At 42.3% G+C, this 72,089-nt stretch overlaps 1 protein-coding gene across 3 annotated transcripts; it reads right to left on the bottom strand.

The window, feature by feature from the left end:
• Positions 1-15,632: 15,632 nt before the first annotated feature.
• PSEN2 (presenilin 2) lies at positions 15,633-55,186 on the bottom strand. 3 transcript variants are annotated; one of them, XM_020982133.2, is made up of 11 exons: positions 55,092-55,186; positions 40,932-41,090; positions 32,470-32,699; positions 31,036-31,177; positions 27,233-27,300; positions 24,704-24,924; positions 23,577-23,675; positions 20,844-20,921; positions 19,459-19,578; positions 17,848-17,966; positions 15,633-16,508 (listed from the first exon to the last, which is right to left on the bottom strand). In XM_020982133.2, exons 2-11 carry the CDS (start codon positions 41,067-41,069, stop codon positions 16,353-16,355), a joined length of 1,371 nt encoding a protein of 456 aa, XP_020837792.1. In that variant the 5' UTR covers positions 41,070-41,090; positions 55,092-55,186; the 3' UTR covers positions 15,633-16,352. The 3 variants fall into 3 exon arrangements, with proteins under 3 accessions (XP_020837792.1, XP_020837793.1, XP_020837794.1); XM_020982134.2 differs by lacking the exon at positions 55,092-55,186 and adding an exon at positions 54,688-54,798; XM_020982135.2 differs by lacking the exon at positions 15,633-16,508 and having other exon boundaries at positions 17,873-17,966; positions 19,454-19,578.
• Positions 55,187-72,089: the final 16,903 nt, after the last annotated feature.

Consider the following 72,089-nt stretch of genomic DNA (forward strand, 5'->3'; position numbering starts at 1 on the left):
ATTACTAAGAATGAGGGTGGGAGTTAGCATGGAGAGGAAGACCCAACTAGAAATTAAATGGCTCAAGAAATGAAAGAAAGAGTCCTGAAGATTGGCAGATGACAACAAAGATGTGATAAAGACAGAGGTATTTGAAGTTCAAAGAGGAATTTGCTGAATAACGGCAATAGCAGAAGGTGTTTCAAAATGACAAAGGGGAGGGAGAAAGGAGGATACCTAGTCTCTTCCTGGTCTGGTGCCCACTACAAATGTTCATTTGTGCCTTATCTGTGGTAGAACCTTCCGAGCTTATATTGGTTTGATCAGCCACAGTTGAACACACTATACCTTGACCCCAACAAGGTGATGTCATTTTGGTCCTCTTTGAGCATGAAGGATGACAACAACCAAGCGACCACTGGGAGGTATGAGAGAAGGAGCAGCTAGCACTGGACAGAATGGCAAGGGATGAAACATTTTCAGGAAAAATCCAGGTTTCTGTAAGCCTCAGAAAGGCAGAAAGAGAATGCTTTGAGAGGACCTCTAGTGAAGGCAAGTTTGTTAACAGCAGAAGAGACATTGCAGAGGACGTAATAAAAGGAATAGGAATGGCAGGGTAGGAACTAGAGAGGGGGTAAGAATGATCTGTATATGGGTGAATGAGAGGTAGGAGGGGAAATGATGCTTCTGCAGATAGTTACTCCACATCACAGACTTCAGGCAAGCAGAAGGTGGGGGTTTTGATAGGCATGGGGTCATAATCTCAGAATTGGACGAGACTGTCTAATCCAACCTATACCTTACCTGAACAAGAGTCCACTCCTATAAAAACCAACAGGTAATAATCAAGCCTTTAATTGAAGAAGATCTCCATTGAAGAGGAAACCTTCTACTTTCTGTGATACTCCCTCCCCTTTCCCCCAACTCATTTTGCTTTTGGATGACTAATTAGCAGGAACTTTTTCTTTATATCAAGCCTATGTTTGCTTCTTTGCAATATCTACTCATCACTCCTAGGATTGCCCTCTGGGGAAAACAAAACAAATCTAATCCCTCTTCCACCCAAAAAACCTCAAATGCTTGAACATAGCTTCATCTCAGCCCTACCACCCTGGTTTTCTCTTCTCCAGAAGAGGGGTCAGTCATTCCCAATTCCTTGAACCCATGCTCACGACTGAGGTAAAATCTGAGAATTGCCTGGTAGAGTAAATGAGTAAAGAGCCAGCCTCAAGCTAGGAAGACCTTTGGGCAAGTCCCATCTGTGACATATACTGGCTGTATGACCAGGCCCAAATCAGTTAACCTATTAGTGCTGTAGGCATTTCTCTGAGATAGAGGTTCTTACCTTTTTGTGTATGTGACATACTGGCAGTCTGCTAAAGCCTATGGACTCCTTCTCAGAATATCATTTCTACATGAATAAAATAAAATACATCTGATTACAAAAGATATCAATTATATAGAAATAAAGATCCTTCTCTAAGGCTATGAATTGCAGAGAATGCACTGACCTGTACTGGAAAAGGGAATTTCCTCACATGGAAGTTCCTTATAACATTGAAATCACAAGTCCAGTCCCTGTCCTAATGTATTTCAACTGACCAGGTCACCACAGTCAGATAAAAATGTGCCACTGTGAAAATGAGACCATGAACTTTTAGGAAAATTTGCTTCCTTTCAATCACAGTGTTACCTCCCTACTTTCCTATCCCTTTATCTAAAGCTTACTTATGACTCACAGGTCTGATCTAACATTTATACTGGGCTTGTTAAGTGCCCCTGTACTGTGCTAATTACCTTATAATGATTTCATTTGATCCTTACAACAACCTCATAAGGTTAAGTGCTATTCTCTTCCCCACTTTACAGATGAGGAAACTGAGGCAAACAAGGTTACGTGACTTTGCCCAGGGTCACACAGCTAGTAAGTGTCTGAGATCACATTTGAACTCAACACCTCCTAATTTCAGGCCCAGCTTTCTATCCACTGTGCCACATATGGCATCCCACACCACTACCACCACCTTAATAAACTCCAGTGGCTCCCTATCACCTTCAGGATCAAACATAAAATCTTTTTGGCTTTTAAGCCCTTCTTAACCTGATCCTTCCTGGCTTTCCAATCTTCTTATATCTTACAACCTTCCCCCTATCCTCCACTCCCTTCCCCCTATGATTTCAGTGACACGGCCTCCTTGCTGTTCCTCACACAAAACTCTCCCATCTCCCAACTCTGCTCGTCCTCCATACCTGGAATACTCTTCCCCTCCTCATCCCCACCCCCTGGCTTCCTTCAAGTCCCAGCAGAAACACACCTTCTACTCTTTCTACTTTCTCCATCTCCTTCAATGCTGGTGCTTGCCCTCTTTTGAGTATTTCCAATTTTTATCTTGTTTGCTCGAAGTTGTTTGCACGTGTGACCTCCTTGGGAGCAGGAACGAGTTTTTGCCTTTGCATTTCCGGAGCTTAGCACATAGTAGGTGCTGAAAAATGGTTGTTGACCAACTTCGACCCCCCCCCCCAGTTTTACGTGTGTGGTAAATATTTAGTTCATTTGGTTTCACATGAAGGGTGGGGGAGCAATCTTTGCTCAGAGGACGAGGTGGCAAGGGCAAGGGTTTGTTTACATTCAAGTTGAGACTCTGGAAGCCTGCCCCGGAGCCCAAGATTGGCAACCAATCTGCGACGTAACCCGAGCCAAGAGTCCCTTTCTTTCCTTGGCCTTGTTTCCCAACCTGTGAGATGAAGCTGACACTACCCCCCACTGCCTGATCCTATGCGGACACTGTGAAGATGAACTTGGACTTGAGAGTGCTTTGAAAATAGAAGGTCCTAGAAAATGATGACAGCGTTAGGGCTTCAAGGCTCAAAGGCTTTTAGCCTTTTACCACAGGGGTGTACTGCCCTCGTGTGGCTGTTCTGGGTCTCAACTAGAAGACTGGGAAATGATGGGAACCATCATAGATGGTTGATCCCGGGATCAACCTCATGGAATTTCAAGAATTCCCTCTACAATATACTCCCAAGACGGTCTTCCAGCCTTTGAGCAAAGACTGTCAGTAGAAGGGGGTGGGGGGGAGAGGGAGAAGAACCACTGCTTCCCAAGGAATTACAATTTTGGATGGTTCTAAATGTTTGCAAGCCTACATTTGCCTCTCTGCAGTTTCTTCCCCATTGTTCCTAATTCTTTCCATTGGACCCAGCAGAACAAGTCTGATCCTTTTCCTACAGAGCAGCCCTTCAAACTACTTGAAGACTGATGTTTACTTCCCAGTGTTTTCTTTTCCAGGCTAACCAGCCTCAGTTCCTTCAGTCGGTTCTCATGTGGCAGGGTCTCAAGGCCCTTTACCTTTACCATCCCAACCTGGTGGCCTTCTTCTGGACACTCTCTGGCTTACTAATGTTTTCCCTAAAACCTGGCACTAAGAACTAGACACCTTATTATTCAGGATGTGGTCAGAATAGAGCAGAGTTTAGAGAGATTATGACCTTCCTAGTCCTAAACAGCACATGCTTCCTTAATGTAGCCCAAGATTAAATTAATTTTCTTGGCAGCCTATTATCAGTAGGCTTATCAATATCAACATGTATATCATCGAATCTTATCGAGCTAACAGTATGCTAAAATTGCCAGCTCTTTTTAGGACAGGCTGCTGTATAACCACACCTCTCTCATCTTGTACTTATGAAGTTGATTATGCCTGTGGAAGGATTTAGAAGGGTCTGCAGAGACCATTAGTCCAAACCCCTCAGTCTACAGGTAAGTAAACTGAAGCCATGAAGGTGGCTGAAGCAGGCACTGGGGAGCGCTCAGAGCTTGGTCAGACTTCAAAGATGAGATGCTAAGGTCATCCACTGCATCCCAGGGCATCACCAGTCACCTTGACTTGTGTCTTGCCACTGAACTTTGATGACTCTGGAAAAAAGAGTGAGGCTGAGGGCTTTGTGCGACTCTGCCTCACTTAAATCCAATTCATGCGCAAGTCAAGACATCCCCTCACGATGTCCTTGATCCTCTTTGAAGATGAAGGGTGAACATTAACAAACAGAAGCCCACCATAGCCTACCAAAGGTCCTACAGGTAGTAAGGAACAGAGCTAGGATTCAAACACAAGTCCTTTGGTTCAAAATCATAGGATGATGAGTGCTAAAAGGAATCTCAGAAGTCATAGCCACTCTCCTCCACTCTCATTTTCTACTACAAATACATTAAAAATAGTTTTTAAATGCTTGCCACTGACATTAAGCAACTTAAAAAAGAAAAAGAAATCTTGTTTTTTTCAGATCAATTTTATTCTGAATCTAACAATATTTAAAAGAAAAAAACTGAATGAAAGCCCTGCAATTGTGTATCATCCTTAAGCGTTTTCATAATTGGGAACAATATTACAGCCACCTGCTAAACTTGGCAATAGTCCCACTGCAAGTAGTGACAGTGGAATGGACTCTTTCCCTGGGACAATGCAGCTGCCCTAGGAGCCCTACACTGTTCCCACTGTGGAATTCCTCATATTCAGGTTACCCCATATGCAAAGTTTCGTGTATGTATGACCTGGGGAAGGTTAAGGGAAGATGGCACATCTCTGCCACGATAGACTAGAAGCAGGGATTAAAAAGGTGAAGTTCAACAATCATTAGTAAGCACCTACTGTATGCTAGTGACAGTGTCAGGTACTAGGAGATACAAAGATGAAAAATGACAGACCCTTCTTCAGGATTTTTATAATTTTATTGATTGTGAGACCCTTTAATTGGTAACTCAGGAATTTGGGCATAACTGGCAGCCAATATTTCTAGACCTATAAAATCTGTACCTGAAATAAGAACTCATTTGAGAAAATCCCAGAACTTTCCCAACCATGCCCTAGCCATTGAATCCTCTAAGTCCAGGCATTTGAATCGACTGGCGAATGGCTAAACAAATTGTGGTACATGAATGTTATGAAATATTATTACACTACTATAAGAAATGACAAATGTGGAGGATACAGGGAAGTCTGAGATGACTTATATGACCTGATGAAAAGAGAAATAAGAAAAACCAGGAAAAAGAACATGTACAATGACTACGATGATGTGAATGGACACAATATCAACAAAAATTAAAACGGAACACTGTGTAAATATAATGACTGAGCTTGGACCTTGAGAAGACATAGGAAAATGTATCTCTCTCCGTTCCTCATAGAGGCAGGGGACTATGGATATGGAATGCTGCCTATACAGTTAGACGTGATTGATGTGCAGGTTAGTTTTGGTGACCTGGGTGTTTTTTAATTTTAATTTTTTTCTTTTTCGTTCTTCATTATAAAAGATGATCTCTCCTTTGCAGAAGTATGAGTCTTCCCTGGCTTCTTTTAAGGCTCAACTAAAATCCTATCTTTTCAGGAAGCCTTTCCTAACCCCTCTTAATTTTAGTGCTTTCCTTCTCTTGATTATTTCCTATTTATTCTGTATGTAGTCTGCTTTGTATATATTTGTTTGCATGTTGTCTCCCTCATCAGATTGTAAGCTCCTTTTTGTATACCCAGCGCTTAGCACAGTGCCTGGCACATAGCAGGTATTTAATAAATGTTTATTGTTTGATTGATTAGATGTGAAATGCTGAATATACTGTTAGACAATCAATACACTGGTTAGTTTGGGTGAACTTTTTTTTCCCCTTCTTTTCTTTTTGTTCTTTTTTTTGTAAGATAACTTTCTGTGTAGCAGGAAGGGGAGGAACATATTAGGAAATAAAGGTGAGGTAAAAACAAAAGATATCAATAATTTTTTTTAAAAGAAAAGGAACCAGGAAATCTTCTTCTGCCATGACTCTCACTGAAGAGAACTCACAAAATCTATTCTCATGCCTCATTAAAACAAGGGCAGTGACTTTGGGTTCCTGAAGGCTATGGCACTGGGCATTAGTTCTGGCCACTTCTTCCATGCTGGAAGGACATCAAGTAAGATCCCAGCAACAAACAATGCCTACTTTCTGAGCACCAGAATAGCTAAGTAGGGAGAAGCTCGTGGCCGGTAGGTAGGCTAGACACTTGGCAGCGAATTTGTTTTGGCCATGGCAACCCATGAAATGAACAAAAGTATCAAATAGCCTCTGCCTTCTGCTTCTGCAGTGACGGGGTCAGAAGAGTAGGAAGGAGGGTAGAAGGTACTAAATGTTTTAGACCACCCACAAACATTCACGGGGTTGCTAATACACCTCTGTGAAGCCAAGAGGGAGAAACATTTTCCAATCTCTTCTCAAGGTCTGAGCTTAGTCATTGTTTAGTTTTTACTTTTGTTGTTGATGTTGTTTTCATTCACACTATTGTTGTCTGTTTTGCTTACTTCACTTTGCATCAGTTCATGTAAGTCTTCCCATGCCTCCCTGTGTTTTTCATATTTATCGTTTCTTACAGCACAATAATATTCCATAACATTCATGCACCACAATTTGTTTAGCCATTTCCCAGTTGATTGTAAGATGAGATCCTTGTCCAGGGAATAATAAGTGGCCATACAATTGAAGGAACTGAATATATCACTTCCTACTTTCTTATGATAGAATCCATAAAGAAAGGAAGGAAACAAGCATTTATTAAGTGCTTACTGTTTGCTAGGCAGTGTGCTAAGTGCTTTAAAATTATCTCGCTTAATCTTCATGACAGCTCTGGGAAGTCTCATTTTACAGTTGTGGAAAATGAGGCATGCAGATTTAAGTGACTTGCTCAGGGTCATACAGCTAGTAAGTGTCTAAGGCTGGTCACAATTTGAAATCAGGACTTCTGATTCTAGGCCCAGTGCTCTATCTACTGTGCTATCTACCTAAATGAAATGGCTTCTAAATCAAACCAGAAAACCCAAGAATGTACAGCTAAACGGTGGGCTGGTTCACAAGTTTTTCATGGACAGGCAAATAAAAGAATTGGTGAAATTGGTTTTACTGTGTGTCCAAAATACAATAAGAAATATAAGTCATTGGATATGTGGCCATCTTATATTGTAGTGCTTTGAAGTATTTGCAACAAGATCACCAAGGGAATAATTAGAGGTTATTTGCCAACAATTTATTGCCAAAGATAGGGCAGCTACATAGCACAAAGGATAGAATACTGGGCTCAGAATCACAAAGACTCATCTTCATGAGTTCAAATCTGGCTCAGACACTTACTAGCTATGTGACCCTGGGCAAGTCACTTAACCCTGTTTGCCTGTTTGCCTCATATGTAAAATGACGTGGAGAAGGAAACGGCAAACTACTCCAGTATCTTTGCCAAGAAAACCCCAAATGGGGTCATGAAGAATCAGACATGACTGAAAAAAGGATTGAACAACTCTTTGCTGAAGATGAAGAAAAATTCTATTGAGAATTTGATAAGTTCTTCCAAATTAAGTAAATATATACTTTGATATTTGGTGACTTCAAAAGAATGGTGGGCATGGCAAAAACATGTTGGAAAATATGGCACAGGAGCAAGGACTGAGAAAGGCCAAAGGCTTATAGACTGCACAGAAGCTTTCACCCATACAACATGTTCAAGAAAAGAATTAGGCATGGTAAGCACTGAATAGCATCACACAGAAAGAAATTTATTATATCTTAACAGGCAGGAAACAACTCCTTAATGATATGGGCCTCATTCCAGTATCAACTCTCTGTACCAATTTATGCTTATGTTATAATCTTTATTAGAATGTAAGCTCCCTGAATGCAAGGTCTCAGTGCTTCTCTTTTGTACACCTAGTGCTTCACAACACCTGACACACCTATCACAGGTTCTAAATAAATGTATGTTGATTGATTGATTGTAGAGACTGATGACTTGTCAGAGCAAATATTAAAATTAACACAAAGCTAGAAGGAATAAAAATGATAAAAAAAAGACAGTGTGTGAAATGAAAATAATTGTAGTCTGACTTCTATTTAAACAAGTTATAAACACTGGAAAAAATGGGAAATGGATGGAAGAAAGGTCATCAGAACAGAATATTTAATACAGAAATTTGACCAATGTAAATCAATTGTTAAAATCAAGAGATTTCCTCGCATCAAAAAAAAAAAATCCACCTCAGTCAGCAAACGCTTGGTTTTCACAGAGGCCTCTGAAATTTCTTCTAAATCTGAGATTCTATGTGGCTATGAGGTCTCATGGTGATGATTTGCGCGTAACGTTCGTCAGATAAATGAATCTATCTTTTCTACATTCATCTTCTCTTGCCCTTGTTAAATTGTTTAGACCACTTTTTATGATTCTCTTCCATACCCTTGACTTATTTATCACTGACATGTGCCGGCACATCATTTTCTGTCTCGCCTCTTTTCAACAAGTGGCTACAGGTGTGGGTATGTATGTGGGAGATTATTTCTGTTCCTTCTGACAGAGTAAGATATTTAGGATAGTGGGAATTTGGCCTTTTTGATGATTGAAGACTGTTAACAAATCCTATTCTTCAAGAATTATAAAATCTTAAGTTAGAAGCAAACTTAAAAACCCACTAGTCCAACTTCCCAAGGCGGGAGTTCCTTATATGACATCTATAACATCTATACTATCTTTTTATAATATCCCAAATGGATGGTCATCTAGCCTTATCTTCCATGACTGCAAAATTCACTATCTCTTGGTAAAGTACATTTTATTGTTGGAAAGCTGTTATGGAGTCCTTCCACACATTGAGCTGAAATCTACCACCTAGTAATTTTCACTCACTGGTTCTATTTCTGCCTGCTTGCAGTTACAGAGTATGTCTAATACTTCTTCTATATGACATCTTTTTCAGGTATTTGAAGACAGACACCTTGGTCAAGTCATTCTGCCTCTCTAGTCCTTAGTTTCCTCGTCTGTGACATGAGTAAGTTGGACTAGATGACCTCTGACATTTCTCCCAGCTCTAAATCTGTGTGCCTATGATCCTATGACCTATTTACCAAGTGGAGAGATATGGCAGCTTAGGGTAATACCAGTTTAGAATATAAACTCCTCTGTAAAATCTTAATGGAGAAGGATGGTGGAAAGTTATGAGAAGTATTGCTGTCTAAAGTAGTGAGAATCAGTGAAGGGGAGAACCAGTTGAAAGAAAGCTTAGCTAGATAAACAATTGAGCAAATTCAACTTGAAGGCACGGAAGTATTAAACTGGAAAGAGACAACAAACAGACAAAAAATAGAAAGGATCAGCAAAGTTCTTTTTTTTTTAATAAGAAACTTTTTTGTTTTTTAATCATTAAGGACATTATATCTACCACAATGGGATTCTAATATCACAGACTTAGATATGCTTATAGAACAAATGGACATGGCACCAAAGAAAACAAAGATGGAAAATGAAACTGGGGTAGACCAATTTTACAAAGAGGGGAACAGAGCTGAAGGTACTAATATCAAACAACACATTAAACAGGGAGAAGTATGTTTGCCAAAAGTGTTCACCACTATCAGAAATCTTCAAAGCCTCCCCAGGGAGATCTGTCATCTGTCAAGAGTTTGGCCCAACCATCCCCACAGGAAAAACCAAGAGGTTAAGAATGCCTATTGTCCAGACCAGGGGGACCTGTGGCCTTTTAGGTCCTTGGGTGCAGCCTTATGACTGAGTCCAAATTTTACAGAACAAACCCTTTTATTAAGGGAGGATTTGTTCTGTGAAGTTTGGATTCAGTCACAGGGCCACACTTGAGGGCCTAGAGGGCCACATGTGGCCTCAAGACCACAGGTTCCCCACCCCTGGTCCAGACTGTCATTTGCAATTGGCTGCATGACCAATATGGTTCATCCATCAATATGTATGTATGTATATATGTATGTATGTATGTATGTATGTATGTATGTATGTATGTATGTACATATTGGACAGACACTGATAATGAATTAGGGCCAGAATTGAACAGGAAGGGGTGAGTGAGGTAGATTGTCTTCGGAAAACTAAAAAGTTATTTTAATGGCATCATACTACTACCTGAAACAAGGTGCATCTTTTTGACACTTCCAGTGATATTATATTACCACAAGTAATGGTATACTATAGACTCTAAGGCAATGTACTTGAATATTACCCAGAGGTAATGGAGAGGTGTAAACCAGGCATTAGAAAGCTACAACCCATTGCAAACAAGGAATCCTGAAAGGATGTCATCAAAGAACTGTATAATCAAAAATAAAGATGAACTGGTCATGTGGCAAGATAGACGCTGCGTCCTTTTATTGGCAGCCTTCGAGAACATAAGTAAGGCCCTTAGGACGCTGGATGGCTCCCTCTATCATAAACTTCTGGAAGGACAGGGACACAAGAGTTATACAAGATAAGCAGGCATAAAAGGGTTATGATCCCCACCCCAGATGGGAACCCCTCCATCAGTGAGACCGCACATTCACTGGTGAGGGCACACCACCCCTTGCTCTTAATCTTAGATCTACAGGACCAGTCAGGGCTATTTTGGATATTCCCTAAACTGAAGTTGAATGTGAGGTACTGTTATAACTTGGTGCACATCCACAAATGGGGAAAATAGACCCCCTTGACAGTCTGGTTAAGTCTATCAACCCCTCCTCAGAATGTTTATATGCACAAGTAAAATCCATAGGATTGTAAAGGAAACCAAAGATAATGAAAATAAAGACATATTTTTTTTCCAAGTTCATGGGCCCCTACATTTTGTCCATAGATCCCTTGAAGGGCTTGTGGGCCCTAGATTAAGAAGCTCTGGCTTAGTCTAGCTTCCTTAAAGCACAGCTCAGATCATGTTTCCTAAATAGTCCTTTTCTGATCTCCCTGCCGCTTCTCTCTCTCTTCCTCTCTCTCTCTCTCTCTCTCTCTCTCTCTCTCTCTCTCTCTCTCTCTCTCTCTCTCTCTCTCTCTCTCTCTCTCTCTCTCTCTCTTTGTACGTACTTACTTGTGTGCATGTTACATCATGCCAGAACATCATAAATTCTTCGTTGGCAGGGACAGCTTTAATTTTTGTCTCTGCAGTCTCATGATCTAACAGAATGACTTGTACATAACAGATGTATGAGCTGAACTGGATAATCTCACAGAAACCCAAATTTGTAGGATCTGGGAGGGGGGCATCTCCTGCCAAGCAAATCTGGAACCTAAAACTTTGCAGCCATTTTGCCACACTTGACAATGGTGCCTCACCTTCACTGTAGTGACAAAATGATGCCTTCACTTGGGAACATGTGGTCTCATCCCAAAACAATCCATTGGTGGTTCTCCAACTCACTTTAGATTCAGCAAGTCATATATTAATCACAGGATTGTAGATTTAGAGTTGAAAATTGACTTAAGAGACCATCTGATCCAACCCACTCATTTTACATGAAAAAGCAGAGGCTTAGGAACGTGAAATAAGTTGGAGTGATCATTCATATGGTTTATAGCTTGCAATTTTGATTACTCATTCGTATTCTTTGACCTCTTATCTATTGGGTAAATAGCATTTTGTCTTTTATAGTTGTGTTATTTCCCTGTGTATCTTGCATAGCAGATGTTTATCTGAGATTTTTGATGCAAAGGTTTTTCCATAACCAAGTTTCCTTTATCTTATCTGTGTTGGTTTTGTTCACACAAAAGCTTTTCAATGTCATATAATTAAATTTGTCTATTTTATTTTATCATCTCCTCTATCCCTTGTTTGGTGAAAAATTCTCCCTCCTTGTCATGGCTGTGAGGCACCTCTATCCCTTTTTTTCCATTAAAAAAAAATGTGATGAGCAATATCTCCATTTGCAAATTACTAGAACACAGATTGATAGAGCTTGGAAGGGATTTCAGAAGTCGTCTAGTCCAATCCCTCATTTTACAGAGGAGAAAACTGAGGCCCAGAGACAGAGACAGAAGTGACTTTTGAATTGTTAATAGTGAAGAAGTCCTTCAAGGGAAAAAGCATACGGAGAACTGAGAGCCAAAGGTTTTGGTGCATGGAAGTGGAAGACCATTGTCTAAACCAATTTTTTTTTTTTTACTAAACAGTTTTCCAATTTTCCCATATGTTCTTGGACAAAAAGAAGACAGCAATACTAGTTAATGAATGTTATTGAACAATACATTATTGAGTTTGTTTCTGATTCTTATCTAGCCCATTCCACTGATTCATTTTTCTATTTTATTTTTACCCAATTCCAAATCGTTTCAATGATTGGTGCTTTATAACATAGTTTAAGGACTGGAAGAGCTATTCTTCCTTCATTTCTACTTTTTCCCCCTATTATTTTCAGGAAAGCAGACTGCCATCTTTAATATGTTCTTCTTTAATGGTACAACAATTATATGCTCTGAATTTGCCAACCCACATGGGCACTAGCAGTTAGGGTCACCAAAGAATGTCTGGCTACACCTCTCCTGGGACTTAGGGGTACCCCTGGGGGGGTTGAGTTTTCTAAGGCTATGCTTGATCCCCTATTCTGATGTGTTATCAGTATTGATACCCATTGATTATTGGTCCAATATAATTTGCCTTATTGATATTTCTCAATATCAATGGTAAATAACTAATATCAATTAGATTTTGCAAAAGGATATTCATTGATCTCATGAGGTAATGGACAATGAGGGCCTATTTCTGGGAACATGCCCATTAGGGATCTCGGGGTAGAGGCTGGGGTTGGTGAACCCACTTCTCAAAGTGTGATGTTCTGCAATTGGAGGTGTCCTGCTCCCTGGTTCAGAGAACAGAATTACTCTGTGACCTATCCCTGTCTGCTGAGTAGTTAAAACTGACTGCTGAGGTAGAACTGGATATTCATACAAAAGACAGTAACCAGCCAAACTAGCTCTTTTCTGGAGACAAGGGACAAAAAGCAGGCTATAAACTTCTGGGAGGGGAGAGAGGCCTGTATTTCTTCACCTAGATCAAAACATGACCTTGAACACCCAGCACTTTTGGTTTTCTGATTGTGTTGTGTTTCATTCTTTCTTGCTCTTAGGTGAATGAATACAGGAGATGAATGTGCTAGCCTACAACCTTGTGGGTTTTGAGAGGTCAGAGGGGCAAGACAGTATATATATATATATATATATATATATATATATATATATATATATATATATACACACACACACACACACATACATACATATATACATACATATATACACACATATACATATATACATATATACACATATATGTATACATATACACACACACACACACACACACACACACACACACATATATATGTATATAGCTTCCCATCCTGAGAAAAATACTATTACACAAATCTCTATTTTATCTCTTGTTGTGCACTGCCAAACTTCTGAAACATGTAGTTGACACCTGCTGAATCCACTTCCTTAACACCACTACAAACTGGCTTATCTTCTCATTACTCCACAGATAGGTCAGATAAAAATGTTAATGCTTTTTTAGCCAATACAAGACTTACCAAAAAGATTGATTTTCAGCACTGTTTTACTGAAACGCCTGCCTAGGTTCCCCCTAGAAAGCAGCTCACCAAAACTTTGCTTAAATATTGTACAAACAGTTTACAGAAAGAGAAGCTTCGTTCAAGTATAAAAATGTCTTTATTCCTTTCATAACAAATTAATCAAAATGTCTATGCCATTTCTGGAGTAAGACTGGTTTTCTTTTGGTTTACAAAAAATGCTTACATCCTTTGGCCTTGATACTTCTTTATCATTCTGCATTATTTCAAGAAGAAGGAAACACAAAGACAGTGACATTTTCCTAAAGCCTGTCTCTTCAGGGCAGAGTCTGGTCCTCAAAAATGGAAAAAAAATCCACCTACCTTGTAACAGCAACAAGGGCCCACAGAACTGTGGTGATAGAGCCCTAAAGAGGAGGATGTTTCTCTAGAGTCCCCATAACCCAGCAATCATTACTCTGTCATGTTTGGAGAGGATGGAGATTGGCTTCAGTTCTCAGGCAGCCATCACAACGAATTTTTTGTCATTGTCTTTGCTGCGGTTTTTGAAATGTGCATTAAAAAAAAAGTGGACTGCACCTGTGGTCTACTTCCCAGTTTGTTTTCAGCACTTAGATGGTGTTATTTGATCGCAATGATATTCAATACAGAGGAGCATAGATCCTGGACTAGAGGGGACCCCTGATGTCATCGAATCTACCCTTCATTTATTTTACAGACAAGGAAATTGAGGCGCAGAAAGGAGGAGTAGCTCGCCCAAGGCCAGACAGGTCCTGGGACTTCAGAGCCAGTGTTCCTTTCACTGCCTCTTGTCCATGACCCCTCAGCTCTTTTCCCTATCCCTTCTTCCTTGGATTTTTTTTTCCACTGCTACAGGTCAAACTGTGACTTCTATTTGACTGACTCCAGCCCTGAACTCTTCCCTCAGCTTCAGTACCTCATACAGAGTCTCTTCAGAGAGGGTGAAAAAAAGATGATAATGAGTCTTGAAATCATGACAAAAGAGGAACAGAAAGACTGGGAATGGCTGCAGACAAGGGTGACACATGGTAGTGGTCTCCAAATATCTGAAGGGTTGTCTCATAGAAGACAGAGGAGACTGGCTCTGTGTGGTTCCAGGAAACACAACTAGAACCAAAGGATAGAAGTAATGAGAAAAAAAAAAACCCAACTCCAGATTAATATGAAAAAGAAATTTAGAAAAATTAGAGACACCCAATAACAGGACAGGATACCTTGAAAGGTAGTGACTTCTACACAACTGAAAGCATTCATGTAGAAGAACCCTACCATTTTGAAAACTTTCATTTATGCTTATACCCAGGCAAGTCTCTGCAACTGCAGATTACAGACAAGTTGACTATATGTATTGGTGGAGACAGTTTTCCTATCAGGGGTTCCTCACACCAATGAAAGCACAAGGCCAGACCAAAAAAAAAAACAAACAAAAAACCTTCTCATTAAGAACCCACATGGCTACTGCTTGACCTGGAATCAAAGACCTGGGTTCAAATTCTGCCTCTGACACTGACTTAACTGTACAACTACAGGCATCAGTCACTTAACCTCTCTGTGCCTCAGATAATATATGAAGATTTAACAACAAAATTAATAATGAGGTAGGAACTAGACAGGAGGAGAGAATTCCCACTTTGATGAAACCATAGGCTCTTGACCTACTTCTCATTAAATGAGGGCTTAACATGCAATGGTGGGGGTGATGCCTTACGATCACAGATTAAGAATTGGAAGGGACATTGAGATATCTCATCCAATCCCCTCATTTTACAGATGAGGAAACAGAGACCAAGAGATGAAGAGTGATTCGACCAAGGACATGTGAGCTAAGCAGGAACCTGATTTGGAATTTGACCCCAGGTGTCCTGACCCATTTCTCACACCATGATGTCCCTCCCCAGTTAACTGGAGCCTGTGTATTTTTTTTCCATCAACTCTGCTCAACACTCCACCCTTGAATGCAGCACACGCTTTACCAGCCAGACACGTGACACCAGAAACAGGGAAAGCGTCTGGACCCGAGATTTCATTGTTATAAAGGACTCCTGGCTGTGAAGGAAGTCCTGCTGTCAAGGCAAGGCGGCCCCTTTTCTGCAACTTAGAGACCTTGTGTAACGAGAAATAAATTGCCTTGCTCAGGATCACAGGACACACGTGTCAGAGGTGGGGCCTGAACCCAAGTCTTCTCGACTCTGGGGCCAGCTCTCTCTCCACTCAGTCGCACTGGAGATGGGTCACAATTTACAAGGAGGTAAAGAGCATTCCAGCCGAGTCAATCTAAGGAAGTTTATTAGTATTAAGTCACGACGTCCAATGAGCCACTTCCCAGCAGTTCGTCATCCGAACTGTAACAAGAATCGGACTTCTTTTTCAATAGGTAATAAAAATAACATCATTGATAAAACAGTGTGAACATTCCTTCCTGAAAAAGGTGCCTTTGCTTATCTTAGTGAGCAGGACCAGTCCCTTGATCTAGTTTCCTGACAGCATTCTATGGGCTTCCAACATGTCACAGTCCTCTTCAGATCACCCTTCTATGAAATTCCAGACCACCCCTTCTGCCCAGAGCCACGTTTTGTGACCTCCTTTTTTGGGTCACCCAGGTGAACTCCTGGGCTTCCATCGGGGGAATGCAAGTCCTTAAAGGGTGAACGGCTGAACTGAGAATTACAGACGCCTAAATCACCTGAGTGCCAGACGGGACCTTAGAGATCGCTTAGTCCAACATCCTCAGTTTACAGATGAGAAAACTGAAGCTCAAGGTCACATGGCTAGTTAGTGGCGGAACCCGGACTTGAACCCAGATCCTGGGCCTTGTTCTACTCCACTGCACTAATGCTCAATCTCACAAAGTAACTACACAATACTTTTTTTGTGTTGTCTTCTTTTTAAAAAAAAGCTTTTAAAAATATATGGCACTAACGTGTAAAACTATATGACTCCATAGAATTGGAATTTCCTAATTTCCAGACAACAGCAGCTACACTTTGCTCTAAATGTACAACTGGTGGGATGCCAGAGTGTCCATGAAAGGCCTCACGAGGTTGTCGGTGGAGAAGTAGAAGATGAGACCGAAGGTGATGGAGATAGGCAGGGCGGGCAAGGCCTTCTTGAACACTGCCAGCAGCAAGAGTGTCAAACACAGACCCTGCGGGAAGGACAGAAAGTAAGGCTGGAGGGGGACAAGGGCAAACTGTAGTGCGTGCCTCTGTGTGTGTGTGTGTGTGTGTGTGTGTGAGCGCACACCCCCGGAGAGATTCCAAAGAATGCCTCAGCCCATGGCGAGGCTAATCCCCCAAAGCATCTAGCACTTGTATGGTACGTTCCCATCCCCAGGTTCACTGGATCCTCATTGTCAACCCTGGGGGGCAAGTGCCATAAGCGCTATTTTATCCCTCCTCTTATGGGAGGAGAGTGAATCACAAAGACATTAAGCCCATACAGCAAGATGAGAATGTGGGTTTCCTGACTCTCTAGTTTAGGGGCCTTTCTAGCTAGCATGTAGAGAGCAGTTTAAGAGTTGCAAAATGCTTTACAAATATGGTCTCATTGTATCTTCATGACAAATCTGGGTGGGAGAAGGTAGGTGTTATTATTATCTTCACTTTACAGATGAGGAAACTGAGGCAGAAAGAGGTTACACAGCTAGTAGGTGACTGAGGCCAGATTTGAACATAGGACTTCCTGACTCTAGGTTCAGTGCTCCACCTACTTGTAACCACAGGACTTCTCCTCCCACCCTCCAAGGCAATAAAATGTTAGCAGACACATGAGGACATCGCATCTCTAATGCAGCACACATAACCTTACATGAGAACGGCCAATGGTGTCACCAGCTTAAACTATATGACTGGATAACATCTCTGAAAAATCACCCATACAGCAAGGTAATAGCTTTAGGGCACTGTAAGTAAGCTCTCTGGGCTTGGACCATCTTCTTCCTTTTTAAGAAATACTCAAGGACCATCTGAGACCAAGCATTGAGAGGCCATTGCTGGTGTTTCAGGACCTCTTTGCAACACATCTGGTATGGTACCATTCAAGCAGATGATTCGTAACAACTTCTGAATGGGAATGGGGCCATTCAACCCAACTCAAGACATTTATTAGGCACCTGCTATGTATAAGACCCTGGACTTGGATGTCAGAAGACTTTTGATCTCCCTCCCTGAAGGCCAAGGCGGGACAGCTGCTTGCTGGGCATGTTATAGTGGGGATTCCTTTCGCATATGGGTTGGACTAGAGGACCACTGAGGCCCCTTTTAATTCTCAAGTCCTGTGACCTCACTTAAGACCTGCCTTTAACCCTGAGTGACTCACATGACCACTGGGTCACCTCATTGTAAAAATGAAGATAATACTGCTACATATTTCACAGGGTTGGGTCAGACGGCTAAGCTACGTCACGGGTGGGTAGGGACAATGGCCAGAAGGGGTCATACGAACGTAAGTGATTGCTCTCCCTGCTATCCCTTCTTACTACTTACGATGAGAATGGCGACGAAGCAGGCCAGTGTGGTGTTCCAGTCTCCACTTGCCGTGGCCGCCGCCTTGCCCACAAGAACACTGTAGAAAATGAAATCTCCCAGGCCAAGCTTCACTCCCCCTGTTTGGGGAAAAACAAAATCCACGTCTTGTGAGCCTTGTGGCAACTCCTCATGGAAGGTCAGTGATAAAGGGTGATGGATGAGACTGACTAAGTGCACTGACAGCTGACTTATCTCAACGCTCACTGGACAGCCAGTTCTCTCCGATGTTCAGGAACACAGAAAACGTCTCATATCTGAAATTCTCAGAGAGCCAAAAGCTCACTGTGGCCCACCAACTGTGTCACTGCCCTCCCCTCCTTCCCCACCAAACACTGAATCACATGTAAGCAACAGCAACAGCTCTGAAACTGATGACAGCCTTAGAATACCACAATCCATCCAAAATTTTCTGATGGGCAACCCTTCAAAAAATGCCTGGCAGTGACAGAAGGCAGAGAAACAAAAGGCTAGGGAATCTCACCGCCTGGAAAAGTAACTAATTAGGTCTTCGTGGGATGGGAAACAGGGAGCAGCTCAATCTAAGGCTTGCCCTTCAGCAGGCTGGCTAGATCGGGCATGGAAAGAGGCGTTCATTAATGAATGGGCCTGGGCCTGGACTGGTGATTTTACTGGTAGAGGGAACTTCCAGGCGAAGAACTACCTCTACTCATGCAGGCCAGCACTTTCTCTTCCAGTAAGTCTAAAGGGGGTAAGCCAGGTTACATTAAAAGTAAGTCTGAATTTAAGAATATTTTAAGGAACTGTAATTCGTAGTAGAATTACAGTTTCCTTGCCCACGTAAAAAACTTTCAAGCACATAAAAAACTTCAACTGTGGGATCACATGGTGGGTTCATATCCCAGCTTGCTGCTTCCTGCCTGTATGCCACTGGACAAGTCTCTAAAACTCTCTGGGCCTCAGTTACCTCACCTGTAAACTGAGACTACTAGACCAGATGCCTGACAAGATCCTTCCGGCTCTAAATCTATGATCTCATGACCTGCTTCAAAAAACCATTCAGGATGGTTTGAGTTGAGAACACCCATTTTTAAAGTGCTTTTTGATTTGTCTGCAAGATTGCACTCATTACCAACCATTAGCCTCTGACTCCCAATCACTCTGCTCTCTTAAGAAGACAAAGAATTAGTTCCCTTGTCTTTCTCTATCCCATCTCCCATAGGCCAATCTCTATTCTAGTGGTGACCGGGCCACACCTTCCCATGAGACTAACATACAATTCAATTCAGCAATTACTGAGCACCTTCTATGTGCAGGGGTCTGTGCTAGGCAGTGGGAAAACAAAGACAAAATGAAACAATCCTCGCCCCCGGGGAGCCTGCCACCCACTAGAAGCTACCACACTAGGGGCCTCTTAGGAGTCTGCCAGTACAGACTCCCTTTCTAATTCCTAATCTTTTCTTTTTTCCCTTTGGAAGGAAATCACAGTAGCTGTGTGTGGGCGCACTCTTTCAAGAGAATTGGCCTCCACCTCCCACCTACCCTTCTTAGCACCCCTCACCCACCAGAAGGAAAGCCCCCACGTGGCTAGAGAAAACTAATCCACCTTACTTTCCTCCTCTTCCTCCAGCTCCTCCACGGCATAGGAAGGCACATGGAGTGGGGTACATCTCGGAGAGTCATACGTTGCAGAGTAAGAGTGGTCCCCAGAAGCGTCACTTGAGTCTTCATCTGTGTTCCCAGACATAGAAGCGCATCAATGGTGTTCCAAAAAAAAAAAAAGGATTGAGAGGACATGAGAAGCACAGTCAGAAGAATTTTTCACTGGGGAGGAAGAGGCCGACAGCTGGAGAGAAGGAAACTACCCCTCAGGGAAGGGTCCATGGTAGATCAGAACTTGGACTTCAATGGGTCCCTCTCCTCAAGACTGGCACTTCTTTGATGCCATGCCCTTGTCTATCCTCCTCCTGTCCTCCCACCACCCTGGTCAGTTACTTCTCTTTGGCTCAAAGAAAATACTGGTAATAACAAAAATAACTGAAAAGGAAACCAGGCCAGGGGTCCTCTGGGACATCCAAAGTGCACCAGCAATGGAGGGGTGACAACAAAGCTGCCCCAGCCTTACCATAAAAGAAGGAATCTGCCGTACTCATTTTACTTGTCCTGGAGCATGTAGGATACTCCATATTTTGATACATATTGGGGTAAATTCTAGGGAGTTATCAGGTCCTAGAATGACACCTCTTCACATCTGAAAATCTCTAGCCCAGACTAATGCTTGTGCTTCAGCAGGGTAAAGAGGTCAGGTGTGGAAGTAGGAGTCCTGGGACCATATGAGGAAGTGGGACTGGGCCAAGACCTGTGATTTCATTGGTATTAGGAATCCCCAGGTAAGGACACTCCTTCTACCACTAGATGTGGGCACCCTTTTTGCAGCTTATTGTCTTGAGTTGCCCAGAGCACTAAGAGTTTCAGTGACTTGCCCAGGTTCCCACAGCCACTAGTGTCAGAGATGGACTTGAACTGACAACTCTATCCGCTAACCCATACTGCTTATCCTGTAGCAATAAATAACAATGGCCAAGTGCCTGGTCGTGAATGCCACCACTCACGTAGCCTCCTGCTCCCTCTGGAGTCTCCACAGCCACACCAGCTGCCTCGACCACCTAAGTGAGGATGACTCGGCCCGAGGCCGGCTGCTGAGTCACCACGTGGACCACCGCAGCCACACTGCTCACTTGGCTCTCCTCCTCCCATTCCTGGCCTTCCCACTCCCCTTGGTTTTGTCTTTCCCTCTTGGAATGCAATCTCTTTGAGAGCAGGAACTAGGCCTGCTTTCTTGTTTTTGAATTCCCAGCACTCAGCCCACTGCAGGGCACACAGTAAGCACTCAGTAAACGGTCCGGCGTTCTCTCTTTCTCTCTGTCTTGGTCTCCCGTGCCCAGAAGGAGGGCTGCCACCCCTGGGCCCAGGGGGTCTGCTTCAGAGACACTGACCTTGCTCTTGGTCCTTGGGAAGGGCTCCTTTCGTTGGAGTATCCACCTTTGCCATGCCCACGGTCCACACCATGGCAGCTGCAAGAAGAAGACAGGGCATGACCGTGGTCACTGTGGCTACACAGACAGTTAGCGAACAGTCCTTCTCTATTCCTACTGTGCTTAAAGGATGATTTAGTATTACAGTACACAGTATTTAATAATATGCAAGGGAGCAGAAAAGCCCTGAATGTGGAGAACAAAGAACAGAGCTTGAGGCCCGGGTCTGGTTACCTGGAGGCTCGAATTTCTTGACTTCTCTGTGGATCAGTTTCCTCACATGTGAAATGGGGGTAATAATGACACTTAGTTTGTTATATTACTTTATTGAAACCAATAATGTAAATCTTAACAAGAACACTGCATTTGCTCTGAGCCTCCTCTCTGATCTCTTCCCTATCTATGTGCTTAAAAAGTATTGTTGCCATTGTTGTAGCTTTTAAAAATTTATTTTAATTTTACTTTTTCATATTTATTTAGTACTTTATTTTCCTGTTATATGTAAAAACAATTCTCAATATTCAGTTTTAAAACTCTGAGTGTCAAATTATCTCCCTTCTCCTCCTCCTGCCCTTGAGAAGGGAAGCAGTTTGACATAGGTTATTCATGTGTAGCTATGCAAAACATGTCCATAATATGCATGCTGTGAAAGAAAACAAAGACAAAAAAACCCTCAAGAAAAATAAAGAAAGTAAACAAAAAGGATTCTTCAGTCTGTATTCAGACACCATCAGTTCTTTCTCTGGGGATGGAGAGCGTTTCTCATCATGTCCTTCAGGGTTGTCTTGGATCGCTGTATTGCTGAGAACAGCTAAGTCAGTCACAGCTGATCATCTTACAATATCACTGTTACTTTGTACACAGTACATTTCACTTCGCATTAGCCCAGGCAAGACTTTCCAGATTTTTCTGAAAGCATCTTGCTCATCATTTCTTATAGTACAACAGTATTCCATCATAATCACATAGCACAACTTGTTCAGCCATTCCCTAATTGATGGGCATCCCCCTCAATTTCTTTTTCTTTACCCCCAGAAAAGAGCTTCTATAAATATTTTTGTACATATAGGTCCTTTTCCTTTTTTATTTTTTATCTCTTTTGGGATACAGATCTAGTAGTAGTATTGCCAGGTCAAAGGGTTTTATAGCCTTTTAGTTCCAAATCGCTCTACAGAATGGCTGAATCAGTTCACAACTCCATCAGCAGCGCATTACTGTCTCATTTTTCCCATTCCCCTCCTACATTTGTCATTTATCTTTTCTGTCCTATTAGACAATCTAATAGGTATGAGGTAGTACCTCAGAACTGTTTTAATTTGTATTTCTCCAATCAACAGTGAGTTAGAATATTTTTATATGGCTCTAGATAGCTTTGACTACTTTATCTGAAAACATATTTTTTGATCATTTATCAATATGGCTCTTAACTAATCAAATGGCTCTTATTTCTATAAGTTTGACTCAGTTCCCTATATGTTTGAGAAATGAGGCCTTTATTAGAGAAAACTGCTTCAAAATTTTTTCACACTTACCAGTGCTAACTGTATTTCCCTCATCCTATTCGTTCCAACCCCCTGCCATTGTTGTTTTTAAGTAATTCTAGTCAACACCCATGTTCCTATCCTGTGAGGCTCAATTTATATCATCTGTCTGTTTCCATTTTTTTGGTATTCTTCACATCTCTCAGAATTTTCTAATTCCATTTCATCAATGTTGCATCATTTGAATACTCAGAACTCCGCCAAAGGCTGGGCAGCTCTCCTCCTCTATTATTAGAGCGTTGCCTTGACTCTGGCCTAACAACTCTCCTTCAAGGTTCACAGACTCACAGATCCAAAGTGTTTTAGAGCTACAAGTGACCTCAGATGGGTCATCTCTCTCCTCCGATCCCTCATCCGACAGAAGAGGGAACTGAGGCCCAGAGAAGGGAGCTGATCTGGCAACAAAGTTATGGTGGAAAGGGCACTGGCCTCAGAGTCGCAGAGCCTGGTTTAAATCCTGACCTGGATGCTCACTGCCTGTGACCTCACACGCGTCACTGAACCACCTTGGGCTTTGGATTCCTCATCTACAAAACACGTCAGTTGTACTAGATGGTCCCTAAGGTCCCTTTCTGTTCTTGATCTAAGATAATTTACTCCCATGAGTCACCATGTAGGGAGGGTCGTGCAAAAACCATACTGGGCTTTTTCTCTATAGGTTCAGCATGTGGAAGTTACTGCGTGGCAGATTTCGGCTTAACCTATGAAAGGACTCCCTAGCAACAAAAGACAGCCAACAATGGAGGGGACCTCCTGGTAGGACAGTTGATTCCCCATCCCTGCAAGCCCAGGCCAGAGGACCTTCCATCACCGAGGCTACACAAGTAACTGCACTGGGAGGTTAGGCCCCTATGGCTGCTTCTAACTATAAGACTGTACAATTCCAGTGGAAGAGCAGGCTTTCTAACAGTCTTCAATGGGCAAAAAAAGGCCAGCTCCGCACTGGATATCAGAGAGAAGAGAGACCAGCTCCCCTCTCTTTCCCCCACCCTACCTGACCCTGGAAAGGGGTTCTTTATCATAACTCTGAAAGGAAAGAGCGTCAGGAAGTTGTCATTGGCGCTGGGAAAACCAAAAGGGAAAGGGTGTGGAGAGATAACCGCACTCACATGGTTTAAACTGCTCAGCAGGGGCTGGGGCGGGGAGGACTTACATGAATATATGAGGGCAGGAAATATAGGTTCGTTTCTTTCCTGAGCAGTTTCTACAAGCATCCTCAAGGGCCCTTTAGGACAGAGCACAGCCACGAGATCTGTGAAAACCAAAACGTCTTTGTCAGGGAAAAGCAGCCATTATTCTCAAGCAGATCCCAGAAACTTATTTCACTCATGCTCTTAGAAATGGATAGCTGGGCTTCCCTCGCCCCTGACAAAGAAGAAACGGAGAATTAGGAGCACTGGTTTCCTCATCTGTCTTTGGTCTTCAGCCTCTACTTGGAGCTTACCCATTGCTGAACAGGTTTCTGCCCTAATCTATGGTGTGTGCCCAAGGACCAGCAATAGGCTGGACTCTAAAGCAGGTCTGAAAGAGCCGATTTTAAGAAAAGATAATGACGTATTATGTGACTTCTACTTTTTTTTTTTTGCGAGGCAATTGGGGTTAAGTGACTTGCCTAGGGTCACACAGCTAGTAAGTGTCAAGTGTCTGGTCAGAGACTGGATTTGAACTCAGGTCTTCCTGACTCCAGGGCTGGTGCTCTACCCACTGTGCCACCTAGCTGCCCCTCTACTTTCTTTTTGAAGGAAAGTCATTTTCTGGTGAAGAATCCCCCTTCTTGGTTTCATAAAATTCAATTCAACATGTACATATTAAATGCCTACAATATACCAGGAACTGGGCCAACAGTGCCAGTCACAAAGACAAAAATGAAACAGTCCCTGCCCTCAAGGAGCTTACATTCTTCAGGAGGAAGATAATTAAAAGACTAACTGGAGGGGGCTGTGGATATAGCACCAGCTCTGCAGTCAGGAGGACCTGAGTTCAAATCTGGCCTCAGACACTTGATACTTACTAGCTGTGTGACCCTGGACAAGTCATTTAACCCCACTGCCTAGCAAAAAACAAAACCAAAAAATGACTAACTAGAATTACTCAACCAATAAGCATTTATTCAGCACCTCATATACCAGACACTGCAGTAAGTCCTGAGGATACAAGTGACAATCCCTGCCCTCGGGGATCTGACAACCTAGTGGGTAAAGTGGTAGGATTTGACCCTTATTGTCTGGCATGCAAGACAAGCACCCCACATCAGACTGCCCCTGCCCACGGCTGTCCTACCATACACAGAGATGGCTCCCAGGATGACCCAGGCTGACCATTCTGGGAGGTACTTGATGAAGACCAAGGCCATGAGAGCACTGATCATGATGAGGTAGGCCTGCTGCAGCACCAAGGGGCCCTTCCAGTGGATACAGATCATTCCCACTGCCCCAAAGTTCCAGATGACCAAGAAAAGGGTTGGGTAGTCCATAGCCACATTGTAAGTCTTAAGCACTTCCCTGAAAAGCAAGACCAGCAGATGAGGGAAAGTCATTGGAAATGGGGAAAAAAAACGCTGACCTCATAGTCACTTTCAACTAATTAGACCTTGACCTAGTTTAAAACCCTCTGCCTTCCAAATGGCATAATGGATAAAGCGCTAGTCAGGCAGTCTTGGGTTCAAATCCTGCCTCAGATGCTTATTCACTATGTGACCCTGGGAAGATACTCACCTTCTCTGAGAATTGATTTCTATGGCTTTAAAAGGAGAGTAAATAATAACATCTTCCCTATAACAAAAACCCTATAGGATTTTTGTGAGGATCAAATGAGATAATGTATGTAAAATGCTTCATGAAGCTTAAAATGCTATGTCAATTACTATTACTATTAATAGTATCCTCTTCCTCTTCTGTGGAATGTTAGTTACTTTACTGGCCCCATGAACATTTCCTGCCTGCCCCTCCCCCCCCAACACACACACTATGGACTGTTAGAGACATTTCATTAGCCTTGTGTACACACACACACACACACACACACTCACACACGGAATGTCACCTCCATTCCTAATAGCTAGATGCACTTCCCCCCCTCCAACTCCTATGAATGCTTAGGCAGAAAGAGCAGACTTTTAGAGTTATAAGGCCTGGCCTTATTTCCTAGCTTCTCCGCATACTATCTGAATGACCTCAGGCAAGTCTAACTTCCTTAGGCTTCTGTTTTCCAGTCTTCAGAATTAGGAAACTGCACTGTGATATCCAAGGTTGCTAAGATCTCCATGATCTTATACGTTCAAATAAGTTCCCAACCCCACCCCAAAACATATTTCCATGAAGAGGTATCCTGTTCCATTTATTTTAAGTCCACTACTTGATTTATTATAGAATTTCATTTTAAATTTCCTTTAGACCAGGGGATCTTAACCTTTTTGTGCCAAGGACCCCCTTGATGAAGTCGGGTGACACCAATGGATGACCCCTTCTCAGAATGATGATTTTAAAAACATAAACCCAAAGGACATCAACTATTTTGGTTATCAAAATATTTTAAAAAACAAGTTCATGGACCCCAGGTTAAGAACCCCTGCTTTAGACACTTCAATTTTACTCATCAACCCAACAATAAACGTAACTGGGTGTTAGTGACCCATGTCCCCAAAAGCACTAGGAAACCTTCCTTCCCTGTCTTTCTTAGATTCCTTAGGAATCTGGAATAAGAGGATATCCCAAAGCAGGCTACAACATCCCAAATCAATCATTTTCTAAATTTGGAATTTAGGCTAAAGTTTTTAGGCTAACGAATAAAACTTAAATAAGAAGGGTTTTCCATCCAACACCCAACCACTGTCTAATTTGGAGTTGGGGGGGCCTTGGTCTGAATCTCTCTCTATGATTTACTATCTATGCGACCGGGGGACAGTCACAAGTTCTCTGTGCCTCAGTCTCCTCATCTATAAAGTAAGAAGGTTTGATTTGACAGCCTCCCTCTGAGGTCCCTTCCATTTCCCAATACACAATCGCCTAATCAAGTTTATAGTCAAGTGTTAACTTGTTTTTAAATCTGTGGACTGGACTTGGGTTTTCACGGCTTGAGGGGAAAGGCCCCCCGTTCCAACATAGATCAGTACCCGCTCTGTAGCTAGTCTTGGAGAGCTGCCTGCAGCACTGAGAACTTGACTCACTCAGGTCATGTAGCAAGGAGGTGTCGGAGGAAGGACCTAAACCCGTCTTCTTGATTCCAAGGCCAGCACTCTATTTACTATGCCATGTTGCCTTTCCCTCCATGGTATTTTTACAGGGGACTGAAAACCCAGCCGACCAAGGCAGACCATATTGTACCCACAAGGAAATGTGTGGAGAATTTACCTGGGCCTAGAGTAGTGCCTAGCACATAACAGTGCTTAATAAACATCTACTGATTGGCTAGGTGTTCTGGCACCAGAGAGAAGGCAGTCCTCATCCCTCTTTTTCCTACAGTATTCCATTGCTAAATAACTTTTTTTTTTGTCCCTGAAAGTGTATTTCAAAGAGCAACAGAACCTTGGAATCAGAAGAAATGGATCCGTGTTCTGGCTCTGACCACGCCCCTCCCGAACCCTGCCACCAGCTGTATGACTCTGGGCAAGTCTCCCTACCTCTCTGTGCCTCAGATCTCTAATCTGTAAAATGGGTACAATACCGCTACGTACAACTGCAGGGTTGTTGTGAGGAAAGATGGACGCCCATCCTCTTCTCTGACCCGTGCCCCCTTTCATGCCCTCCATGTGGGGGAGCAGTGTGGATGAAAGGTTACCTGGAACAAACAGACCCTGGGGCAGACACTTACCCAAGATAAATGTAGGTGAAAAGGAACAGCAGCATCAGAGAAGACAGGATCAACCAGCCATGGATAAACTAGACAACAGAAGTACAAGTTTACACAAGGAAGGTTCTTCGTTTGCTTGTTGTTTCAGACAGAACCGCTGGGCTTATCTGCAGCAGCGAGGGTGCTGCTGCTCAGGTCAGCACTGGGGGTGACCGTGCAAGAGGCTGATGTCCGTACTGCCACGATGTCACGTTAGAATGAGATTAATGTGAGCAGTAACAATGAGGAGTCCCACGACCTGCGCCACAGGCACACACTACTTCTGTTTCCAAGTGTTTTCACACCAACAAATGGCTCAATAACAGTACCTACAGCGTAAACTGTATGGCTTCAGAGTTTACAAAGCAATTGGACATCTCCAACCCCACTGCATTCTCTCTAATTCCTGGTGTTTTTACCACCTGCCGCTTTGCCTCTGAGCTCTAAGGACAATGGGACCTTTCCATCTGACGGGCAGCTGAAATCTCCCTTTCCATTGTCTCCCTTCATTAGAATGTGAGTTCCTTGAGAGTAAGAAATGTGTGATTTTTCTCTCTGTACACGTGGTGCTTAGCAGAAGTACTTTGCATACAGTAAGTACTTAATAAATGCTTCATTCATTAAAGCATACGTAAGTGTGGCTGGACCAGTGGTGGACACTAGTGTGGAATGGCAGAAAGAATGCTGCATTTGGAGTTAGAGACCTGGGTTCGAATACTGTTTCTGTTACAACCTATGTGACCGTCGGCAAGTCTGTGGAGCTCTGGGTCTCAGTTTCCTCATTGGTAGGGAATAAGGATGATAATTCTTGCAATAATTATGTGGCTTTGGAAATTACATGAGGTAATGTGTATAAAGTGCCTCGGAGACAATGAAAAGGATTATACACTTCAAGAAATTCGGGATTTCGTTATCATAGATGCTAATCACTTAGCCACAAACAGGATTGCTACCACTGCATGCCAGAGGAGACAGAATTCATGAGCTGCTGTGACCATAGCAGCTTTGAAGAACTACCTACTTCACATATCACCTGTAATTCCTCCAAAGGAAAAGAGGAATCAGGAGAGAATCCCTTGGACTCAATACACTTGTAACCTAAAGGTTAAAGGTCTGTTTCTGTATTCTGATAACCATTGTTATAAGTTAATTTTACCTTTACAAAACTGGTAATACTTATTCTAGCAGTAGATGGTTTAGGAACACAGATTTCTGGTATCCCTAGAAAGCTAATTTGGGGATACATACCATTAGACTGGAAGTCAGGGACCTATCATTAAACAGCTGTGATCTGGGACAAACCATTTCATCCCTCACGGTCTCAATTTTTTCATCTATAAAATAAAAAGGTTGGACTGGATGGTTTCTAAGGCTCCTGCTAACTTTCTAGGAGTCCTGTATATTTCAGAACAAGGAAAAGGACTACAAGGCCTTTGTCCCAAAGTCCTCAAGTCTTTAGAAAGAACAAGCAAGGGAGGGGAGGTGGCTTGGTGCGGCTACACTACCTGTAACCACAGAGACAATGGGACAGTCCCAAAATGAAATGGCTCTTGGACACAGAGGCTGAAAGCCTTTCAGACCACAAAGTAGAATCTATACAGAGCCAGCTCTAGAGGGAAATGGGAAATGAAAATTAAAAACAAAACAAAAACCAGTTGTGGCAGTCAGAGGCCTTAAAATAAAGCCTTTTTCCAGCATAAGGGGAATAAAAGTAGAAATTAACTTTTAAAATAGGGGAAGTGACATTCTGTACAATATAAATAAAAGGGAAATCCAGTAGGACATTTTAAGAAACACACCATAGCACAGTAAAATGGCACAACATACACAGAAAGGTTGTAAGGGGAAAAGGGGGGAAGAGCCAAACACCCTGACTTGTCTGGCATTAAATACAAACCACTGGGCAGTGGAAGCAGCTCAGGTGGACGTTTTCCACCGTATACACATATATGTAGGCGATGCCTCCTTACAGAGGGCTGGCAGAGCAAACAGAGGGCCTGTCTCAAATTAGGAGGACCTTAGTTCAAGCCCTACATATATCTATTTATCTAGCCACACACACAGAGTTGTCAATTTGCGTTGATAAAAGGAGTTTCCTTACCCCAATGAAATTACAGATCTAGGCCCCAAAAAGACACACACACATACAAACACATGTATGTATTTCTGACATCTTTCTAGTGCTTTCAAGTTGACAAAGTGCTTTGTCTCTATTATTTCATTTCAGCCTCACAACAATTCTGTGAAGTAGGTATTATTATCACCATTTTATAAGTAAGGAAACTGAGGCTGCAGTAAGTGACTTGTCTAAAGTACATAGGTAGGAAGTGTCAGAAGTTGGATTTGAACCTGGGCCTCTCCCAACTCCAAGCTTGATACTCTTTTCATTCTATCACTCCCTCTTCTATAAAAACAGATCTCTAGATACAGATAGACAGATACACACAAGCATACATGTATACACATAAAACATGGTTTTAAAACATGTTTATATACATATGCAAACATGTGATGTTATGATGATGATGATATTAATAGCTCCTACTATGTGCCAGGCACTGTGCTAAGTGCTTTACCCATGTTATCTCATTTGATCCTCACAACAAACTGATTCTCCATTTTACAGATGAGGAAACCAAGGCAAACAAAGATTAAATGACTTGGCAGAGTTAAACAGTTGCTAAGTGTCTGAGGCTGGATTTGAACTCAGGTCCTTCCTGACTCCTAGCTCAGTGCTTTATCTATCGCACCACCTAGCTGTGTATGTGTCTATGTACACACACATATACAGACACCTATGCACATATGCATTGTGTTTGTATATGTGTACAAAAACAATACGTGCACGTATATGCTTTTACACAAGAGGGAGTGACAGAGTGAAAGAGTACCAAACTTGGAACTGGGACAGAGCCAGGTTCAAACCCTTACTGGCTGTCCTCACTGTGAGCAAGTTATTTAACCTGGGTATCCAAAGACAACAATGAAACTGCTATAGTAGGGAGAGGACTGGCTCTAGATTGGAAGCACTTTGTAAATCTTAAAAGTGCTAGAAAAACGTCACTGAGATACACACACATATTGCGTATAGACGTCTTTTTTTGGACCAGACCTGTAATTTCATTGGGATGAGAAACTCTCGGTAAGAAAACTCCTTTGATCAATGCAAACCGCAAATTGACAGTTGTTCTGCAAGCCCCAGGTTCACTGACAGGTGAGACATGAAGGCTGCCTCTGGGTATGTCAGCACACGCAAATATCCATGGCATAACCCAATAGCGAGGAAGGGAGGCATTCAGCATGGCGAGAACCCTCACACCAAACTCTTCAAAGAACACAGACAAGAACTGCATAGGATGGGCAGGTGTGGATGGGTTTTGGTGTGCGGAACTCTCAAACTGATGAGATATCAGATTGATGTGGACATCTGAGTATGTATATATAACATATAAAAATATATATGCTCTCTAAATATACATATATATTATATATGCAATATATAAAAATGTATATTGTATGTCCTCCCCCACATACACATAGTGCACACATGAGACACACATATACACCCTGTATAAACTATATTAGACAAATACATACGTTCACACATACATTACATACATGCAAAACAGGCATGTACAAATCAAGGAGCCTGGAAGGCCACAGCTGGACAAAAAGTTATATTGGCTCCCAGAGTTTCAGGTCCCTCCAGTACTGATTCAGAACAAAGCCATGTGTAAGCACCTGGCTGACCTCCTGACCAGCGAGGGGTCCCCACCACCACTCACCTTGTAGCAGCGATACTTGTACAGCACAACCAGGAATATTGTCATCACAACAATGACACTGATCATGATGAGGGTGTTTAGCACTGAGTTGAGCAAGCGCTGACCGATAGAGGGGGTATCTTCTGTAAAGGGCGTGTAGATTCTGAAGGGAAACAGAAAGGACGACTAGTCCATTACCTGTATTCTCCCTTTCAAACCCTTTCTACATCTAGCCTTTTCCCTTCCATCATTTGGACTCTCTTTCTCTCACCTATCTTCTTCCCCTACTCCTCCACGCCCTTGTCTGGCCACGTGCCCACCATCTACAGTCAAGTTTTGTCATTCTGCCAGGGCCCAGACTTTCAAAGGAATTCACCTGACTCCTCAGTTTTAAGCAACTTCAGATTTCAGTCTGTGGCAGGCTCTAATCTAGCAGGATGGGGAGAAATGGGATGGCCTTGTCAAAGTCTTTTTCTTAGCTAAGATTGAAACTCAGACTGAAGTTTCTTTCAAGTATGTGTGTTTTAGAGCTAAGAGCACTGTCCTGGCCTCCAATCTCTGCCCTACTGTTACTTTTCTCTGTGACCTTGGGGAAATAATTTAACCTCTGGGCCTCAGTTTCCTCACATGTAAAACAAAGAAATTGGGTTAGATCAGAGGTGTCGGACTGTTGGGAACCGATTAAAATGTAATTAGGAAATATATAATAAAACAAATACAAATACAATAGAACATAAATAAGATCAATATGACACCTGCAGGTACAATTCAGTGACCCAGCTTCTATTTTGAGCAGGACACTACTGGGCTAGATGCCTTCCGAGGGCTTTTCCAGTTCTAACAGTTTTTCTCTCTCGCCACACTGAGGACTACAAATCTATTACATCCATTTATCTTCTCTCTGGCCCCCCTTGCAATCCCCGCCCCCTCCCCACACTCTACATAGTAAGTCTACACAGCCCTAAATCATTCCCTTACTTTTTACTACCCTTAACACTAACTAGCTATATTAACTTACACTTGTTTAGTAAGCACTCTTGAATCTTCTCACCCTCCCTGACCACACTGTCACTTACTGAAGGCAGGGGCTGTGCCTCTTGATAGGTTGTTTTTTATTTTCCTTGCAGGCCCTGGTATAACGCGCTTGCTGTACCCTGCAGGCAGTGAGTAATAATCAAAGGACCACAGATATAGAGCTAGAAGAGCCCTCAGAGGATACTGAGTCCAACTCCTTTGTTTTACAAATGAGGAAACCAAGGCTGAGTGAGTGACATCATCTAGGGTCACACAGCCATAGTTAAGTGTATGAAGTAGGATTTGAACTCAGGTCTTCCCGACTCCAAGTTCAGTGCCCCAAAGGTGCCACCTAATTGCTCAATGAATACTGCGCGCGCACGCGCACACACACACACACACTTTGCTAGGGTGGGTACGTCATGTACAGGGCTGACTCACAGCTGTCCATTCTTCTCCGTGTAGAAGCGGACTGACTTGATGGTTGCCACGACGACCACCATGCAGAGGGTGACCGGCACAAACAGCATGATCACGTGCTTGGCCCCGTATTTGAGCGTCAGCTCCTCTTCCTCTTCATCCTCCTCCAGGCTGCTGCTTCTCGACGAGCCCCTGCTGTCAGGGGTACACTGGTCAGCATCACCATGGTTACCCAGGCTGCCTCGGCGTTTCTGCAGGAGGGCGACAGGCACCATCAATGGCAGCCGTGGATCCCTCCCCCAGTGGGCGGGCACTCAAGAAGGATGAGGAGAACCCTTCTTTTGTTAAAAACAACAACATGCTTGTTCTCATTCTATCTCACAACTGATGGGGAGATGCTGAGAACACAAGGTTCCACTGTGCATACCATACGTCAGTTCATAAGCATCACTGACGTTGTCCTGCGGCTAAGGATGGAGAGAAAAGCAAAGAACACAGTCCTTCCTTCAAGAAGCACACATTCTAATGCTGGAGCCATGTAAATAACAGTGACACAGAAGATGTAGCCAATGAGTAGATATGGTTTGCTGATTATTAAAAAAGGCACTTGATTAGGCAGAGCAAAAACCACCTTAATGACTCTCCTTCAACAAGGTGTCTCCTGTGCTTAAAATCAGACAAGATTCCTTGAACTATCTACCCAAGGTAACTTTGTTCGATGACTCTTTGATCATTAATGTCGAGAGAGACATATGCTGGCCAGACGTGCAGGCCTCTATCAGGGAGGTGGTCCAGCACATACTGCAGATGGAAGAAGGAGTCGTCAGAGATGGTAAAGCTCTCAAGATGAAATCTATTCTGACTCCTCATAGACATTTTTTTTTACTTAATTTGTGGTTCTTAGTCACGTTTCACCAAAGTTCTAGTTAACTGAGGAGTCAACGTGGCACAACCAGAGGTCAAGGGGAACCTTTAGCTTGTTCAAATACCACAGAATGTTGAGGCTGGAAGGGAGTTCACCCAGTCCAGGGGTTCTTAACTTGGGTTCTGAGAGCAGACAGACCAAAAGGACGGGTGCTTCAAAGCAAGGAAGGTCAATTTGCTCGATGGGCAGATTCCCCAAGGGAAACTGAGCTGTTAGTGGGGATACTGGGATCCCTCCTTCTCTATTTCTCCCGACTCTAGGACCCTTCGCTCCCCACCCTCACAGCAACAGAATCTTCCTTTGGGAGATCAAGCAAAACTTATCAGTGGCCCTCAGCTCACAAGGGGAGGAAACTGTCTCTTCTTGATAGACACATTTAGCAACCTTACTCATGGAACTGAAGACGATGTGGTTCCCTCTGGAAGATGGACAACATTAAAGCGACATCAGTGGAAGGGTTCATATTATTACAGGGACGCCAACCCAAACTTCAGTGCTGCAACGGAAGGAAGCAAGCACTCAGTACGCACTTACTGTGTGCTAAGTGTTACCTCTCCTGTGATCCCTGAGACAACCTTGGGAGGTGGGTGTGATTACAATCCTCATTTTACAGATGAAGAAAGTGAGGCAGATCCACATCCAAAGAAAGAACTATGGAATTTGAATGCAGATTGAAGCACACTATTTGCTATTTTTTTTCTTCTGTTGAGTTTCGTTTCCTCTTTCTGGTGGTTCCTTGTATTGGTTCTAATTCTTACTTACAATATCACTAATGTGAAAATATGTTTAATAGAAATGTATATGCACAGCCTACATTAGATTGTGTGCTGTCTTGGGGAGGGAGGTGGGAAAGGAGGGGGAGAAAAATTTAAAACTCAAAAGCTTATGGAAGTGATTGCTGATAAATCAAAATAAATTAATAAGAAAAATCTAAAAAAAAAAAGAAAAAGAAAGTGAGGCAGACAGAGCTTAAGTCACTTGCCCCGCGTCACAAAGCTCCTAAGTGTCTGAGGCTGGATTTGAACTCAGTTTTCCTGATGCTAACCTTAGTGTTCTAGCCTTTGTACCACCTAAACTGCCTCTGAATCACAGTCTCCCAGCCTCACAGCAGGGACTATCTAAGCCATGCATTCTTAACCTTTCTGTGTGCCATGGACTCCTCGGGTAGAATGGTAAAGCCTATGAACCCTTTTCAGAATAATGTTTTGAAATGCATAAAATAAAATGTATAGAATTACAAAGGAAAATAAACTGAAGTAAAGATGTGATTTTTCCTCCCTGCGAGTCCATGGACCCCCTGAAATCTACCCATGGACGCCCTGGGAGTCTGAGGATCCCAGTTAAGAAACCCTGATCCAAACCCACCCTTATCTGAACAAACACGTCCTTTAAAATGTTCCAACAAATCATCCTCCAGAGGCCACTTGAAACCCTCTAGCTTTCTGAGATCTGTGACTGTCCTCTTTCTCGAGTCTCTCCAGCCTTCCCTCCTGCGCCCTGCTTCTGCCCTCTCAGCCTCCTCTCAGGAGCCAAGGCCCGCACAGGGGAAGGCAGAGGTCCTCTCAGCAGGGGACCCTGCAGGCTGCATGGGAGTGTCTCAAGCCCAAGAGTGTTTGCCTATGCTCAGAGAACTGACTCACAAGGCCCTCTGACTCCTCTGTGCCTCAGCCTCCTGATCTTTACTAACTGGAATAGACAATATTCTGTTGGGGGAAGGCTGAAACAAGGCATGATTGCTACACATTTCATAGTAACAGTAGTTCCTATTTTATATAGGGCTTTAGGGTCAGCAAAGTACTTTCCATCCACTCCATCACTCGATTCTCACAACAACCCCAGAAGGGAGGTGCTACGATTGGTGATGTTCAGTCGTTTTCGGCTGCATCTGACTCTTTGTGATCTCATTCGGGGTTTTTCTGGCAGAGACACTGAAGAGGTTTGCCATTTCCTTCTCCAGCTCATTTTTACAGGTGAGGAAACTGAGGCAAACAGGGTGAGGTGACTTGCCCAAAGTCACACACCTAGTAAGTGTCTGAGTTTAGATGTGAACTCAGGTCTTCCTGACTCTAGGCCTGGCACTGTATCCACGTGGCCACCCAGCTGCCCCTGAGGTGCTATTCTTGTCCCCATTTTAGACATGAGGAAGCTGAGATTGAGAGAGAAGTTCAATGCTTTGCCCAGGATCACTGTCCTGTGCTGTCCCCCCAGCAGAATGTGAGCTCCTTGAGGACTGGGACCACGTAATTACCTCTCTTTGTGTCCTCAGGGATTAGCATAGTCCTTAGCTAAAGAATTCTTTTAAAACAAATAACTAGTAATTGCCCCATGATCGATCTGAAGAGCTAGATAACAAAACATGTTATTATTGCAGCGTCTGGTTTCCAACTAGTCTTGGTCAGAAGTGGAATTTGAACTCAGGGTTAGTCATGACTCCAAGTTCATTGCTCTATACAATCAATTCATCAACAATGTTTAATAAGTGCCTACTGTAGGCCAGGCACTTTTCTATGAGCTGGTGAGCCAAAAGCAAAAGTGAAACCACGGTACAGTGGAAAACAGACTGGCTCTAAAATCAGAGGAGCCGGATTCAAATCCCACATCTGATGCTTACGACCTCTATTTCCTTAACTATAAAGTGAGGGGCCTGGACCAGATGGCTTTGTGGCTCTAGATCTGTGTCCTCAAGAAGCTTATATTTCACAGGGAACAAACAACACACAGAAATGTAAATAAAGACAAAATACCAACTAAAAGCTGTCTCAGTGAATGGAATAATGATAAGAAAAGCAGAAAATATATATGTATACACACACACATATCTATGATTTATGAAAAGTATGAATTAGTCATTTTAAAATAGACAAAACATGTGTTAGATGATTTTGTTACTTTCAGACATTTTACACTAATTGCCATTGCTATGTAAAACTGGGTCAACTAATAGTAAAAGGAATTTAATTTATCCAGTCTATAATAGATCTACATTGTACAAAAGCTTATTGTATACATGAGAGGGTATTAACATTTAACAATTCATTCCTGGACTTAGAGACTGTTATTTTAAAAGAATTCTTTAATTCTCTAGCTGGGACTGTGTTAAGTCCTAGGGTATTAAAGAAAAGCAGGCCCAGCTCTAAAGGAGCTCCCTTTCTAATGGGAGAGACAGTACCCAAACAACTACATGCAAAGGAGATCCATATAATGTAAATGGAAGACAATTTCAGAGGGACAGAAGGGTGGGGAGGAGGAAAGAAGGAAGGACTCGGACCAGGACAAGCCTCTAGCAGAAGGTAGGTGATCTCAGTCTTGAAGGAAGCCAAGGAGTAGGAGGTAAGGAGGGAGGGCCTTCCAAGCATGAGGAACAGCTGGTGAAAAGGCACAGACAGAGTGTTATATGTTAGGAACAGCAAGGACAGTATTGTGGGATTGTAGCATAGATGTAGGGTATCAAGTGTAAGAAGACTGGAAAGGTAGGAAAGGGGATGTTCTAATGATCGTGGAGGTAAGAGGGGGCAGACCTGTGCTTTAGGAAGACAGATAATTCTGACAGCTGAATGAAGGATGGACCAGAGTTGAGAAAGACTTTGAAGCAGGAAGCCCAACCAGAAAGCTACAACAACAGTCCAGGTGAAGAAAGCCCAGCCCAGGGTACTGGTGAAGAAGGGAGATGCTACCCTCTGACCATCAATAGCACTTCTAGGTCTGTATCCCAAAGAGATCATAAAAATGGGAAAAGGACCCACATATACAAAAATATTCATAGCAGCTCTTTTTGGGGTGGCCAAGAATTGGAAATTGAGAGGCTGCCCATCAATTGGGAAAGGACTGAACAAGCTGTGGTATATGAATGTAATGGAATACTACTGTGCTGTAAGAAATGATGAACAGGCTGACTTCAGAAAAACCTGGAAAGACTTAGATGGACTGATGCTGAGTAAAGTGAGCAGAACCAGGAGAACGTTGTACACAGTAACAACCACATTGTGCGATGACTAACTCTGATAGACTTAGCTCTTCTCAGCAATGCAAGGGGCTAAGACATCTCCACAAGATTCATGATGGAAAAATGCTATCCACATCCAGAGAAAGAACTATGGAGGCTGCATGCAGATTTAAGCATACTATTTGCTCTTTTTTTTCTATTTGTTTTGTTTCTTCTTTTTTTTGGGTTTCTCTTTACAACATGATTAATGTGAAAATATGTTTAATAAGAATGTATATGTAGAGTATATATCAGATTGCATGCGGTCTTGGGGAGGTGGAAGGGGAGTGAGACAGAGAAAATTTAAAACTCAAAAGCTTACAGAAGTTAATGTTGAAAACTAAAAATAAACAAACTGAAAAATTAAAATAAAAAGAATGGAGATGTTGCGAGGTTGGAAACAACGAAGCTTGGCACTACACTGACTATGGAGGGTGAGTGCCAGTGAGGAGCCTAAATGGACGCCAAGGTTTTGGGGCTGGGCCACTGAGAGGACAGTGGTGGCCTTGGGAAACTGGAAAGAAGGGAAGGTTTTGGGGAAAGATAACGAGTTCTGATTTTGGACGGGCCAAGTTTGAGATGCCCACTGCACGTGCAGTTTGAGGTGTCCAACAGGTAATGTGAGACTAGGGGTCAGGAGGGAGGTTAAGGTCAGGTAAACAGGTCTGAGAATAGTCTTCAGAGACACGATAACTGAACCCATGGGAGCTGATAAGGTCACAGAGAGACCCTGTAGAGGGAAAAGAAAAAGGGTCCAGGACAGACTCTCAGGAATCGTCCATAGTTGGTAGGCATGACCCTAAAATCCAATGCCTACTAGATAGTTCAAACTAGAAGTCCCAGAGACATCTCAGACTTCACACTCATCACCTATGTCGCATGGTGGATACAGTGTCAGTCATGGTGGACTCGGGTGTCAGAATCCTGCCTTAATTACTAGTTGCATGACCTAGGAAAGTCTCTTAACTGCTCTGTGCCTCAGTTTCCTCATCTGTAAAATAATAAGACTGGACTTGATGGCCTCTAAAATGCCTTCCAGCTCTAAATCTATGCTCCCATGACCTTTCCTCTCAAACCCACTCATCTACTAAACTTTCCTATTTCTGTACTCTGGGTTCCCAAATTTACCCTCACAGTTATCTTCAATTACTCATTCTTTCTCATATGACATATCCAACCAGTTGCCAAACTAGGCTGTTTCTGTCATTACCATACATGCTGTATTTTTCTACTCACACAGCCACCATGTTCAATCATGCTTTCACTGACTTTCACTTAGATCCATTACAATAGCCACCTGATTTGTCTCCTTGCCTCAAGATTTTCCTCTTTCCAATACACGCTTTACACATGCCAAACTGATATTTCTAAAGGACAGGTCTGATTATGTTTTTCCCTCATCAGTAAAAGCCAGCGGTTCCTTATCACTTCTCAGATCAAACACAAACACTGGGCAAGTCATTTAGCCTCTGGCTGCCTCATTTTTCTCAACTGTAAAATGGGGATGATAACAGCACCCACCTCCCAGGATTGTTGTAAGGACCAAATGCGATAATATTTGTAAATTGCTTAATACAGTTCTTGGAACAAAGCAGGGCTTAATTAAACAAGATACATATAATGTAAGCAGAAGGTAATCTCAGAGGGAGAAAGGGATAGGTAGGCGTAGCAGTATGTGTTCCCTTCCCCCTCTTCCCCTTTAAAATCTTTCACAACCTGGCCCCAAGCTATCTTTCCAGCCTTGTTAAACATTACTTCCCTTCCCGACTTTATGATCCAATTAACAGTCCATCCTGTTGTTCCTCACATATCACATTCTGTCTCCTGTCTTCACGTATATTTGCACTGGCTGGCCATTCCACCCACCTGGAATGTAGTCCTTCCTCACCTCTGCCTCACAGAATTCCCCATTTTCCTGCAAGGCTTTCTGCCTGAGGCCTTTTCTGATCCCCATAACTGCTAGAGTCCTCCCTCCTGAATAATCTTATATTCCATTTCTGTATGTATACGTTGTCTACTCCTACACAGAAAACTTAACTTCCCTTAGAGTAGAGAGCATTCCATTTTTTGACTTTGTTGAAAAATGCACTGTGCTTGGCTTACAGTAGGCTCTTAGTAATGCTTGTGCTGTCTGTCACAATTGTGCTTCGTGGGCAAGCTCAGGGCAAAAAGGTGGGAGACTGTAAACAGGCAGCTAGGAAAAGACCAAGTGGGGACCCTGATGTATGCAAGAATTTCCATTTTTCAGCTGCAGTCATACCAGCATGTTAGCAGTCTACTTAATTATATTAATAACCTGAAACCAGAGCCAAGTCAAAGAGAGGGAGAAAACCTTTTGCAGCTCAAGTATCATTCTTTTCCAGACCACATTCCAATCTAAATATTTAGAGGAAGAGGAGGAGGAAAGAGGCAAAGAGTTGATGAACAGGAACAGAGACAATCTAAAATCCACAGGCACTTAAAAAAATAAAGGTTAAAGAAATTGCGATAATTTAACCTGGCAATAGACGGCTGAAGGGTGACTTGAGTCGTCGTACAAAGTTCAATGCACTCAATGCAGTTCTCTATGTCCACTGAGAACCAATGGAAAAATAAAGCAGAGGAGCGGGAGAGGTCAGACAATTTAAAAAAATTCAATGAAATTTAACAAGCATTTGTTAGGTGCCTATAACAATAAGATGGACTGTAGGGTTAAGAATGTTGGGGAAACAATCAGTATATAGGCAAGTAAACATATCAGTAGTTTGTTGGGCAGCCCCTGGAGAAGGCAGCACTAAAGGAAAGTAGGGATGCTGAGAGGCGGGGGGGGGAGGGAGAGCATTCTTGACATGAGGTTCTAGTATAGAGGCAGGAGGTGGGGAGTAGAATAACAGCAGCAGCAACAACTGTAATAACTAACATTTAAATAGCAGCGACTATGTTCCCGGCACTATGCAAAGAGCTTTACAATTATTACCTCACTTGATGCCATTCTTCTCCCCATTTTTACAGATGAGGAAACTGAGGCACAGGTTGAGTGACTTGCCCAGGGTTACACAGCTAATAAGTGTCTAAGGCTGGATTTGAACTCAGGTCTTCCTAACTCCAAGTCCAATACACTATCTGTTGCCTCACTATAAAACATTATGTAAATATTTATTAATCATCTTATTTGTTCTAACTTGTAGGCCAGCCAACAAAAAGTTTAATCCCAGGCTGGTTTCCTCATGGCATCTATTAGCTTCTGTGCTGTTCTTTTCCAACACTCATCAGCACTTTCTCTGGGAATCAAAACCATTTTAACACTATTCTGAACAAAGCATCATCCTGAGCAACACATAATTGGGAAGGTAAATGTAAAGGTATAAAAACCGTATCACACATTTCAAAGCCAAAGGCAAAGCACATTTGAGATGGCTTAAAGTTTTGGTTTATCCACACTTTTTATTGCTTCCCCACCAGTATCAATCATCTGGGGTTGACTAAATTTCTGGTTCGAGTTTTTAAAGGATAACCACCCCAGGAAAACTGTTTAAAGCCTACAACCAGCCAGGCCACCTGTATGGCTGCTTCCCTTTGTCCCGGGCGTGGCCCTACCTCTTGGACCTCCTTGTCCCTTTCTTCTGTGCAGATCCCTTCGTGATAGGACCGAGCTGGGGGGCTCTCTGTTGACATCAGGGAGGTCCTCTCATTGCAGACTTCCTCCTCACTGTCTGAATTCATGAATGTGATCATGGTTCACTCCTTCGGAAGAGTCTGAAAGGGAAGGCACGAAGACAATCCATAAAGGCTACTGGGAATTGCAAGAGGCTGCAAGATTACTTGCAGAGGGGAGCAGACAGGACCAGAAGGGGCTGGAGAAATGGCAACAACCTCAGCTATCATAGAACAACCACATTTTAAATATTTGTAACAGAAATGTCAAGTCAAAAGACTCACGCAAAGGGTTAGTAAAGGACGTTGCCTAGTATTCTGATGATGAACTAAAACTGTCTATATTAGTGTGCCTAGGGCCCAAGCACAGACTCCCAGAGAAGGGATGTCCTAACACACCAGCTGTATTCTAAGATGACCAAATAAAATAAATTAGCTCAGAGAAGTAAGAGAAAAGACACTCTGATATCCGCCTTAACGAAAAGAGGAGTTGTTAGATAACACTAAGGTGCATTCTTAACTGCTGACATCTGAATGGGGACATGGAATGTCCTCTTTTCTCAGACCTACAACAGGGCCCTCAAATGATTCTCAAAGAAAGGCATTCTCTTTCTGCAAACCAGCCTGCATGTCCTCAATCTAAGTGACTGCCTTTAGAACTCAGGTCCTCCGACGCCAAACTCAGCATCCTTTCCACGGTGCCTCACTTTCATTCTCAAGTAGGGTCCCAGGAAAGGGAACAAGCATTTATTAAGTACCTACGATGTGCTAGACAGTGTCCTCGGAGCTTTATAACTGTTATCCACTTGATCAGCAAGCCCAAGGCAGCTGATGGCTTACAGGGTGGTGGTTTCTTCTACTATAAAACCTTACACTGTAAAATAGTTATTCTTTGGTTTCTGGCATAAGTTAATCATTAAATTATCATCTTTCTCCCTAGTGTCTAATGAAGAGCATCATTCTGGTATTCCTCCTATACCCCAGATCCTGAAGGATGGTTGGGGAATGGGTGACAATTGGCTATGAAATCCATGGAAACACACAGTGTCTTAAGAATTAAACTTGGGAGTCACCCTCAACTAGTGACTTTTTTTTTCCAGTAACAAGAGGAAGCATGTAGGGGTAGGTGGGCCACCAAAAATGGATGAAGGAGCCTACAGATTAATAATAATAATAATAATAATAATAAATTGGGAACTACTGACCTAGGTAGGAATGAGCAACCTTCCACATTTCCTTGGAAGAGCCAACACAATACTCTTCCTCCTTCCATCACACTCTGAAACAACATGTGTGAAAGGAGAGGTGCAAAAACATTGGACAAAGACTCGTGATTAAAGATAAAACGAGAAGGGAAATGAGAGAACTATCAACCAAAACAGGATGAACAAGGGAACAGAAGAAGGTGGAAATGAGTATCTTTGTGTCTGAATTTCCCTAGCTAGACCCCACCATCTTCAGCAAGAAGCCTTTCCTGATCTCCCCAACTGTTCATGACCTCCTCTTCAAACTGTCTTGTCTGTGTTCGTATTTATTCACTTGACGCTGAAGCTGTATTTGTCTTTATACGTATATCTTGTCTCCTATATTAGCATGCAGGCTCCTTTGTGAACAGGGACTATTTCATTTTTTGTACTCATATCCTCAGCATCTGGCACATCGCTGATGCTTAATAAATACTTGTTGACTGACCGATAGTCAGCAACGGCCAACGAAACAAATTCGGGCTTGATGCCTTCGTCCTGTGCAGACTGGCTATCAGACCACGACGGCAGACTTAATGAATGGCTTCCAAAAGGGGGATGTGTGCACATGAGCTCTTGAAATGGTGGAATGTTTTCTTTTTCTCTAGGAATGGGTCTCCCACCAACATCATCTATGTGCAAGACACTGTGCTATGTACTAGATGTCATCATCCCCTAATAACCCGCGGGAAATTGGGAATGATAGAAAGGACACCGAATTTGAAGGCAGAAGCCCTACTATAGACTGTGTTACCATGGCCAACCGTACTTTTCAGTCTTCAGGGGATTAGAACAGACGACATCTAAAAGTTCTTCCTGGGTCTAAATCCTATGAGTCAAAGCATAGTGAAATGTTGATGTGGTCTTCTTTCCTCACCCACTATACTTAAATTCAACACAAAATATCACACATTTTTCTCATTCCCCCTGAACACAAATAAAATATGTGCCCTAATCCTTCCCCAAAACTGCATACATACATGTATTCAAATTATATACATGCACATGCACAATGCACATGTGTATATGTATATATAAATATAAGTATACATAAACATAGAAACAAAAATTACATATTATACACACATACACACACAACCTGAGCTTCTGATATAGTTCACGTCATAGCATAAGAAAAATGGATTTGGAATAACAAAGGTCTTTGGTTCAAATGCAGCTGTGCTACTTACTACACTATACATCCTCGTGTGAATCACTTAAATCTCTCAGGGCCTCAGAAATTACACAGGATAATCTCTCTAACGTTCTTTCCAGCTCTAAATTCTATGATCCTATCATAACATGGGATTTTTCTGGTACCCTTTCACCTATGACTATTACAATATAATACCATGAAAAGAATTAGAGCCACAGGTAAGCAGAAAATACTACTAAATTAAAGACATTCACAGTCCTGGCTCTCCCATAGGCATATCAAACTCAACATGGCCCAACTGGTACTCACCTTTCTCTTTAAACGTGCCCCTCCTCCACATTTCTTTATTTCTGTTGAGGGTACCACCATCCTTCTAGTCACCCATGTGTGTAATCTTTATGTTTCCAGTCCCCGCCTCCTCCCCCATCTATCCAATCAATTGCTATGTTTGGGGGATTTTAACTCCATAACATGTGTCCGTCCCCCTTTTCTCCTCTCACACAGCCACCTGAATTCAAGCCCCAACCCAACAACCCTCTCCCAGATCACTCTTGGAGCCAACTGAACTCCCTCCCATTCTCTCTCTCTCACATCCATCTACCACATGGCTGCTACAATGATCTTCCTGAAGCACGGGTCTGACCACATTCCATCGCTGCTGAAAAATATTTCACATTACCCTAGTGCCACTAGAATAAGTGCCAACTCAGCCTAGTAGTTAAGGCCCTTTATAAATTGGCTCTTATCTGCCATCAAAAGGTGTCCTGCTGAGCCAAACTGGTCCCCTCTGGAGAGAAAAGTATAGAACGTTCACTGGGGGACTCCAGGCCATGGGGAAAGGTGGCAGAACTGACTTCTCACTAGTTGGCTTAGCCAAGAAGAAAAGCCAGCACTGTGTAGATTCCCCAAGAAGAAAGCAAGGTATCCCCTAATCCCCGCACGGTAGCAGCAAACAATCTCAGCAGGTCCAAGACCTGGGCAGAGGTCCTTGCCTAGTCTACCTAGCCACAGCAAACTATTCTGAAGGATAGAAGGGAGGAAAATCACAGGATTAAAAGCTGGAATGTTTTTTTAATTAATTTATTTTTAGTTTTCAACACTGACTTCCATAAGCTTTTGAGTTTTAAATTTTCTCCCCCTCCCTTCCTTCTTCTCCCCCCTGCCCCCCCCATGGCATGCAATCTGATATAGGCTCTACGCATACATTCCTATTAAACATATTTTCACATTAGTCATGTTGTAAAGAAGAATTAGAACCAATAGGAGGAATCACAAGAAAGAAGAAACAAAACAAAACAGAGAAAAAAAAAAGAACAAATAGTATGCTCGATCTGCATTCAAACTCCATAGCTTTCTCTGGATGTGGACATCATTTTCCATCATGGGTCTTTTGGAGATATCTTAGATCCCTGCACTGCTGAGAAGAGCTAAGTCTATCAGAGTTATTGTGCAAAGTCATTGCACAATGTGGTTGATACTGTGTACAATGTTCTCCTGGTTCTGCTCACTTCACTAAGTAAGAGTCCATACACGTCTTTCCAGGTTTTTCTAAAGTCTGCCTGCTCATCATTTCTTATAGCACAATATTACATTCATATACCACAACCTGTTCAGCCATTCCCTAACTGATAGACGTCCCCTCAATTTCCAATTCTTTGCCACCACATAAAAGAGCTACTATAAATATTTTTGTACATGTGGGTCCTTTTCCCATTTGTATGATCTCTAGAAGTGATATTGCTGGGTCAAAGGGTACACACAATTTTATAGCCCTTTGGGCATAGTTTCAAATTGCTCTCCAGAATGGTTGGATCAGTTCACAACTCCACCAACAATGCATTAATATTCTAATTTTTCCACATCTTCTCCAAAATTTATCATTTTCCTGTTTTGTCATGTTAGCCAATCTGAAAGGTGTGATTTGGTACTTCAGAGTTGTTTTGATTTGCATTTCTCTCATCAACAGTGATTTAGAGCATTTTTTCATATGACTATAGATAGCTTTAATTTCTTCATCTGAAAACTGCCTGTTCATATCCTTTGATCATTTATCAATTGGGGAATGATTTGTATTCTCATAAATTTGACTTGGTTAAGAGCTGCAAATCTTGACAAGGGCAAGGACAAGTCTTTGTAACCCCAGCACCCATCACAGTGCCTGACACAGAGTAGGCATTGAATAAATGTTTGTGGATTGACTGACTAGAGATCAACTAAAGCAGCATCCTTTCACAGATTAAGACACTGAGGCCCAGTGAGAGATTATTTCCTTGACAGTGCAAAGATGAGACTAAATTGGGGGTGAAGTGGGTCCAATGCTCTTTCCACTCCCCAAGTCCCTTGCTCTCCAAGATATAGCTAAGTTTTCCACAGTGCCCACAAGTCCTTAGAGAAAAAGTCACTCAGACGGTATACAATTTATAAACAACTCTGCCAAGCAACACCACAAGATGCTTGTCCACCCCAAACTTTGCTGACGCACAGAAGTAATCCAGGGGGAGTGGGGGAGGGAATTCCGTGGCTCCCAAACAGGTAAGGGTAAGGCTGTGCAACTGACACACCTGGTAGAGGTAAAGCGATATCCAAACAAGGAAACGAAGATTCCAACCACTCTTCCCTCCTCCCATGGTCCTTCTATAGAGCCCATTTATTTGACTTACAGATGGCCCCAGGCTCTAGTTACCTGACACTGATCTCAAAGCTAAGGCAGGGCCAGGTGGTGGAGGGCTGAGGGGAGGGGGAAAAGAAAACAAACAAATCAAGTCTGATCAGGGCACCAAGGGGCTACATCAGGAAGTCCTCCTTCCCACAGCAACCCATCCAGCTGAACAAGAACATTTTTGCTGAAACCTGCTCCGGCCCTGGGAACCTTTTAAAACAAGTATCTATAGAAAACACTCCAGTACTAGGTCTCATTATTCAGGTGTATCTAGCTGAAAAAGCTGAATGAGCGGATCTGGCAGAATTGTCCCTTCTGACTTGCAGAATTTCAGCAAACCTGCTTAGGCCTGCAGTTCCCTGCGGTTATAATGAAACCCAGTGACCCACTTTCCTCTTAGTTCCTGTTTTATTTAGATCCAAAATGAGCTTTATGGAGGAATGCAAAGGAGGTCTGCCCTTAAATTTGAAGGCCAAATGACAGCAGGACTGGCAACATGTCAAAAACCCTATGGAGAAAAGCAGCGCCTTCTGGGAGATGTGAATTATTGCTCTAAAAGCAAATTTGGAACACTGGATATTAAGTACTTATGCAGCCTCACTTGAGTCTGCAGCATGGGGAATAGGTTCAGGGCACCCTATTTATTTAAGAAAGCAAACAAAAACAGGCTGGCTTCAACTGACACAGGGTAGAGGGGTACAAAAGGTACAAAAACCTCGTATGCTCTCCCACAGTGGCCACGGTAACCTCACTGCATGAGAAATGATTACAGCCTTGCCTTTATGAGCATTTACTTTGTGAGTACTGCCCTTGGAAATCACGGAGCATCATCCCCCTTCCATAACCCTCTATGATCACCCCAGCACCAGAGCCTGTCCTTGGACATGTCTTCAATCATCTTGGCCACTATCCATCAAGTCACACTTGGCTGAGTGCACATGGAACCAACCCGGGCAGTTGCTTTTCCCACAATCCAGCTGCTGAGATGGCTCTGGCCAAGGGTGGCGGCGGGACCTGGGACCTGGAGTTCAGGGTCAGGCCCACAGCAGAGCAGCTCTGCCAGCCTATGTAATGCAACACTCCTGCAGCAGCTATGTGCCCTGTCCATCCCCAGAGCAGCCAGCCAGGCTAGCAGATCAGGAAGGCCTTAGTCGTTAGACAAGGTAGGAGCAGGCTGAGTTATCCACAGGGGAATCAATCATGAGGGCTCCACTGGCGTAGTACAGACCAGTCAACTGTCCCTTGGGTCCAAGCAGTCTTCATTATGGTCTCTTTTCTGGCCTTCAATTTTCTTGTCTTGTCTAGAAAAGTGACACTTCAAAAATAAAAGATAAAAACATCCCCCCCAATATTTTATTGTATTTCCTATTGCTATGAAAGTGGGGGGAGAGGAATTTTTTTTCCCAAGTGGTTATGAAGAATTCAGTCCTACGAGCATTCCTTAAATGCCTACTGACCTACGTGCCAGAGACACAAAAAAGAAACGACTTTGACTCTGCCTTTAAGTAGTTATTATACTCAAAATTCCATAAGGATAGAGACCAAAGCATAGGCTCTGAAGTCAGAGGACCTGGGTTCAAATCCCACTTCTGACACTTACTACTTTTAACCATGGGCAAGTCACCTTTCTTGGCTTGGTTTACCCATCCGTAAAATGAGGAGCCTTCCACTTCTATCCTATAATCTATGTCTTGGCTACACTTTGTATTAGCCCCACTGACTAAGGCAATGCTCTACACAAAGCAGGCCTTTAATAAAGGTTTCTTGTTTTTTCCATTCTGATGGGAGGGTGGAGGGAAGGAGCCCTGGGGATGACATGTACACACATTTAAGGACATGAAAAACACCAGAAGCCAACAATTCAAAGTCCATCCGTTCATCCCCACCCCCACCCCCAAACAAGCAGTGAGGAAAAATTATGGATTTTTTTTTCTGACTGGAGACATTTGTAATACAAGAGAGGGAACCAAGGGGGAGTGGACACACATCACCAAGTCGAAGAAACATGCTGGGGCCCCTAAAGCGTTGCTCTAGCCTAGAAAAGTAACAGCTCTCTGATTTACAAATTAATAAAAATAGCTGATATTGATACAGCGATTTAAAGTTTCAAGATACATTCTATACTTCCTCTCATTTGATCCTCTCAATAACCCTGTGAAGTAGGTGCTATAATTTTTATCCCTTTATAAGCCCACTGAAATGGCAATCAAGTGATCTGCACAGGGTCACTTATCTGGTAAAGTGTCTAAGGCAGGATGTGAACCAAGGCCTTCCTCTCTCCCAGTCCTGGGCTTTATCCAATATACTGAGATGAGTCTTGTACAGTTAACGGCACCAGCCACCACCCTGTCTCCACCCCACCCCTCCAGAAACAGGCCATCCTCCTCAGTTCCTTGTGAGCCCAGAGGGCTGCCGACTGAGAGACACAAAGAATCCCTGACACCAGCTGGCCCAACCCCTTTGCTTCTTACACAGAGAGGCTCCTGACTTCTCTGCAGTCACCTAGATACAAAATGGCCCACTACAAATGTGGCAATTTTCCCACTATAACATACCACCCCCTCACCTGGTGCAGGCCTTGACGAGGAATGAATGAGGCTGGAAGGCCAAGGCTTTCCTCAATTTACGTCCTCCTCTCCCACTTACTCCAAATTCCAGTCCACTTCATGAATCACCTCTCCTCCTCACAGCACTTCCACATGGACTGACTGCATTCATATACCCCTAGAATGCTGAGCCCCCACAGGGGGCAGGGAGGGGAGCAGACCTTTTTTAAAGGATTCTGTCACGAAAGAACATATGTCTATGGACTAGATGCTCCTGCATCCTGACGACCTCATGGCTGGTGAGAGGTGTTGCAATGGAACATCCAGGTGGCTACATTCACTGCAATCACATTAAGCAAAGCTACTTCTCTCAGCTGTGTATCTTTAATATTCAAAGCAGTATGTTCCCGTTGGAAAGTCAGACTATTTTTAATCTCACTCATCACCTGTGTTAGACCCATTGAGGAAGGTGAGGCTCCCAGAAACAGTCTTCAGAGCCCCTGGTTTGTTTATCCAAGCTCTTGGCTGTCATCTGCAAGGTCACACAGTCCTTAAGGGCAGAGACTGGTGCTGTGATTTCACAGGTAGAGAATGCACAGAATAGGAACCCCCCTTTACCAATGCAGGTCAGTGCCTACTCTGCAGTTCGTGGTCTCGGAGAGTTTCCTGGAGCACTGACAGGATGAGTGACTTGCCCAGGGTCAGAGGTGGGCCTTGAGCCCAAGCCATCCCTGCTCCAAGGCTAGCTTTCTAATCACTAGGCTATGTGGTGCCTCTCACTCAGAGAGCTCCCATCTCCTTTGATGGTCCCGGGCAACAAAGAGCCCAGGTGCTTTTACACTGACCCACACCTCTGGCAAATGCCAGTGGAGATATAGGCTTGCTTTGGACATGTAAGATACAATCCTTAAGTACTGGCCTACTCCAGCAGCTTCTGCATCCCAGGGAGGACCGGAAAGAGGGAACCTCTTTTCTAGGCATGCTTTCAAGGGATCTTTAGTTCACAGATCTAGAGCCTGGAAGGAGCTGGAGGAAGCCTTGGAGGTCACTGAATCCAACATCCTCACCTTGCAGATAAGGAAACTGAGGACATACAGCTCAAGGCCACTCATCAAGGCCATAAAGGTGGTAAAAGTGGCAGAGTCGGCATCTGAACCCAGTGCCTCTGAGTCCAGATCCAACAACCTTCCACTGCATCCACGCTGCCTCCCCACCTTTCATCTGTTTGTTGCCCTCTTTCTAGTTGCAGTCTTTTTTCTTTCTTTTCTTTTTTTTTTTTGGCAATTGGGGTTAAGTGACTTGCCCAGGGTCACACAGCTAGTAAGTGTCAAGTGTTTGGTCTGAGGCCGGATTTGAACTCAGGTCCTCCTGACTTCAGGGCTGGTGCTCTATCCACTGCGCCACCTAGCTGCCCCTGCAGAGTCTTTTTCAAGGCAGATTTTACCAGGGCCTGGCATCTGTAAACAAAAGGATTGTCTCAGAAAAAATAAGGGATCAAAGAACCTGGAGCTGGAAGGGGCTTTAGAGAGAATCTGGTCCCAAACCCTTCATTTTACAAATGAGGTAGCTAGGTGCTGCAGCAGACAGAGCGCTGGACGTGGACTGAAGAAGACCTAACTTCCTAACTAGCCTCAGATACTACATGTGGAACCTTGGACAAGCCACTTAACTGCAGTCTGCCTCAGTTTCCTTATCTGTAAAATGGAGATAATAATAGTAGCTACTTCCTAGGGCTGTTTAGAAGATAAATGAGATATCTGTAAAGAGCTTTGCAAACTGTAAGGGCCGTATAAATAATAATTATTAGTAATAAGTGCTAGCTATTCTTATGAGGAAAATGAGGCCCAGGGGAGTGATGTGACTTCTCTAAGGTAATACACCTAACGAGAAAACTAAAATTTGAACCAAGGTATCCTGAATTCCAAGCCTACATTGTTTCCTACACCAACACAGCCTAAATAATTGCTAAATTCCCTTTCAGCTTTGTAACAATCTACAAATCCATTACATTTTCCCCAAAAGGATACTGCATCATCTGTATGAGGAAGACCTGATCAGATGATCCCCAAGGTGCCTTCTGCCTTTGACGTTCTACGGCTCTCAGATTTGAAGTCCTTCCTATTCATTGATTTTAAGCAGCTGTTTGTTCCTGGGGTTGCCATGGATTCTGCTTGACCAGCAATAGTTGCATGGATCTCAAAGGACTGACCCAAGTTGGCAAATCTAGCTGGGTTAGGGCAAGTTACTCAAGCGCCTGCAAAGACATGTTCTGGGCAGCATCCTAAAGGGGGCCATGCTAGTGCTCACCTCTGCAGGTATCTGGACCATCCTAGCTCCAGAGAAGACTCTTCCCCCAGGCCACAATATCCCTCTGAATAGTAAGGAAATCTTACAGAAGGAGCTGACCCTGAAATAACTAACAGTTATAACCAGGAAACCCTAATTCCATCTCTGACCCTAATTCTGCCCCTGTCTCCTTTTCTAACCCTCTTTCTGTCACTAACCCTAATTCCATTCAATCTCAATTCAACAAGCATTTATTAAGCTCCTGCTATGTGCCAGACAGAGTGCTAGGTACAAGGGATACCAAGGCAATAAACAAAGAGGACTCCTGACCTCTAGACACTTTCATACTGAAAGTTGAATAGAAGGCACAACAGTTGACATAAAAATGTGCTTGGCCCTTCAAGATATTTAAAAATTCCAATTCTAGCTTTTTAAGCTAAATAAACTTTTTTCAACAGAAAGCCATTTCGGCTGTTACACTGAATCCATGTCAAGAAACACAAGCTTTGGAGCTGCAAGAGGCCTCTGATCATCTAGATCAGAGACATCAAACACTCAGAGCATGGGGCACCTCAATGCTCCCTGAAGGAACCAGATGAAAATGAAATTGGGAAATAGTTATTAAAATAAATAAAAATACAATAAGACACAGACAACTTTACATTTTAAAACTAAGTCTATATGTGGCTGGCAGGGATTCTTACGTACAGATTAGTGGCCCATTTCTATTTGAGTCTGAGGCCACTGATCTAGCTGATCATTCAAGAAGCATATTTATTAAGCACCTACTATGTGCCAGGCTCTATGCCACATGCTGGGGACATAAAGACACAAACAAAACATTCTTGATCCTCAGGGAGCTGATTGAAGGAAACAATGTATGAACATACAAAATTCAAATAGGATAAATACAAAGTAACTGAGGGAAGAAGGAAAAATCCAGTTCCTTCACTTTGTAGATGAAGGGTCTGAGGAGAGTGGGGAAATAACTTGCCAAAGCTCACAAAACTAGCTAATAGAAAAGTCGGCATTGGAACCGAAGTCCCTGACTCATAATAGTGTATGCTTTTCCATTCAGTAGGCCACACTGGCACTGTAGGTTCTAAAAAAGCCATTTTATTTTTAAAATCCTTTGTGGGGTAGACTAAGCTAGACTCTTTGAGATCACAATGGCAGTACCATCTGGTGAAAGAATGAATTGAGTAGAAATAAGGCAAAAGACCTGAGTTCCAGACCTCGGACAAATCCACTTAACAGATCTGAAGGTTAATGTTCCTCATCTGTAAAATGGGACAATGATTGCCCTGCTCTTAGCTTGTAGGGCTGTTGCTTTAAATAAGATAATGTATGTGAAAGCTCTAAGAAAAGAAACAAGTGGTACACAATGTAACAGGTTATTATTAAGAAGCAGTCAAGGTGGGATGACTTTGAGAGCTTCCTGTCTGAAGGAAACTAAGCAGGAGGTGATACTGGGGAGCAATATAAATAAAAGAGCTGAAAGGGGGTGATAATCAGCCTTCCAGAAAAGATAAATGGCAACCTCTGGGTATTTTTCCAAAAACACAAGAACAGAAGACTAACTTTCGCAAGCAAAACATGCAAATTGTTGTCTCCAGGGAAATTAGTATTTCCAGTCCAAATGGCAAAAACCTTCCTGGAGAATAGCAACTTACTATCATGCCCATAGCCCACCTCAACTAAATAGTCATAATGGCCCCTACATCTAATTATGGATATTCAACTCCTTGAAGACCTCTCAGCAAGACAGCCTGGCAGAAATAAAACTCTGGGTTGGGAGCAGGGATGCCTAGGTTCTTTGGGCTGTCCATGCAACACAGAATCACCCATTTGTTTCACCACTGGGTTCTTAGAAAGTCTGCCTTTAGAGGAGCAGAAATATTGTGTTCACATGATTACAAATCACTCCACCCTCACTGACTCATGACATGCATTTCACAGAAAGGAACTTGAATCTCGTGTCAATGACATCATTTGTACAGTGATTTTAAATACTCCTTGAAACATCAAACAGATGGAAGCTGCCTGAGCACTCAAGTCCCTAGAGAAAGGACAGGCTATGTGTATGAAGGATACTTCAAGGAGAGACAATAAATCAAACCACCTGGGCTTCCTAATTCTGAACAGCCTGCTCCAGGCTGTCTAGGTGTTTTCATCTAGAAAGCAGGGATCACTGAATGGCAGAAAAGTGCCAATTAATTTACATGTAAAAATGGTAAACATTAGCATGGTATTGTGCAGAGGAGTCCTAGCAGATCAATACTCTCTACTACGCTGAACCAGATTAAAATGTAATTGGGAAATATTTAACAAAATAAACAAAAAGACAATAAAACATTAGATAACATTACATTTTAAAACTAAGTTAATATGCGGCCTTGGAGATTTTTATGTGCTGTTTAGTGGTCCCTTTTCCATTTGAGTTTGACACCAATGGTAGGACCAGAGAGGGTCCTTAGGACTCAAGAAAGCCTGCATTCAAATCTTGCCAATGACAAAAACTAGTTGTGAGACTTTGGACAAGTACCTCAATCTCTCAGTGTTCCCAAACAATTCTCTAAGGCAGTGAGCGGTGGAGTGGGGAAGGAAGAAGAGAGGGAAGCTACCATCTGCATCAGCGGAAGAAGTTTCTCCACCAGGAGCTTCTCAAAGCCCATGTGTGAACACTGTGTGTGTTGAATTTGTGGACATAGTGAATTAATAGGATGACAGATTTATAGATGGAGAAGACGATGATGTCATCTAGTTCAATTTCCTCATTTTACAGATGAAGAAACTGAGAACCTTTTAGTTAAGTGATATGCTCTGTGTAGGGTTCCATAGCATTAAAAATCTAGAGGCCATCTAGGCTAATCTTGTTTTACAGATGAGGAAACTGAGGCTAAGGAAAGTTAAGTGACTTGCCCAAAGTCACACAGTTATTCAAAGTTACAATTTGAATTCAGGTCTTTTAACTCCAGAACTGTCTATCCACAGGTCCTCTGAGGCCAAATCTAGCACTCTTTCCACTCTACCTTCCTCAAAACAAATTCGAAGGGCAACATTCTACCTAACTAAAATGCTCATGCTTACAGAAATAGAAAATAAACCCCATCATGGTGGAAATCAAATCTACTTCCCCTTTCTCCACCAAATTCCTAGTATAACTCTAGGTACACAGAGTGTACTCTGCGACACTATCAGTTTGCATACATAATCATCAGACATTTTGCTAAAACTAACGTACCTGTGGGGTGACCCCAGTGCTATATGGACTATATGTATTTTTAAATAATACGTATTTTAAAACATGTATTTAAAAAGTTTTTTAAAGAGGTATAGAAAATAATGCAAAGTGAGGAAAGCAGAAGCAGGCACCCTATCCTAAAAGCCATGCTCTGTGGGCTAGCATACATATATCTACAGGTATATGCACTCATAAGGTTCTTAAGAGTTAGACTATTAGTGATGCTTAAGGTTACTTTTCATTGCAAAGCTGTCTTTAAAAACAAGCTTTGCTGTGCTTCCTTTGCACATGAATTCCCCAGGCACGACCTAGAGAGGCAGCAGGCCCAACTTGGCTAACGCTGTAGGCCAATGAGTGAAAACAGGAAAACATAAGGCATGAATGAACAAACCCAACCGGTTTTCTTTACCGAGAGGAAGGGGAAACCTTTCACCCAGTCTTATGACAGTCATATTCACGGTCCCTTTAAATGCACACACTCCGGCCCGACATAGAGGAGTGCACACAAGGCAGGTGGACTTTGGGGATGCAGAGACCTTGGGGTCAGCTGTGCTCCACTCATACCTGGGCTACGGGTGGGAAGTGGGCCTGAGCAGCCTTCCCCAGCAGCGCAAGGGCCCGGCGTTCACAGTCAGATTGCTTGGCACGCTCCCCGGTAGTGGAGGCTCCCAGGCCCCGCGCGGGGATGCAGTGCGAGGCACCCAACGCTCCGCTATCCCTCTCCCTCAGCCCAGGGTGCTGCAGGTAAAGGGAAGCGAAACAGGGCAGCACCCGGGAGGCGCGCGCAGCCAGGAGAGACTCCGGGCACCGGGCCGAGCACGCGCCTGAGCGCACGCGCCGGACCCCGGGGTGCCCGCTCCTCCTGGGGCCGGAAAGCGCGGGGGGAGGGGGGAGGCGGGGGCTTTCCCATGGACGGGGAACCGGGGGGGCGCCGCTGTCAGTCGCCCACTCCCCCAGCCCCAACTCACCTGCTCCCAGAGAAACGCCCCGGCGATGTTTACCTAACTCTCCGGTAACGGGAGCCAGCCCCAGCCCAGGGCCGAGGCACCACCCCCGGCCCGGCCCGCCCCTCCCGGCGCTGGGAGTCCCGTTGCGCAGCTCCCATTGGCTCATCCCGAGGGCCCCTCCCAGAGACGGGGGGTGGTGGTCATCCCTCGCTCGTGGGCCAATTGCAGCTGGAGGCGGGGTGAAAGCAGGGCCAGTGGGCTAGAGGGTTCAAGGATGCCGGCTTCCTGTATGCAATGGATTACTACGGGAGCCCCAGGAACTCCAGTTTTGGGGGAGAACCAGCCTGGGCAACAAGTATCTGAGGTTTCTCAGCCGGTGCCATTGCAAGTGCCCTAGTTGGACTGAATCTCGGGACAAGTAGGCACTTAGCAAAGAGCCTAGCACATAGTAGGCGTTTAATAAAAGTTAATGGGCTGCTAGGTGTCACAGTGCATTCATAGAGCGCCAGGCCTGGGGTCAGGAAGACTCATTTTCTTGAATTCAAATCTAACCTCAGACACTTACTAGCTGTGTGACCCTGGGCAAGTCACTTAACTCTGTTTGCCTCCATGTCCTCATCTGTAAAATAAGCTGGGGAAGGAAATGGCAAACGGCTCCAGTATCTCTGCTAAGAAAACCCCAGATGGGATCATGAAGAATCGGAACACAACTGAACAACAACAAATAAAGGTTGATTGATTAATGGTCATTGAGGTCAGTCCCCACATTTTACAGATATGTCCCGGTGAGGTTAAGGGAGCATAGGACATAAGATCTGTGACTCCAAGTTCATCACTCTTCCAGCTGTGCCTCACTGTCCCCAAAAGGTCGTTGGAAGTAGGCAAAAGATAGTGAACCAGTGTGTGTGTGTGTGTGTGTGTGTGTGTGTGTGTGTGTGTGTGTGTGTGTGTGTGAGAGAGAGAGAGAGAGAGAGAGAGAGAGAGAGAGAGAGAGAGAGGTGTGACATAAGTCTTCTGACCTATTACTGAATAAGTAAAATGGTAACATGCTTAGTTTGTGCTTTGCAGACAGTTATTTGTTCAAGTAATGTTTAGTAATATTAGTCACTTGTGTGACACCTTGTAGTAAAAACTAAGATTTTAAAATGGGAAATTTTGTCTCTTTTGAAAAATGTAAAAGAAAAACTAGATGAGTATTATATTACACCTTTCATGCAACTGAAAGGCCCAGATCTGCTGTCATGATGACAGTTTGATGCCTTGAATGGTTTCAGTGTTACCAGAGCAGAGAATGGAAAAGTAAGTGAGACAAGGCGGGCTTACCGACAGCACATCTATCTAGTCTTCTAGCACTGAAGCAAACCCACCCTCTGCTGGCCTGGACATTGACGTAGAAATGGATGCCAGGTGCAGCTGACAGGAGACGATACTACCCTGGAATGAGGTAGGCAGAGATTTGAGGAAAGGGAAGCTAGAGAATTAAGACTGAGGTGCAGATTTAGATAGCAGAATCCATGGGAAAGAGGGGGATCAAGAGGAGAGGACTCAGTTATGTGGATGTGTGTGTAAAAATAGCAATATAACAGGAGGCAGCTGGTGGTACAGTAGATAGAGCTCTGAGCCTAATGTCAGGAAGAAGTGAGTTCAAATTTGACCTCAAACACTTACTAGCTGTGTAATCCTGAGCAAGTCAACTATTTCCTCCCTTGTTGTTAGTTCCCTGCTTCTGAGTTAACTTCCAACTACTGTATTCATCTTGTAGTATGTAGTCATTTATATATTGTTTCCCCATTAGAATATAAGCTTCTTGAAGGCAGGCACTGTCTTTTTTTTTTTTGCTCCATTCTCTATATTTCCAAGGCCTGGCACATAGTGCCTGGCAAAGAGTAAACACTTAATAAATGCTTGTTGACTGATTAAATGATTGACTATACCATGTTTCTTTCCCTCCCTTCCCTTAATGGGACTGTTAGAGTTTTAATTTTTTTTTGGGGGGGGGCTAGGCAATGGGGTTAAGTGACTTGCCCAGGGTCACACAGCTAGTAAGTGTTGTGTCTAAGTCCGGATCTGAACTCAGGCCCTCCTGAATCCAGGACCAGTGCTCTATCCACTGCACCACCTAGCTGCCCCTAGAATTTTTTTTCTTTTTTAAATTTTATTAATTTATTTTGATTTATCAACAATCACTTCTATATGCTTTTGAGTTTAAAATTTTTCTCCCCCTTCCTCCCCACTACCTTCCCCAAGACAACACACAATCTGATATAGGCTATATATTTACATTCCTATTAAACATATTTTCACATTAGTGAAGTTGTAAATAAAAATTAAAACCAATAGGAGGAACCATCAGAGAGAGGAAACAAAACTCAACAGAAGAGGAAAAAAAATGATAGTGATCCAACTTCCATAGTTCTTTCTTTGGATATGGATACTATTTTCCATCACAAGGCCTCTGGAATGGCTTAGATCCTTATAATGCTGAGAAGGGTTAAGTTTATCAATATTAGTCATTGCACAACGTGGCTGTTATTGTGTACAAAGTTCTCTTGGTTCTGCTCTGCCCCTAGAATTTTTAATTTTGCTGCCAATGTTGGCACATCTGTGTGATTCAGTGGAAAGAATAGAAACTGAGAACTCAGGAAAAATGGGTTCACCTCCCAGCTCTTCTGCTAACTAGCTTTACCACTTTGGGCAGGTAACTTAGTTTCTCTAAGTGTCAGCTTCTCCATCTGTAAAGCAAGGAGACTAGATCAGATAATCTTTCCAGCCTTAACTATGTATGATACAATAATAATAACTCACATTTGTATATCAGTTTAAGGTTTACAGAGTGTTTTCTTTAACAACAATCCTACAAGATAGGGAATGCAAATAATATAATCTCCATTTTACAGCTGAGGGAAATGAGGCTCATTTTTGTGAAATAATTTCCCCAAAGTCACAGCCAGTAAGTGATAAAGCCAGGACTCTAGTCGAAATGTTCTAGCTCCAAAATCAGTGCTCTTGACAGTTTACCAGACTATGTATGTTAGAGAAATCATTTCCTTATCTTCTGCTTGGTCTGTATAGAGCTCAGTTGCAGATTGCTAGATTCAATGCTTACTTCATGGAAGAGTTCATCTGGGATATATGAATTGTATACAAGGTAAATCAAGTCAACAAACATTTATTAAATGTTTACTATGTGTCAGGCACTGTGCTATAAGGATTGGAGATACAAAAACAAGCAAAATAAAAGACAGTATTAGTAATAGTGAGGCAAGATTATAATAAACTAATGAGATTGGCTGTTGAAACTTCCTTTGACCCATTCACAAACTAAGTCATAGCAAAGAACAGAATTTGTAGTTAGGGTATACCAAACTAGTATTATCTTTCATAATTGCCACTGTCAGGAGTTATCCCTATATTGAAGCATTAATTCCACTGTGCACATTTTTTAGAGCTCTGCTTTTTTAATAACCAGAACAGTTTTGAGTCTCATGAAAATTTGCATTACAACTTGAGAAAGATACTTCTTTAATTTTGACCCCAACTGATATGACTCAACTTAGATCCACTTTATTCATTAGCCTTGGTGCTGAATAACTTTTGGCTTTTTTCTCAAATTCAGATCTACCTTCAGAGCATACAAATATGCTACCTCTGATGGGAGATGAAAGACAGTGGCTTTGAAGCCAACTCAATTTTAGCCTAATTCTGGCATTAAAATTTACTGATATCTGAAAGAAGATATTATCTACTCCCAGAGAAAGAACTGATAAATAGAAGTATGCACAGTATGGTTTTACATATATACATACACATATGTACATATTCACACATATATTGTCAAATGGTGGCCTTCTCTAGTATGAGATGGGGAGGGAAGGGAGGGAGACAGTTCAGAACTTAAAATGTAACTAAAAATTTCATTAAAAAAAGAAAAAATACTAATATCTTTTAAAAATTCAGTTAATAAATATTTATTAAGTGACCACTGTGTGCCAGGTACTATGCTAGGCCATAGGATACAAAGAAAGGGCCTTCAGGAAGCTCACATCCTAATAAGAGAGGCAACATACAAACAGTGATGTACAAACAATCCACATGCAGGATAAATTGGAAATAATTAAACACTATCTTCATTTCCTAATATATCTTCCCTCCCCTACTGAGATAGCCTTCCCTAGTTATGAGGAATAACAAGGAAAGAGATTCAGTGAAACTTATCAACTCAACAAGTCTTATAGTACATAAAATGTTCCCTACTTCTGCCAATACAGGAGGGTCAAGCATTTTCTTAGATCTTCTACAGGGCCAAGATAGGTCATTATAATTACAAAGCATTTGGTTTTGGGTTGTTGTTGTTTTTTTCCATTTACATTGTTGTAGTCTCTGTATATATTGTTTTCCTGGTTCTGCTTACTTCACTTTGCATCAGTTCATATAAGTCTTCTCATGCTTCTCCATATTTTCTGTAGTCATTTCTTATAGCACAGTAATATTCCATTATATTTTTGTAGTTATTACCCAATTGATAGGCATCCACTGTATTATTCTGACATTTTTTTTCTATTAGATTGTATGTTTAGAGTTGTCTGTGTGTTCCTTGAGGAGAATTTTTCATCCATTTTATACCCTAAACACCTTAAACAGTACCTTACAGGGGCTTAATTACTATTAATTATTAAATTAAATTCTCAAGGAAGCATAAAGTGAGCATATTGTTTATGGGGGGGAAACTCAGTTTAACATAGTCTGAGAACACTGAGTACCCTATCACTGATTTCTATATGGTAACATTTTATATGGTATACTTACAAATCCTGAAATATCCCTATCTACAAAGATGAAAAAATGGAAGTGATCCACAAGTTAGTGGAGAGATATCGTCAGCATCAGTCACTCAACAGCAGCATATTATGAAGGTGACTCATGTACAAGAAATAGCCCAAACTATGTTTTGTTTTGTTTTGTTTTTGTTCTGAACCCATGATTTTACTTGATGTTGGGAACTCCCAAAAGGAAACTCCCTCTACTAATGCATCAGTGCCTGCTCTGCAACATAAAGACTTCAGAACATAAAGGAAATCTAGGGAAAATGTATGATCAGGAAGAGGTCTGAGCCAGCCATGAAGGAAGAGAGAGAATAGAGAATCAGAGTTCTGCATTGCATCCATGGAATGTAGTAAGACTTAGAGGAACACCTCCAGAAGGTCTGGTTGATATTCTTTGGAAGATCGAATTGATGAGAATTGCACAGGATGAGACAGTATGGATGACTGCAATCTCCACTTGTTGGAGGCAGTGTCCACATTAGGGATAGCTAAAAACTGAACAAAGGCTTTTGGGATATGCTGTATATAAATGCTGGATCACAGATTCAGTGAAGTTTTGAAATCAGTTAGAAATGAGACAGATTAGGAGCGTTCAGGTCAGTGACCATATTACCGACTTTGTTGTTTAATTTTCAGAAAGAATTATCTCAAAATTTTTCTTAAAAACGCTAGATAGAGGTTGATGAAATGTGGCTCCTGGCTTACCAACAGATGTGCTTCAGGGACATCTAGTGGATGCTGGTGGTAATTTCTTCTGCGGGTCCTACTGTGTATAGTGTCATTGGACTCTAGCTTCTTAGGGTAGTGGGACCTAGAAAGAGAGTTTTTATGTACCTCAATTTACCCAAACTTGCAACAGAGATAACAATACCTGCTGAAGGTCATCTTGAGAAATAATAAATACTTGTATTTTTAAAGTCCAAAGATAATAGAAAGAACAATGTTGATATATAATGTGGTAAAATAATATGGATAAAATTATAAAATGCAGGTGAACCTGTATCTTCTTAAGTAGTTTAGTTCATAGGAGGTGTCAGTCAACAAAAGGGGTAGATTTTGCTTTTTTTTTAAACATCCAGCCATAGTTGATAAAAGAACAAGGGTGTCAATTCATGGGATCATAGATTTAAAACTAGAAGAGACCTTAAAGGTCATCTAGTCAAATACTTTCATTTTACAGATAAGGAAACTGAAGCCTAGGGAGATTGAATAGCCTTTCCAAAGTCGTATAGCCAGTAAGTGACAGAAGTAAGATTCAAAACTGGGTCTTCTGACTCTAGGGCCTAGTGCAAAACCACATACAGTAGGGACTTAATAAATACTTGTTGATTGATTATGATTCCCAATCCAGCCTTCAGTTGTTCATATTAATTGTTGTTGTTAAGTCATTTCAGCAGGGTCCAATTCCTTGTGACCCTATTTCATGTTTTCTTGGCAAAGATACTAGAGTGGTTTGCCATTTCCTTCTCCAGCTCATTTTACCGATGAGGAAACTGAGGCAAACAGGGTTAAGTGATATGCCCAGGATCGCACAGGTAGTAAGTGTCTGAGGTTGGATTTGAACTCAGGAAGATTAATCTTCCTGACTCCAGGCCTGACTCATGCTATGTGCTGTGCCAGCTAGCTACTGCTATTCATATTAATAAGTAATATTTATATAACCCTTTAAGGTTTACAAAATACTTTTGTCACATCATCTCGTGTGAGCCTCACAATAACTTTGTGAGGCAGCTACTACTGGTATTATTATTCCCATTTTAAAGATGAGGGGACTGAGGCACAGAGAGGCTAAGTGATTTTACCATGGTCTCATAGCTAATATCAGAGATAGAATCTGAACTCCAGTTTTCCTGAATCCAACTCCCATGCTCCTTCTATATGATTCTTCATAAAATCATAGTGCATTACAGAGTTGGAAGGAACCTAAGCAATCACTTAATCCAATCTCTCCATTCTACAGATGACCCTACTGGAGCTCAAAGAGGTTACATGAGTCATTCGATGTCTTAACTTCTCTGCTCCTCAGTTTCCTTATCTGTAAAATGAGAGGATTGCACTAGATGATATTTAAGATATTTTCTAGTTCATGACCCTATGATATTTGGAGGAGGGGAGATGTGATTTTGAACATGTATGTCAAAATGTAACTAGTAGATACATCAAAGAAGAAAGACAAATTAACAGCACCATATACCTTTCACAGCCATTTTCAAAAACTTAGTTTGGAACTACTGGAGGAGTGGGGAAAATATTCCCCTTGAATATTGCTTTCTTTTTTCATTCATTCATTTGTTTATTTTGTCCGTCATATTAATTTCGTTTATTTTTATTTGTTCCCTCAGGGTTCTTCTTAGCTCAATATCAGAGGCAAAAGAATCTGCCTTTCCCCATGGCTTTCAGTGCTACGAGGACAGGACCTCACTTCAGCTTTACCGAGGACAGGACCTCACTTCAGCTTTACCGCAGAATAACCTATTCTACGTCCTGTTTAGGTGGAGAATTTGAAGCCTTGAGGGAGGAACCGGCTTAGCCAGGAACAAAAAATAGTGTGGTGTGGCTTCCACCTGCCTTGGCAATCTCATTCCATATTATTTCCTTTCTTAAAGTAGTAGGGAGAGTTTCTTCATCTGAGAGTTCCTTGTACCAATGAAATCACGGGTCCAGCCCCGGGAGTAGGGGCGCTGACTCCTGTAGTCCTGATCTATATCTTGCCACTGGACCCAGGTGGCTCCGGAGGGGAAAGTGAGACTGGTGAGTTTGCACAGTCCTGCCTCACTTAAATCCAATTCACTTGCCAGTCATGGCATCATCCTGATGTCACAGTCCTCTTTGAGAACAAGGGACAAACAACAATCCTTTTCCGTCTAACTGTTCCCTGGGTACAACACTCTCTCTCTCACCTCCAGGCTTTTTTACAGGCTGGCCCTCCCCCCCAGCCCTTCCAGATCCAAAATGCATGTGCTGCTCAACCCAGCCCCCACCCCACCCCCACAACATTTAGAGTCCCTAATTTCCTTTAGCTAGGTGGCACAGTGGATTGAGCACTGGGCCTGCCATTGGAAAGACTCATCTTCATGAGTTCACTTGCTAACTGTGTGACCCTGGGGAAGTCACTTAACCCTGTTTGTCTCAGTTTCCTCATCTGTAAAATGAGCTGGAGAAGGAAATGGCAAACCACTCCAGTATCTTTGCTGAGAAAACCCCAAATGGGGTCATGGAGAGTTAAACATGACTGAAATGAATACTTTTGTCCCACACAAATACTACTGGAGGCTCAAAATTGTGCCAATCAGATATTTGTATTTGCTAGGATTTGGTCATTGCAACACCCATGATGCTGTTATTGCTTCAAGGAGCCCAGCAGTATGGCCCAGGGCCTGCATCCTCTCTAGGGAGGCACACAAACAGTGGTTTCCTGCTTCTGCCTCTCCCTAGCGTACACCCTCTGAACGCCCAACATGGAATTACTTCCAATGACTTGCAGGTGCTAATGCTTCCTTTGTACACCGAAAATAGGATCCCAGAATTCACACTTGGATGTCCGTCCTATTCTTACTCCAAATGTGAATCCACTTTAACAGTCCATACTCATATGCTCTTCCTCTCTTATATTCATTCCCCAGTATTTTTCCCTTATCATGCATTATGGGCAACTGAGAGGGCAGTGTGGTATGATGGACAGAGCACTTCTCCCTAGACTTGGAGTTAGGAAGACCTGGATTCTAATCCCATCTCAGACATTGGTTAACTATGTGACCCTGAACCTCAGGTAGGTTGTCTCATCCGTAAAAGGAATGAATTGGGTTTGTTGTTGTCTGAAGTCTCTGATAGTTTTCAAGCCCCTCTTCAATCTCTCTTACCCATTTCTTTCTACATAATTCACTCACTTAGCCTTCCCATGGTATACCACAGACACACCCAAATCCAAGTACATTCTTTCCATAATAGCTCCATGCTCATCACCAACACACCCAGCAGCTGGATTTTGCTGCCATGTTAAGTCATGATCAGCACCAACACAGGTACATCTTGCCACCAGCGTGGTTTGGTTTTTGTTTTTTAAATCACTCAGATGGTTATATAAAGTGCTGGCTCTGGAGTCAGAGGCAGTGAATTCAGATCCAGCCTCTGTACTTACTATTGCCTGTGTGATCTTGGACTGGTAACCCTTTCTGGGCTTGCCTATAAGATGAAGTAGTCTGATGAGGATCAGGGGATCCCTTCCAGCTCTAAATCTCTGCTGCTATTATCCTAATGATCGTGGACAGGAGAGTGAGGTCTAGGGCTTCTCTCCACAGTTTGGTCCCTCCTCTCAGGAATTTCCTTGAGCTCAACTCTCTCTTCCCTGAGGTATCCTCAAACCCCAAAAGTCTCAGTAACTGCTGTAGCTGTTGACACCTTCATGGCCACTCTTACCTATATAGGTACTAAAGTTTTTTCAATTTTTCTAATTCCGCAGTTTCCCTAAAAGCCCCAGGCTTTTCACATTTTTTGCCCCCTTGCTTATATACTTTCCTTTCCTCCAGAGATATAATTTAGGGATACAGAACTCTTGTCTACATCTGTTTCATGGGATGTAACTGTGACAGATTGTGTCTGTGGAGATCAACTTTTTCAATGATCCATTGAATATTAATGTCAAATGAGACTTTGAAAAGGGATCATATGTTCACCTGAGATGTTTAACAGAGGCATGGAGGATATTCTGGGTCCACCACTCTGTTCACTGAGTCATCTAGCTGCTGAAATAGCAGAGCTAGGATTCAAACTCAGGTCTTCTGGTTCCAACATTCAGTGCTCTTTTGAATAGAAACATGGCCACACCTGAACCTATGGTCAAATGGATGGAAGCTTGGCCTCAGAGTAGGGAAGAACCAGATTCCAGTCCAAGCTGTGATGCAGACTTATATTGTCAGAAAACGCAGGTTCATAGTCAGAAAAAAAAATGATTGCTGTGAGACTCGAGTAAAAAGAGCACACCATTATTTCCTTAGAGTTTTCCCCAGGATATGGATATACCTGGAGGTATATACATGTCCAAAGCAGCTAGGTAGCATGGTGGATAGAGCCATGGAGCTGGAGTCAGGAAGACCTGAATTCAAGTTCCGCCCTAGTCACTTATTTATTACCAGTGTGACTCTAAGCACTCTCTCAGCCTCAGTTTCCTCATCTATAAAATAGGGATAATAATAGCTGCCCCAAAGTGTTGTTGTAAGGATCAATATATACATATGCAGAGTGCTTTGCAAACCTTAAAGAGCTATATAAATTCTAGTTATTATTTTTATTATACCTCTCAAGTTCTGTGTGACATTTTCATGAAAAGCAATGCGAAAAAATATATGCTTATTAGTGACACTAACAATAGTAATAGCACTAGAGAGTGATGGGCTTAGAGTCAAAAATCCCTGGGTTCAAATCCTACCTTTTATACTTACTGTCTCTATCACTGTATGAATTTGTTATACCATTGCTTCCCCCAGTGGTTCAGGTCAAAACTCCTTCAGTTTTTTTATTCTGTGGGATTCTCTTCTGTGTCCTCTGATAGAAGGACCACCAAATACACCAAGGCCTTGCTCTAGTTGTTTTAATACCTCAAGGCTTGCCGAGACTCATGCCAAGGTTGCCATGAGCAAATCACTTCTCTTCTGAGTCTCAGTTTTCTCATCTGTAAAATGGGAATAATAGCACATGATGTACTTATTTTACAGGATTGTTGAGAGGTTCAAATGAAATATGGATGTTAAGCGAGTTGAAACCTTTAATGGGCTCTATAAATGCCAGCTATTATTATTATTGTTATCCTAATTTCACTAAGACTCATGGACTACAGGGGATGGCTGCCTTAAATTACTATCCTTAGAACTATTCTGCTAATTTTAGGTAATGAAAGCAAAAAATGTTAACTTTTCAGCTAGGCAGCCATTCAATTAGCAAATGAAGCTGGTTCCTAATTACAAGGAATCTTTCACTCCTCTTCCTAGGAACAGCCTTCTTACTTTAAAAGCCTCGAACTGCTAACTGGAAGAGAATGCTTCTGCCAGCCAATTCATGGACAAGGCCTTCCTCTGCTTGTTTTTCAGGTGGTTTGCAGTGGTACGCAGAGAGGCCTAAACCTCGAGGTGTCAATATTTCATCTAAGACCAAGGAGTGACTAGACCTCTAGGAACTGAAGACTGAGTTATATCCAGGACCAGACACCATTGTTCAGTAAGAAGTCAGTGAAATGCTAAGAATGCATTAAGTACCCTTGGAACATCTTCTCCTTAGTCACAGAGGTCAGCAGCAGGACAGGAAAGCTGGCCTGTGGGTATGAGAAGCCACAGGTTGGCAGGTGCTACCTTTATACATAATACACGTGCAGCAGGCAGGAGCTTCCTGGGTCTACCTGGAAGAACGTCAAGAAGATGAAAAAGTTCCTTTTTAAGATGGACAGTTCTGAAAACCACGCATAGTATTTTTTTGTTTTGTTTTTGTTTTGTTAGGCAATGGGGTTAACTGACTTGCCCAAGGTCACACAGCTAGCAAGTGTCAAGTGTCTGAGGTCACATTTGAACTCAGGCCCTCCTGACTCTAAGGCTAGAGCTCTATCCACTGCGCCACCTAGCTGCCCCCCATAGTATTTATTATATAGCCTTTCTTGAAATGGAAATTTATTGCTGCATATTTTGAATCCTCTATTATGTTCTGCTGTGCTTCTAGCAATGTGTTTTTCCCCTTTTCTTATTTTGTATTTAAGTTCTAATATTTAAGTTTATATGTTTCTTTTTCTTTTCTTATTGTGTATTTAAGTTTTTGTATTTAAGTTTAAAATTTTTAAAAAGGTTCCTTTTTTCCTTTTGTTGTGTAGGAGTATTTCTATGTTGAGGAAAGTTTCCCTGCCTCTCTCCCTGCACCCCTGCCTCAAACCTCCTCCACAGTACATTGATCAGGATTATTCCTTGATTTAAAAAAAATAACTTTTGAATTTAAATTCCCTTTAAAAACAAAATGCAGGCTCTCTGAGGGCAAAAATTACCCTCTTGTTTACATATATCCAGCATCTAACACAATGCCTGGCATATTTTATTCCATTTTTTTTGTTCCAGTCCTGTGATTTTATTGATATAGAGAACTCCCATTGAATAAACTCTCTACTGGTGCATCTTTGAGTGTTCTGAGAATTGCCCTGGGACAGTGAGAGGTTAAGTGATTTGCCCAGAGTCTCATGGGATATGTTAGAAGTTTTCTTGATACTTACCAACCCTCTGTCTACCGCAACAGGATATCTCTGTTCTGTAAAGTAGTAGGTGTTTAATACATGTTTGTTGAATTAGAATCATAGATTTAGAGCAGGATGGGAGCTTAGAGGTTATCTAGTCTCTCTCTCTCTCTCTCTCTCTCTCTCTCACACACACACACACACACACACACACACACACACACACACACACAGAGTTGGCTAGGTGGTACAATGAATAAAGAGTTGGCCTTGAAGTCAGAAAGACCTGAGGTCAAGTCCAGCCTTGGATATTTATTAGTTGTGGGACCCTGGGCAAGTCAATTAACCAGAACAAGTCTACCTCAGTTTCTTCATCTGTGAAATGGGGATAATAATAACACTTACCTCCCAGGTTATTGTGAGAATAAAATAATCTTTGTAAAATACTTTACAAATCTTAAAGTGCTATATAAATTCTAGCTATGATGATGATGATGATAATGATGATAATGATGATGATGATGGATTAGGAACTGAGACTTAGCGAAGTCAAGGAAACTTGCCCAAGTTTACCTAGGTAGTGAGTGAGAGGGCTTGGAGGAACCCAAGTCTGCTGATCCCAAATCCAGGGCTCTTTCCACTGGAGTACACTCTTCCAGGCAAGTAAATACTTATAAGATTTACTTCTCTGACTTAACAGTTCCCTTATGTGAACGTACCATTTATGCTTGTCCCATAAACCCCTAGGGATAATGCATATATATTACAAAATAGAACAATTAATGATGGAAGCCTGGAGGGGAGGAGGATTGAAAGGGGCAAGTTGAAATGTGAAGAGAGGATTGAGGAAATGGTGACCAGTCAGTGGAAGCTGGTATCTTCTTTCTCTTTGGCTGCTTTGGAAGGACTTGATCAGTTGCTTCTTAAATGGGCCAGTGTTGACTTAGGAAGACCCTAATAAGTCCTTTGTGTTGCTTGATGGTGCTAGCCTAGAATGTTTGGGGGCATTCTTGAATAAGGAGAATGATGATCACTAAAAACCTGTTGCATGCGCTAGCAGAGGACTTACTAATAGTGAGTCTCAATATCTCATATACAAATCAGAGTCCTTGGTTTTGAAGTGGGTAGTCACTGATAACCTCTGATACCAGTTGTTTGCATCTTAATCTCACATATTAGCTAACAACAGTCCACTGACTTACTTTTTAAAAAAAATTATATTTTATTTTTTCTAATTACATGTAAAAACTATTTTTAATATTTGTTTTTTAAATTTTTGAGTGTCAAATTCTCTCCCTTCATCCCCTCACCTACCCATTGAGAAGGCAAACAATTTGATATAGATTATACAAGAACAGTCATGCAAAAAATATTTCTGTATTAGCCATGATGTGAAAGAAAACAGTGCCCTCCCACCTCAAACAACAAGATAAATAATAAATGTTAAAAAAAGTATATTTCTTCCAATTTCTCTTTTCTCTGGAGATTTAATAAGCCTGTTACAACAATTTAATTCATTTTTAGCAAGAGAAGAATATGATGGTCCTTAGATCCATGTGATCTTCTCTGCTATTTTATGGAGTTTTTATGTCAGAGGTAGAATTAGTAATATAATCATAATAGCTCAGAGCACCCAGGTAGAAAAAAATCCTAACATTCAAGCAGATATTGGGCTCTCTGACCTAATTTAAATCTATGTTAATCTGTAGCTACTCTATTCAGTGACTCTTTGTGACCCCTTTTGGGGTTTTCTTGGCAAAATACTAGAGTAGTTTCCCATTTCCTTCTCCAGCTCATTTTACAGATAAAGAACTGAAGTAAACAGGGTTAAGTAATTTGCCCAGGGTCACTCAGCTAGTGAGTGTCTAAGGACAGATTTTAACTCACGAAGATGAGTCTTCTTGTCTCCAGGCCTGACACTCAATCTACTATATCACCTAGCTGCCCTAATCTATAGGTAGCCCCTGGCTTTTTTATGCTTGAGACAAAAATCAAGATACATGAAACATTTAGATGAAAGAAACAAGCAGAGTTTATTACAGAACCTGTTATTGGAAAGGCATGGGAAGTAAAATTTGGGTAGTTTTAAAGTTATTTTTTAAAGAGTAGTCCTTTCCTTTCCAGTCTTTCAAGAGTAAGTACAACAATAGCTTCAGCTTGAGCCTTCTCCTCTGAGATGCTTGCAAGGGCCAGGTGACCCTCTTCTATCTCTACCTTTTCTGCCACAGCTCAGCCTCATTTCACTTTCTCCTTTCAGTCTCTTCTTCCAATTTCTTCTTTCACATATTGCCCTTATGTCATAGATTCTTTCTGACTCTGTTTTCTTAAGTCTTGAGTGGGACTGCTGCTTGAGTCCCCACTCCTTCACCTTAGACCATATCTCACAGATGGTGTGTCTGTGATTGTGACTTCTGATTCAAAGATCCTGACAGTCCCGAATTCCTCTCAGGAAATTGTTTGTCCCTCTGAACTACAAATCCTAGCATGCCAGTCAGTGCTCAAAACCCTATTTCATTCTGTTGTCTTTATATGTCTAGTGGTGGAAGCAAATATTCAATGAAGAACTATGAGACAAGACAAAAAAATGAGGTTGTGACCTTCGAAGACCCAAGTTTTATTCTCCAAGGGGTGCTTACTGGTGTGAGAAAGGCAGAAACTATGCAAGGGAATACTATAATAGACTATCACTGATTCCACACAAAGTAGCAGGGAGCAGTTGGTGCTAATCAAGTTATTTTGCTCTAGGCTCTGGAAGTCTATGGAATGACTTTGGGCATGAGTCAAGAGAGAACACCTGAACTAGTTAAAAAAAAATTTCCTGGCTCAAGATGACATCAGATGCATACAAGAAGAAGAAAGGATTACTAACTTGTTACATACTCGGAAAAAAATAACTACCAGCAAGTCACTGAATTTTATGCATATAGACTGTTTGTTTTTGGAAGGAGATAGGAAAAAAATATGAGCAGGTTCCTAGTGCTCACAGATCATTTCATCCAATATTCACAGGCAAAAACGAGAAAGATCTTTTAATTGCTAATAATGTTGTGGAAGAAATATTTCTCTGTTTATTCCTTTCCCAACAGGTTCCACAATGATCAAGGTAGAGACTTGGAGAGCAAACTACTTACAGAAGTGTTGACTTTTATAGGAATCTTAGGTTGACCTATAATTTGAGCATTCTAATCACTCCAAGCTGATCGTACTAGGGACCCTAAGGTCTGAGCAGAAGATACAATGGAATCAGCACGTGACATTCCTAGTACAATGCTACCAAGAATGATAGATTCCACAAGCTTTATGTCTTTGGGCAAGAGCTAGCATTTGTCTGTTGACTTGTGCTCTGAAGTCTAGAAGGACGGAAAGAAAGAGGTTCACAATAAATATGTCTCTGAAATAAGATTGATTGAAGGAAGAAGGCGTTCTACCTTGAGGTAGCCTCCGCTCTGAAGAGCATCAATAGAAACAAAAGAGGATATGAAATTTGAATGTGTTATCAAGACTTTCATGGAGGGGATAGTTTTCTAAAGAGATCTTTGTAGGCAGGTAACACATAAGATAGGAGACTGGTACAAGGGAAAGAACCCTGACCCTATAGTCAGATTGCCTCTGATGCTTACTGCTAGTGAGCAAGTAATTGAACCTTAATGGGATTCAGTTCCCTCATCTGTAACATGGAAGGATTAGACTAGGTCTAATCTAGGTCTCTAAGGTCTCTTTCTCTCAATCAATCAACGAGCATTTGTTAAGACTATGTGCTAGCTCTGGTGGTAGAAAAAACGAAACAGTCCTTGCCTCAAGGAACTTTGACAATGGAAAGCCATCCCATACCAGGTAGCTGGAAGACAGAGTAACTTGACAATCTGTAAGATAGCCCCAGAGAGTGATGGTGGCCTACAAAAGTAATATACCACAACTACTTTTTACCTATTGGTAGATTAATTGGAATAGGAAGGAAGGAGAGTCAGCCAAATGAACTCTAAGAAGATTAGATAGATAGATAGATAGATAGATAGATAGATAGATAGATAGATAGATAGATAGATAGGAGGGTATGCTGGAGCCAGCTCAAACCAGCTGGCAAGAGCAGATAGTTAAATTTTCAGCATGATCATTATACTTTAGAAATCAATCGCTAACAATCAGGGCTTATTGTTTTATTGATTGTCTAAACTTAAGAAAGCGATGGAGAAAATGTTAATAATAAAGAACAAATTTGAAAGGGTGTCATCTGCATTTTTTTTCTGGAGAGCCAATTTTAAAATATTTGCCTGCATACCCCTGGACAGATAATTAGATAGATAGATTATTATTAAGAGAGTATTAATTAAGTATTTATTATACCCAAGCACTATGCTAAGTGCTGGTGATACAAATACAAGCAAGACAGTCTCTGCCCTCAATGAGTATAGACTAATGGGGGAAAACAGCACACGAGGGTGTCTGGAAAGGGAGGAATGCATGGTGTAGAGAAGGCCCAGGTGGAGGTCTGATTTGATCAGGTAGAAGTTCACTTAAGACGAAAGCTCTCTTATCAGAGACCAGTGACGTAGGGGTGGAGTCCAAAGTTCTTCTTTGGGGGGAGAGGAGGACGATGGCCAGAGTGCAGGCACCGCGGTGTAGAATTCAGCTTTTATATTTGTATCTCTAGGCTTAGTGCACTGCTTGGCAAATAAGAAAGCACTTAGTATATAATTTCTTTTTATTCATTTAGGCATAGCTCTCTCATTTACTTGTTAACAATATCTGAAATTCTACCATTCCTTTGGTAGATTCATTCCTTTGGCATGAGGCAAGAGTCCCTTGATATAAATAGCATTGGAAGAGAAAGATATCAAAACTCGTATCTACCATTAACCCTGTATTTTGGATTAATTGATCAGATCCTTTCTACCTCAGCCAGTGAGAAGGCAATATGGCGTAACAGAAGGCCCAGTGGACTGGGAGTTAGTTGAGCATTAGTCCTGGTTCTGTCCTATTCTGTCACTCTTGACC

Source organism: Phascolarctos cinereus, unplaced genomic scaffold, assembly GCF_003287225.1.
Source record: "Phascolarctos cinereus isolate Bilbo 61053 unplaced genomic scaffold, phaCin_HiC Scaffold_5;HRSCAF=322, whole genome shotgun sequence".
Taxonomy (NCBI): Eukaryota; Metazoa; Chordata; class Mammalia; order Diprotodontia; family Phascolarctidae; genus Phascolarctos; species Phascolarctos cinereus.

Coding starts and splice junctions, on each gene's coding strand:
- PSEN2 (XM_020982133.2), bottom strand. CDS start 41,069: ATGATCACATTCATGAATTCAGACAGTGAGGAGGAAGTCTGCAATGAG. Junction 32,700..40,931: donor GGGACAAGGAGGTCCAAGAG/GTAGGGCCACGC, acceptor GCCCTCCTGCAG/AAACGCCGAGGCAGCCTGGG. Junction 20,922..23,576: donor TCCTGCCCTCATATATTCAT/GTAAGTCCTCCC, acceptor TTCTTCTTGCAG/CTGCCATGGTGTGGACCGTG.